At 35.5% G+C, this 71,950-nt stretch overlaps 1 protein-coding gene across 1 annotated transcript; it reads left to right on the plus strand.

Annotated features, from left to right (window-relative positions):
• Window positions 1-28,569: 28,569 nt before the first annotated feature.
• Window positions 28,570-57,408, plus strand: LOC150106956 (flavin-containing monooxygenase 5-like). Its single transcript, XM_090392844.1, has 2 exons — window positions 28,570-29,285; window positions 55,991-57,408. The coding sequence occupies exons 1-2, from the start codon at window positions 28,656-28,658 to the stop codon at window positions 56,969-56,971; spliced, it is 1,611 nt and encodes a 536-aa protein (XP_090248970.1). The 5' UTR covers window positions 28,570-28,655; the 3' UTR covers window positions 56,972-57,408.
• The last annotated feature ends 14,542 nt before the right edge of the window (window positions 57,409-71,950 follow it).

Here is a 71,950-nt window from a genome sequence, read left to right on the forward strand (position 1 = left end):
TACAACGCTTCTCTTTACGACGATCCACTCATAGGGAGCATTTCAGTTATGTCCGGTTCCTATTTATACGACTCTGCATTCGAAAGTGAAAAGTGCTACACTTGTTAGTACTACAGTTATTCGCAAACGTGACAAACTTATTGATGAAATGCAAAAAACTTTAATGATATAGATTTGGTAGTTCAACCTAGCGTGTTCCCTTAAGCCAAGTTATTTAGAATAAACTTTTTCATTGCGAAATTATTTTATATTTTTCGCTCGCATATCTGACGTAAATAAATGCTTTATTTACTTCATTTACCCATATATGAACTGCTTAAAAACGTTGTTAAACCATTGCATTCATCTACAATTGGGAATAAAAATTCAGCGATTCACTATACAATAATGGTCTGGAACCTAACAAACCAAACTTCTCTATGAGATTTCTTAAGTTAAAAATACCAAGACTGAGAAATTTCGATAGGCAAAAACATGTAATAATTAAATAAATAAAGCCGAAATGTTTTACTATGTTTATTAGTAAAATTTATTCAGAATCATTTACCAAAGAGACATGGACTTAATTTTTAATTTTTTTTTGTCTTCTTTTTTTTCTTTCTTTCTTTGTCGATATGGTTGAAATGATCAAGAACAGCTTCTTCTTCTTCTTCTTCTTCCTATCATGGAATATAGGCCATGTGGCCTGTTCTGGTCTCATGCCATCTCTTTCTTGGTCTTCCGATTCTTCTTTTTCCACTTATTTTGTATCTGTATAATATTTTTGGTAGTCTGCTGTTGTCCATTCGATTTAAATGTTCTAGCCATTTTTGTTTATACTGTCTTATGTAGTAATTAATTGGTTTGATTTTTAGGGATTGTAAGATTTCTTCATTTGTTTTGTGGTCCCACTTGGTATATCCCGCTGTTTTTCTGAGGAACTTCATTTCTGCTGTTTGAATTCGTTTTTCATCTTTCTTTTTCATGGTCCATGTTTCGCTTCCGTATAGTAGAGTTGGTTTTGACAAGACATTATATAGTCTGATTCTAGTGTGTTTTTGTACCAGGGATGGCTTAAATATACTATTTATTATGCCATTTACTTTGACAAAGTTTGATATTTTAGTGTCTATGTCTTTTTCTTCTTCGTATGATAGATCACATCCCAAGTATCTGAAAGTGTTTACCTGTTCTAGTATTTTATTGTCTATCACTATTTTACTTCTTATTGGGTTTTCTCCTTTGAATGCCATTATTTTTGTTTTTTCTTTGGATACTGTCATATTATATTGCTTTGAGATATCATTTAATGATTTTAATGATCTTTGTAAGTCATCTTCTGATGTAGCTAATACTATTTGATCATCTGCAAATAGTAGTGTATCTATCTTCATTTGCGGGGTCATTTGTATACCAAATGGGTTTTGCTGTTTCCAGATTGTTAATATTTCATTTATATATATATTGAAAAGCAGAGGTGAGAGGGTACATCCTTGTCGTACTCCTCTTGATATATCTTTCCATTCTGAGGTGTGTTCTAATTTAACTGCTATTTTATTTCCTGTATATATTTCTTGAATAGATTGTAAAAGTTGGTTTGGTATGTTTAAATCGGTTAATATTTTAAACAATTTTTGTCGACTAATTTTGTCAAACGCTTTTTCATAATCAATAAACGTCACATGTGTTTCTTTTTGAAATTCTCTTCTCTTTTCTATTAATAATTTTAAAGTAAAAATTGGATCTATGCAGGATCGGCCTTTTCGGAAGCCATTTTGTTCTTCTAGTAATTTGTTTTCTACTATGCTGCTTAGTTTCTCTTTAAATATTCCTGCATATATTTTATATCCTGTATTCAGCAGGCTAATTCCCCTATAATTATTGCAATTGTCTTTATTTCCTTTTTTATAGATTGGGATGACCAGTGCTTTTTTCCAAGAGTTAGGGGTTTTTCCGGACATCCAAACCATATTAAAAAATTTCAAAAGTCTTTCATTGAATTTTTCACCTGCATTTTTGTAGAGTTCTATATTTATATTGTCTTCTCCTGGCGTTTTCCTATTTTTCATCTTCTTTATTATATTTTTCAGTTCTAACATTGTGATATTTTCTATTAGGTCATTCTTTGTCTTATAAAATTTTAATTCATTGTTCTCATCTGTCCAGAGATTTTGGAAATAGGTCACCCATTTTTCTAAATCTATTGTTTGTATTTTTATCTTTTCTTTTATTTCTTTATTCATGTATTTTATTACTTTATAAGTTTTGGGTTGTGGCTTAAATCAAGAACAGCAAATTGAAAAAAAAAAAAAAGTGTCACATTTTTTCTGTTTGAATATTCATTTTTACAGTTTGAAAATTTTTGAAAAAAAAATTAAGTGAAAGCATTACATTATCTTATATTTATTAAATAAATAAACAAATAATAATAATAATAAATTCTATAATGCTTTTTCATTTCCGAAACGAAGCAGGCAGAGTTTCCTATAGTCCTGACTTTGGGAAATCCTTGGACAGCCAAGCATCACCCTTACCGCAAACGACAGCTAATGACTATCAATAAATTGGAAAACACAAAGCCGAAAGCAAGGCAGCCATTTCGTGAATCTAAACCTTAACAACTGTTTATATTATTGCCTGAAAAAATTTTGTGTTATTTTGTGAAACTTTTTTTTGTGTGTTGTGTACAAGAAAGTGATATTTTTTACACAAATCAAGTTATGTACTGAACTCTGCAATTTTATTAAATCAGAATCCTCAACAATACAGGCACATTCAAACTAATGTTTTTAACTAAAATAAACTTGTGTACTTTATTATTTTTTAAGTTTTACATTACAGTATGGTAGCTTTTTTTCTATGAGATACTTCATTTATTTACAGAATTAAATTGATGTACCATTGGAATCTGATTATTTTTTATCTTAAACGCCAGTTATTGTTGTCTCTTGGTGAAAATTCGCTAATCCGAACGAGCACAGTTTTTATTAGTTCGGATTAGCGAGATACTACTGTATTATCTGCTGAATAATCGCTCATGGATAGGATTACCATAAAAATAGATTAAAGGAATTAATTGATAATGAATAAATAAACAATAATAATTATTGTTTCATAGTAAAAAATAAATAAATAAATAAATAATGCACTAGGGAGGTCCTAGCTAATGTTTAGATGGTCGGAGAATAGCCAATTGCTACCGTGGGATCACTGATAACTGACCCAAGGCTATCAATGATTTCATAGCCATTGAAGAGAGAGGACAGTATGACAGCCAAATGCTGCCGTTTCATGGCTCCTAACCCTAACACTATATAAATTTGTCTCAAATTGTGGAAGCTCTACTACAGATTTCCTTGAGTTGTGCGGTTTAAACACAGTTTACGGAAAATAATAAAAAAAAAACCTACTTGCTTTAGTTGGAGTAACTTGGGAACTGACTGAAAAAAAGGCCTAGAAAAAATTTCTCTAGGATAGAATATTCTAGAGAAATATCATTTCCAACACGGATGAACAGGCATCATATTATTTATTTATAAAATTATAAATGTGTAAAATAATTATTGATTTCACAGACCTACAAGCACGCGTCCGCTTTTTTTAAAAAAATTGGCTCACATAAGTGAAAATATTCAGCGTAGGTTATTTTTAACGTGTAGTTCTCACTCACGAGAGGTTATTATAAACCTATAGTACCTGTTGCACGGTGTATCTGCTAAAGATTTTTTGTCATTTTTATCAATTTTATATATAATTGTAATTTTTACATAACCCAGTAGCCCTGCTTTAAAGAACAAACATGGAACTTTTCAAGTTGCTTCAGATCTCCAGTAGGTAGGGCAGGATTGGCAGAATTCGAATTTATAGCCTGTTGGTTGGAGAACGGGTACGTTAACCAGGTCGGAAACGAATTCAGTGAAGTAAACGCTAGTGGCCCTAGTGGACTTATCGTGATTACAGGAGAGGCGCCATAATATAACAGATACCCTGGTCTTGAGTAAAAACCTGGTAACTACTTATTATAAAAATATAGAAAAAGCATCCAGCAGAAAAACAGCGCTGATTTAGGACGCTGATACTGTTTGTTTCAAAAGTATCCAGAAGAAGAATAAATGTATTGGAAACCAAATTATTAAGAAAGAAAAAGATAAATCCTGTTTTCCTTATTGTGAGATGTTACTGACAGTGAAGAAAAAAATCAGAATAAAAGAGCAAGTCGTGGGGCAGGTCTAATGATAGATCAGAAATCAAAAACAGGAATTAATGAAAGAATAACAATTGTTAAGCCTGAAATTCAAAAAAAAATATTTGAAGGTAATGGGAATGTATGTCCCGGAACAAGGAAAAACGGAGATTAAGTGAAACATTTTATTACGATGTAGAAAAGTAAATGAGAGAGAGAACTGGTTATTTTATGTATAAGAGGCGCATTTTCCGGAAAAAAGATGTTCATAAAGATATCAGAAATGCTAATAAATTTGAGTTAGTAATCGACTTTATGACTATTAACAAAGGATTGTCTTCACAAGTTAAGAAAGAATGTTTTTCAAAAGTAATGATCTTCGGGCCATTTCTGGTAATTTCCGAAAGGGAAAATCGAGCAAACAAGATGGAAAACATAAAAACTACCAGAATCTAGTGAAATAAAGAAAAGCAGAAATTAACTATAAAACGAATCTGCTCCGAGAAGTATTATAAATCGACATAAAACAATAGATCCAGTACTTGTATTCTAGTTTCTTCCGATACAACTAAAGAATGTACAAACATAAAAGAACTAATAAAGCAAACAGCAAGGAGGTTCTTGGAAAGTAATAAATTGAAAATTGGAAAACGAAGTTTAAGAAAGAAAAGGTTAAAGAAAGCTCACCACCAACATTATTGGAATTGATTCATTAGGAATATTGCAAATGATCTGCATAATATCAAAACATAGTTTGTGTGTTAATGAAACATTTAAATAAAATAGAAGTTGTAATAGAACCATTCATGAAGAGAGAAATGAAATAGAGCTGTGAGATGGATAATAGAAAGAGCACCGGAATATGAAAAGAATATCTACCTTTGTTTCCTTGAATATATCAAAGCTTTGGACTCTGTAGATCATGCGAAACTGTGGAATGTATTAAGAACAATGGGAATACCAGAGCATTTCATTATCCTTCTGAGGAATAATCTTTATTATGAACAGATCTTGGAGAAACTGAGTATTTCACAATAGGTAAAGGGGTGCAACAAGGATTATTTTATCTCCGTACTTGTTCAACTTGTATAGCGAATACGTTTTAAGAATAGCACGTCCGGAGGAGTCTTCAGTTGGAATTAAAATTGGTGGAAGAAATATTAATAATTTGAGGTATGCAGATGATACCACCTTGCTAGCAGAATGTAAAGAAGATTTGGAGGAACTTATGAAAGTTAGAGGAGAAAGTGCTAATTGTGGCCTTAAACTTAATCTCAAAAAGACAAAAGTTATGGGAACATGTGAACTTAAAGATTTTCAAGTAGAAGGGGAGAACATGGAGGTAGTTAACAATTATTGCTCCTAGGATCCCGAATTGATAAAAATGGGCATTATACTGAAGATTATTACTTGGAAGGAAAGCAATGACAAATTTAAGCAAGATCTTTAAAGATAAAGATATTAGCCTCGCAACAAAAATCAGAATCGTGAAAGCAATGGTATTCCCTGTGGTACTGTATGGATGTGAAAGTTGGGCCCTGAGAAAGAGTGAAAAAAGGAAGATAGATGCATTTGAATTATGGGTATGGAAGCGCTTACTAAGAATACCATGGACTGCAAAACAAACCAATAAATCATTAATAGACAGAATAAAGCCAGGTTGCTCCCTCAAAGCTATGATCATCAAGCAAAAATTATCATACTTTGGACATATTATGTGAGCAAATGACAGTCTGGCTGGAGAAGAGGTTTGCTAAAGTTGACGGAAGCAGGAGAAGAGGAAGATCAAGAATGGGTGGATGGAGTTAAAGAAGTAACTGGAATGCGACTAGAAATTCTGAAAGATATGGCCAGGTACAGATCTGAATGAATTTATGTCCATAGAATCCCCAGGAGTCGAAAACGACTCAATGGCACATAACAACAAGAAAAATAGAAATTTTAAAAGAAGAATGGATACAACATTACGAGTACCTTTGATATTTTCACATAAGCTCCAATAATATTTTGAATAAGGCTTTCTACTGAAGTCGATGTAGATTTTAAGAGTCCAGTGGGAAAGTCTCTGCATTTGAAAGAAAAGTGCTGAAAGCGAATCTCAGAAGACCTGAAAAAATGCTGATGTGAATTCGTTTATGCTTGTGGATTTGTTTTTCAGTAGGGAATTATGTGCTGTTTTAAATTCTTTGGATAGTAATTCGTTTTTATGGGATTTACTGAGTTCTTGGAGGTATTCATGTGAGTCGTTTCAGGAATTCTCTTTGGTTTCTTGGGAGGTACTCATTTCTCCAACTCTCCGTTTGGTTTAGTCCTGATGCCACAACGTAGCTATTTAGCGATAAGTTACACAGCAAAGAATACCTGTTCTAGAAAAATGTTTATGACTAAGATTAAGGGTTAAGTGTACTCAATGTTTGCCTAATTCACAGTTTCTCATTTGCATTAAAAGAACATTTGCAATGTGTTAAACGTAAAGCTAGTTTGAGCTTTACGTTTCAGCTGCCATCAAACAAATCCTAAAGTGTTTCGGTTTAAAGGAAATAATATTGTTAAGCCTAATTAATTTTTTTTTAAAAAAAAAGATGATATTCTTGAGGAATTATCCCATACGAACTAAACTGGTAATTGAAAATCAAACAACAAATAATCCATTTTTAGTACTAAGCAGGGGTGTAGTCGGGCCAGGGCACGACAGGGTGACGCCCTGGTACTTTTTTAAAACTATCAAAATTTTTAAATTCATTATAATAAATTATAAGAATTATAATAATGAGACTTATAATGCATTTCCAGCTTTCGGTCAAAAAATAGCAACTTGCCGCGCTTGTCATTTTTGTTTCAGAAAACAAGGCAATCTTTCTACCATATAGCCTGCCCAATAATAATAATAATAATAATAATAATAATAATAATAATAATAATGTCACACTTCGTGCTCTGGATTTTTGTTTCAAAGGTAGAGCCCTGGCACTATTTCTTTTAGGAATGCACTCCTGGTACTAAGGATGTGATATAGCATTTGATATTGATAATGGTGTAGGTAATAAAGTACACAGCTCACGTGCATTCCATAGTATTATGATGAAGGCCATCCATCAAACAGTGAAGCCAGTGAAGGAAATAAGACCGAGCAAAATATTAACAAGGCAAAGGCAATGGCTACAATATTCTATGGCACAGAAACCTGTGCGGGATTGACGAAAGTAGAATACATGCAGCTAAAATGAAATGTCTTATGAAATAAGAAATTAATTAGAACCAAATGCGACAAAATGGAAGCTCATGAAAGGAACTGGAGACTTACCAAAGAAATTAATTCAAGAGTACGTCGAAGCTGTTGGAAAAGAATAACGTCTTTACATGCGAAAAGAAACTTGTAGCCTAAATCTTGAAGTAAGAAAGGAAATAAGATTAATTAATTAAATCGCTTTAGAGGATTTTCATGGTTTTTATTCATTTTATTTTAGAACTCGGTCAAGTGAGAGTCTAAAAAGAAAGAAATTGAAATTTTATTGTCTTGTTGTCTGGTCTCAAATATTTCTGTTCTCGGGGAGAGTTTTCGTTTTCCTTTCCATTATCCGAAGCGTAACGCTGTGGCTTCAACACCTTAAATTCTCGTTGTTCTTGCTGCAAACATTTCCGCTACGAATTACTGCTAAAATATCTTTGAATTTCTGGTCATGTTAAACGTCAGTTTATCCATGCATCGCCACCTGAGCATCGGTCTTTCTATCGTAGGCTCACTATTAATGTTTGAATAAATATAATGACAAAAAAAAAAAAAAGAAAAAGAAAAGAAAAGGTAATTGGTTGTATAAGTTGAAGGTTTTTTTCATTCCAGTGGGTATGAACAATACATGAAATTTGTCTGGTGGTTTCAAAGTACAATCTCAGCTTCCGTTTATGTTCAAAAGCAGCATTTTTGTAATGCCTCTATTAGGGACTATAAATTGGAATCGGAATAGAAAGATACCAAGGCGAACGACATAGGGACCATCTAGCATTTCTTCCCCAGTAAAAACCAGTCAATTATAGCGTAATACACTTGACAGCTACATTTAACAAAGAAATGCATATACAATATATGATATTTCTCGATTCTGGCATGTGGAGGATTTGCTATTTAACGTTATAAATATGGAGATGGATAACGACTGAGTTGTCTCGATAGAAGGACGGATGTCTGGCAGGCATTAGCAAGTAGTCTCAAAAAATAAACATAATAAGTGGGTCACACAATTCTTTATTATGGCCTATTACGGTTTAATTTTCACGCTACTGATAATGTGAAGGATGATACGCATTTTTTTAGGTAGCAAGGCGTGAAACTAATGTGGTTATCCTGCAAGTGGACTTGGAGAGATTTCTGGATATGAATGGGGATAATCAACAGGGGGGTTCAGTATTTCTAAGTGCAAGATATTGAATCAAATGCAGAAAATGAAAGCTGGTTATTCTTTTGAAGAAATATGCAGTAAGAAATGGAATAAGTACACAGACAATGGCAATAAGAATGTTACAGTGTATGCACTTCTTACATGGAGAACGATATTGACAGGAAGAGATAAGGCAATCGTTCATCTCTTCCTCCCCACAAATCCAGATTTACTTACCTGAAATATGGAAGGTAAAAATTCAGTTAAATAGATATCAAATATTGAACTAAATCTTGGCTACCAAAGTTTATTTCAACAGTGTGAGTTACGTGAGAATGTAGAGGAGAAAAATAGGTGTCGAGTATGATGGAATCATTTTTACAGAACAGAGGAAGCGGAAATGGAAAGTGGGTTACCCTTGTAAGTTACTTAAAGGTATGGGGAACTAGTGTGACGGATAATTATATATATATATATATATATATATATATATATATTTTTTTTTTTTTTTTATGGAGAGTGTTGAGCTGACTAATATTTTTTCTATTGGGTGTGATAGCCTGTAGGTGAATTTTAGAATGATATGGTGCGTGCGTGAGTGCGTGCGTGAGTGCGTGCGTGCGTGCGTGTGTGCGTGTGTGTGTGTGTGTTGCAATAATAAGAATTGTTTTTAGATATCTTGTAAGCATACGATGCCACTTCCATAATTTCTGAGATATCTAAGTCAACTTTCAGTCATCATTCGCTTAGTTTGATTTATTGGAATTTTTACCGACTTCAAGGAAATTTCAGTTATATACACGAAACAGAAGAAACCGGGTGACTAAAGGTTCTCGAAAAGAAATAATAATGATAATAATAAAATAGTCTTGTTCGACATTATTTGTTTTAAATCCAGTGTAAGATCACAGCCCGGTTTATTGGAGAACCTAAAGTACCTTGTAAAACTTCCATGTTTGGTGTCTAGAGCAGGTCTTTCCTATGTGAAAAAAAAATAAAGTGGAAAAATACCAAAAAAACCTATATATATTATTGATAAAAATAGAAAAAAATTCTTAGCCCACCCATGATATAAAATGCACTATAGGCTTGCAAATAACCTTTCGTGGATGAAAGCAACATAAATTAATAATAATAATTAATCAACTATTGTTTTGTTGTAGTTAGTATTGTTTTTCACAACTTTAGCTGTAGCATTATGTAAAGCAGGTAAAAACAATGCAAACAAAATAAAGAAATGGGCAGACCAAAAGTCTTCAATTCGCTATGTACTATTTGCAATTGTAATGTATTAGTAACATTTCTGAGAGAGTTTGTGAATTTATATTTCGTAGTATTGGTAATCATCCCAAAGTAAATATAAGTAAATAAGATATTTAACTTAAACTTTAAATGTTCATTCTCAGTTCGAGAGGAACATCATATGGCTGCATCACGTTCGTACATTAAAAAATTAAATAAATAAATAAATAAATAAATAATAAATAAAACTCCACTCTTAAATCATTGAAGAATATGTTAAGAAATAAGCAACTAAGGAAAGAAAGTATAGTGAATACGTGTTTGGATAAAATATCAAAATTATGGTAAAAATTTAAAAAACAAATTAAACATGAAAAAATATTGGTTATTATCGATAAAATTATACAGTTTGGTATAATTCAAAATTACTTGAAAATAAAATCCAATCCTTTAATTGTAATTAAAAGAATGGAATTACAATTTTTGGACATTACAATTAAATCCTTTAATTGTAATGTCCAAATATTTAAAGAGACGGAGTAAACACGATAAGCACTACGAACACTCTACTACTGGCGCAAACTGCATATAAACAACAGTGGAACTGCGCGACGGACAGTGCCTCATTACGCTAATAGCTCGCATCTCATTATGAGGTGCATATGCTTGCGTGCGTAGCAAATACTAGCAATATGACACTGTGGTAAACACAGTGCCGCTAGCGTCCTTCGCCCTCCTAAGTGCTACAAGATGGATTTTTATTATTTTTTATACAAAATAAGAGAATTGTATAGGATTGTTGATGATAAAATTAAATATTACGAGCAAATATAAATAAATTAATAAATACATTTATATATCGAGAAAAATGGAGGATGCTGCATTTCCGCAGTGCCTATGCACGAGCCGCCCCTGAATGATAAAGAAGGGTTTCCCTATAGGATTATTGTGCAGAGACATAATTCATTATTACAGTAACAGAACCATTTCGGGCGCGTCATAGAATGTGTTCAGTATCTATTAGATTCGTTTCATAGCTCTGTCCATAAGTGAAATTTTAAACTCCCTTCTGAATGGAATTGAAGACCATTCAGCATATAGCATCTCTATCAAAATGAGTCGAACTATCTGAATTTTGGTTTTAATCGGACCATTTTAATGATAGATGACGCTAACACTTTACCTACGATTCAATTGTAATAATGAACAGTGTCGCTACACAAAAATATAAATGCTGTTACGGAGAGTACGCTTGATGATTGTCTGTAGTTATTTCCTATATCGTTTTACTAACTATATTGTACGAGTATAACATTACTTTCCATTCGGCCAGAGAGGATTCATTATTGTAATTTCGTGTCACCGGTTGTTTTGTTTTTTTTTCAATAAAATAACGATGTGGATTTACAACCAAAATTACATCGATTATGTAAGTTAAGTGGGTGCATCCTTAATATGAAATTTCGTTTAATTGCTGAATTATTCTTTATAATTTTGCACGCGAAAATAATCCAACTGAAACGAAAATTAAAACCAAACCACACGGAAAATTACCTACGACCAACGCAATGAATCTAATAAGCTTTTAAGCATTGTTCAGAAATATATACTTGTAAATCATTTTCAGTGTAGAACTAAGCAGAAACCGTGATGGAACAATACAATAAATGACAATGGGAATAAACCCAACACTGATATACACGCGATGATAACTATAAAGCAACTGCTTGTATTGTGCTGCAAATTGTTTTTAAAAAGATTAACCGCGATGATGAATAGAATTTAAAAATATCACTTCTCAGAAACGTGTAAGATGAAGGCAGTGATTTTTTAAGATCTCTTTTATATAAAATCATTCATTATATATTCTTTTAAAATATTGTTTATGAATGAGTTTAGCATTTCTCAAGCAGACGCTTTGGAATAAACGTGCTCTGCAAGACCAGATTACTCTGACGCTTGATGATGAATATTATCATTGTGCTCATTATTCCAAACTACAGCTGTATCTTCCCTTTTGACTAAATAAGAAGAACCACTGAAACACGGCACTCTGTAAACTTTTAGCATATTACAAGGGTATCTGTCCTAAACAGAACTGAAAAAGGAAGCTATTTCTAGTTTGGGAAGAATACTTCTTCAATGTCAATTCAATTAATCATGCCTTCGACATATTAGCAATATCTTCTTCTTCATTCTCAACATAAAGAATAGGGAGTCTTATTATCCTTGGATTTTTTTGTTGAATGTATTGTTGTATCATTTTAGAAAGAAAAGATTTAAAACTCTGTTCATTGGGACTGAGGATATTAGTAATGTTGAGGAAATTAGAGGTGGATGCTCATGAAGCTGCGAAGAGACATTAATAGATTGAGACGGGAGCCCAGGGCCCTCTCTCTCTCTCCTGCATTGACCCACCCACTTAAAAACATTACCCGGATAATGTTAGAGCTAAGAATGTTTCCAGTGAAATGCCCCTTCGATCTAGCAAGCACATGTACTGAGAGAATGAAAGAAATAATACATTCTTTCAAGTCTTCCTTGAAAGAATGTATTATTTCAAGACAGATGCATGCAATCTTCGTTAGAAATCTCAACTGTTTATGAGTACATGTTAGTATTTTGTTGTATGAACACTTATGTGTTATACAGTCATTTTGAGTGAGTTAAAATGAATTAAAAATAATGTAGTTTCTCCCGGAGGAAGACATATTGATTAACACCAAATATTACTAATTCTGGGAGTAGCTGTAAAAATATTTAGAAAAAAAATTCTAGTGCTGTCTAGAATAGAACCTATAATTGTCTATGATAGCGTGTCACGGAAGCAACATGAAGCTGTACAGATCTATCTGTTTATTGATGATGACGAAGATTATTATTTATTATTTCAACAGGTTGCAGTCTGTAGAAGTTAGTCATTACCTAGTGCAATCTTAAACACTATACAACATATACAGCATATTATTGTTATTATTATTACATGACACCTCCAACGAATCCAAAAGAACTCATCCTCTGTCTACATTACGTAATGTATACACTCTGGTATGGCAAATAAAAAATCCCAGTCTTTAGTAATTGATGATTTGAAGTTTGTTAACTGTGTAAGATCGGAGAGGCAGCAGGGGATGTATGTTAATCACCACCTCTTGGATGAGTGCCCGAGTACAGCAACAGAGAGGGTGATAGTGCATTTTACGTGGTTCGTATCTAGTCTAGGATCAGGAAAACATTTATAAGAGTTTATCAACTGAAAGTGAATTCGATGGTCTCATATGAAGACGACTTTTCCTCCTGGAAACTCGGGTTTTCCATCCCACAAAACAGGCATAATTCACTGAATTCATAGCATTGGTTGCTCTCGCTATAACTGAAACCAACCAGACCCAACGGTAAAGGGTGATTTCAGCAGGGTAAGTATTAGATTATCGTTAGCTGAGAAAAAAAAAAAGAGCAGACACAACGATGATGTTCTTAGACTTTCTTATATTATGCTTATCTGAAAATTGCTCGAGCGTTAACTATCGGAAGCCGATTGGAATGAATGAAGTTGCAACAACCACCCCCGTCACTGGCATGAGTGACAAAAAAGAAACTTAAAACATCCTAATGAAATAATCTTTCGGCAGTTGCCCTCATTCCACATCCCGGAAGAGTCCGTTTCTGTGTTGTTAGAGCTCACTTTTTCCTTATGCTAACAGCGTTGTTCGTTTCCGCAACAGACGGCGTAAAACTCTCGATTAATAACGTTGGAAAAGAAAACCAAAAAAAAAAATATATTATTCAGCGACCTCGTCCTGATTGACGGAACACGAGAAGCTACCTTTGCGCCCAACCTACGTGTGATGTGTTTTAACAAGGCACTCCTAGGAAGAAGCGAAAGTTATCGGGATGGAAGTGAGTCCGTTTTCTTCCTGTTCTTGATAAAACAGGAACAACTTCTTTAGGGTTTAAGTCTTTTCCTCTTTACATGAAGAAGCAGACGGTACTACAATTAACACGAACAGTAGACTAAACCGCATTAATTCGTTACAGTTGTTTATAAGTAGCATTGCAGTTTATCAATAAAGCAAGTGTGTTTAAGCAGCGAAGCACTTTCCGGTGGTGAGTATTGTATTATACAACAGGAAGGATTTATTTCTGTATAAGTTTGTTTGTGCAAAGATTGTTTTTTTCGAAAATACAAATCTGCCCTTGTTAAAAGTAATCGGGTCATGTCCGAAATAAAGGGATTGCTCATTGCAAACAGTAATGCGCTTGAGTCAAGAATTTCAGATATTAAAATTAAGAAAACGAATGAAAGTTAATTGTCACGTCTTATAAAATATTACAACTCACAGGATATGATTACTGTCCCGTTTGCTTAACGTTGAGAATCTGGAAATAAAACTGAGACTTTTCTATTGATAACGATATTCTCTTTTAGTTCTACTGCAATGAAAGTCTTCGGAAAATTGTTTTTTTTTTTATTTTTTTATTACAATATTTCATATAACTGCAACTGAAAAATATTACTCAATAAAATATAAGTTATATTTGTTTTTAGTCGCAGTTCATCTTTCAGAAAACAGTTAAATCCTTTGGATTTTATTTGGTCAGGCTTCGAAACATTCGACAAGGTTTTTGACTTCTTCAACTTCAGGAATTCTTTCTTAGACAAAGGCTTTTGTCTCTTTCTAAGAAGGAAGGAAGGACTCCTACAACATGAAGACGAAATCATCTGAACTACTGTGGTGTCTGGAATTTTCTAGCAAGAGGAGCAAGCAGTTTTCGAATGATCAGCACTTGCGTACAACAATTAATCGCTGTAGTTGGCGATCAGAGTTCTCTTCTGAAACCAGTTAAATGGAGATGCCTACAAAAGCTCACCATTAAAATTACTTACACTAGGTTGAACAATATTTATTGATAACAGCATGTCGATATTAACGGAAATGACCCACCATCGTCTAAATTTGCATATTTCGTCATCCGATCTTTGTTTCAGTGACTGTGTAGGTTTTAATACAAGTGAGTTATTAGTATTTTAGTGACTACTATTAAAAACATAATAATAACATTATGATACGTGATTTGCAACACGTAAGAAAGCGCTCTTAAGACGTTGATTGCCATCGAATAAACAACAAAAAACAGCTTTACAGGTCGATTGACGATGGGATAGATAACCTCAATACCAATTTTTGGGATCGTTTTTATGCACTTGTATAAACTCGACGTTAACTGAGCCACTTACATTGACATGGGTATTAAGATTATACTTTCCTGTTAATTCTTCCATCTATCGACAACAGAACATGTGGTGAAGCCATGCGTTGAAATGATTCATGACCCATTTTAAAATCATAACTGACATAAGTTTGTGTACGCTGCAGAAAATGTTTCTTAGGCGAGAATGTTTTTAATATAGAGACTCGACAAGTGGTATTTAAATTGCTGGAGAAATAAGGAAAAAAAAAACAAGTTAAATAATTAAGGTCTTTAAATACATATTAGTCTTCATTTGTAGAGTATTTCAGGAAAGGCGGGTTGCTTCTGTAATAAGATTGGATGGACCAGGGTTAGATAGCAGGTGATTTAACTTATTTTTTATGGAAGAAGGCGGAATAATCATCCTTCTAAGTGAGTCGGTTAGCAGATTTCAAGCGGCATTTTTTTCACCCAAAGCAAACAATTTATCCGTAACAAACAAGAAACAGTTACAGCGGAAAAAAAGCAACAGAAAATAATTAATCTAAGAACATTTATTATTGGTATTACACCAGTTCAAAGACACGAACTCTATCCAAGGACATGCAGATATTCGCTTTGGTTAGTGATTTTGACTTGGAATTCACTATCTTGATATTTTTTGAAAGTTTTTGTTCTCACAACAGAGAGAGAGAGAACTAGCAGAACCCAAAAATTCAAATACCGGAAAAAAATATGGAAATCTTGGTGTGTTTATGAGTCATGAGAAGTTATGAGGAGAACAGAGTGGTAACGTTATTGTATGTGCTAGTGGTTCTTAACCTTTTAGTAGTCGCGGCCCCCTAAGTATCCTAAAATATTTTCGCGGCCCCCTTGTTTGTAGTAACATAATAATCAGTGGCGGCTCGTGGCTTGAAATCTTGGGGGCTGCAACTTTCGAAATATACATACACACTGTAAGCACAGTGCATACGTGTTTGGATAAAATATCAAAATTATGACAAAAATTTAAAAAAAAATTAAACTGTTTATTATCGATAAAATTATACAGTTTGGTATAATTCAAAATTACTTAAAAATAAAATCCATTATCATAACCCCAATAATGTTCTAAAATAAAAACTAAAACAAATTATGTCTTTAATTGTAATGTCCAAATATTTAAAGAGACGGAGTAAACACGATAAGCACTACTAACACTACTACTGGCGCAAACTGCATATAAACAACAATGGAACTGCGCGACGGACAGTGTCGCATTACTCTAATAGCTCGCATCTCACTATGATGTGCATATGCTTGCACGCGTAGCAATATGACACTGTGGTAAACACAGTGTTGCTAGCGTCCTTCGCCCTCCTAAGTGCTACAAGATGGATTTTTATTATTTTTTATTAAAAATAAGAGAATTGTATAGGATTGTTGATGATAAAATTAAATATTACAAGCAAATATAAATAAATTAATAAATATATTTATATATCGAGAAAAATTGGGGGTGCTGCAGTTCCGCAGTGCCTATGCACGAGCTGTCCCTGATAATAATAATAATAATAATAATAATAATAATAATAATAATAATAATAATAATAATAATAATAATAATTTAAAAAAAAAAAAACAGTGGTTTTACTTTCTGATTATAATGACAAAAAAAATCAGAAAACAGAAATCAAATTTACTTAAACATTATTGTAAAAACTTTACCGTATTTATATTTAGGAAATTAAATAATGTTCTTTGTTTTCTCATTTTATAAGGGGGTAAATTTTAAGTCAGTATTACAGCACTGTACGTTTCGAAAAGTAATTGCACTCAAGTAGCACTTAACGTTGTTAGGTTCTATGCATTCGTATTAGTATTGTTTAAAACTTTAGAGAATCACTTCTATCAGACGTCTAGTAGGCAGATATCACGACTTGCAGTGTTGCCAGCAGCGAAAAGTCGACTTGTGGCGCCACCACAAAATAAACTACTGCATTAAACTACACAATTTAGGTTATTAATACAAAACAATACAAGTTTGAAACAAAGTAAAGTAAGAGATTTCGAAATTTTAAAAACTAGAAACGTTCTATAAACTTTCCGAGGCCCACCGGTTAAAACTGTACTCCTGATTGCCAACCTCATCAGTAGGTTAATTTCCTCGGAACATTATAACGAAAATTATGAGCGAATATTACTCTTTCTTTTTATATATATATATATATATATATATATATATATATATATCAGCGTTATCAGATAGATGCTTATTACACTGAGACAATGAGAACTGATGCGTGTGCAATTAACATCCTAACATCCAACGTGAGAAATATGTGGGACATATTTCTTCGCTACATCTGTACAGATTAATAGTCGTATGGGTTTTCTTCTTTTTAATCCCATGAGCGGAGATGTGGAAAGATGACACTGGAATTAACTAATAATATATTCAGATATATTCATCGCATTATCATTTAAATGCTTTGTGAATAGAACTATGAGACATATTAAATGAAAATATCATTGTTAGTGTATGTGAACGTTTGTTAAAATGTTCTTGTTTCTTTCATTTTTGTGGGGAATTTATACTTTATGGTTAAGAAAAAGCAAACTGCAATTTATCACAGGAAACTTACGAGTGCAGCTTAAGTAAAGAGCCATTTCTATCTTCTTAATTGAAACAACAAACCACAATAAAAATAAAATCGAAGCAACTGCTTTCTCTCTTCTTAAAAATTGACATTCAGATATTTTCATACAGTTTTACATCATCTTACATCGCAACCTTCCACCTGCTCACCGAACCACACTACTACAAGTCCAACAACCTTTCTCGCTTGGCTAATTATAAAACCAAAACTAGTTAACATTAATTTATGATATGCTTCGTATAGCACAAACAAATTATGATCATTATTCAAGTATTAGGTACTTACTTCGTTTTAAAAAAACATAATTCAAGAAAATGCAGCACAAACAGGATGGTTGCAATTGGATGGTAGTTATCCGAAAAGTTATTTCAGAAATGATTACAATATGAAAGCAACAATCATTATAATTTGGGTTTGCCAGTATAATTCATTGCAATAAGTTTCTCTTTGCTGCCTCTGTTAGTAGAGAAACTAAATTAATTGTTTAACTTTACACTTTCTCTCCTGGTGATCTGTTTCAAAATCCAATTCATGTCTGGAATTTTTGGTTATAGCGATCCCTACGAAATTTTATAAATCTACACCACATTTAGTTCTGGGGGTTGGTGGATGGCTAAGTATAATATAACCCGGAAGCTTTCACTGGAAACCAAACAGTGTATTTTTCTCCTAGTCCTCCAGCGATTAAGATGTGGGTTCACACTGGATGAAAATCATCACGCACCAAAATGTATGGAATAAATGATCGCTGAATAGCTTTAGGAGAAAGTGTAAATCGTCATCATTTTATTCCATCAAGTACTGCGGATTACTAGTACAGTACAGCACAGTACAATAATGTACACAATACAATACAATTACAATAACCATAGTATGAGATGGTACAAAGTGTACGACATGAGAACGAAGTAGAATACAGCATCCACTGAAATTCAAGAATGAAAACAAAAATTCTGTTTGGAATTAATGAAATGTTTCGGTTGATATTCAATTAGTGGCAACACATATACAAATTTATTTATTGATTTTGGATGTAAATTGGGTAATGTTGAATAAAACTATAATCCCCGCATAGTTATAAATTCTGAATGTGTGCTTTTGTTTCTAAGCTTTGCGAACTGACCTTTGATGAAACCTGATCAAAAGGTATGGAGACTGACTGATGTTTCTTCATTCAAATCACCATAGCTTAGTTTGCATCGAAGGATGCCCTTCGGGTGGAAAATCTGTATTCAAATCCCGCTTAAGACACAAAAAGCCTTCATACGGATTTATTAGATGAAATTGCATTAACCTGTAGTCTCGAATGAAGTTATTGGGAATTTTCATTCTAACAGAAAAACTCGTGCAATTAAGACAAACACGTAATAAGCTGGCCTCCCTGCTATGTTTACTATGGCAATAATAACAGCTAAAGCAAACCACATCAGTAAATCATATTATCCAGTGTATCATTCATAAGTCTAAAAATGATTAGTAACATTATGTGTTAGCACGATCTGTGTTAATGTTGTTAATGCGCGTGGCATTGAGTGATGTCTGCAAATTAGCAAAGAGTTAGGTAGATTATGATTTGTATAAAATTTGTAAGACAGCAAATTGGAGTCCTTAATTAAAAAATAATCTTTTAGAATGGAAAGGAGAAGAGAGGATGTCAAATACACAATAGAACCACATCCAGGTCCGGATTTACGACTGTTGTGGATCTAATCTGAACTTTTAAGAGCTCCTTAAGCTGAGTAAATTTTACTTCTAAATTTTATCCATTCTACTGAGTAAATTTTAGGCAGAGATCCCTTGAAATACGAGGTCATAAGCTGTAACTTGTCTCCCTTATGCTTAAATGTGTTTGATCATATCGCTGCTTTTAACCGTGAAAAATTTCATTTTTATTGGTTTTGAATTAGTTGGACGACTCCAACGTAATTTCGAGTGACCCTGTAAAAATCAGATTAGTATGAAACAAAAACAATGATCTAAGTCTTCAGGTAAGGTCATTGAACTGGCTTCTTGTAGGTTCCCATCAACTGAGAATTGAATGGATCAGAACCAAGATGCTTTTTATAGTTCCGTGAAATGACCTTCTGCTGAGGTCATGTTTCTTTAAGATCCGCATCATTTGTCACAGTTAGCACAACATCTTGATGATGGGAGTCTGATTAGAAGCAGAAACTAGGAGCAGCAGTGCTTTGACCTTTCTGAATACATCTGTAAATATTTCTGTGCCGAAACATTCCCAGTAATTAGCATTTCAATATAAATTTCTCACTTGGGTGGCACCAGATAACAGTACAGCGAACCTTTCAGGCAAGAGGGACACACCACAGTAAAAGCAGGAAGTGAGGTGCATGAAATTCTTCACAACACTTGACCTCAGTTTCATCTATATATAAATGACAGGGTGGCAGAAACTCAACAGGTGCAGAACTAAATACAGTATAGTCTTGGACTGTCGTCATTGTTATTCTCTGGGGCGAATCACTATATGCGGAGCCCTATAAAATGAGATTCTGTCCTTTCGTTGACAAACAAATCATCAAAGGTCAAGCCCTTCTTATTATTGTAAAAAAAATAATCGTCCAATTGTCTAATTGGTTCTGAGGAATACTAAACTCTTTTGAAGCAAGGAATTTAATTAGAATTTCTATTTAAATTCGTGGCCATATTTGGAACTCTTATTTGGGACATACTGCAATGCAGTATGCATTTAGAATTCATTTATGACGCCTTACCTGTTACATAAATAAACTAATGGCATCATAAAGGAAGGGAGGCAACAGACTAAATCTTTAGCATCACCCCTACGTGACACAAGCTGCCTGTTTATGAAAAGTGTCATGAGGGAAAAATGCATTTTGAGTTTTCCAGTTCGAATTCGACCACGGACATGAATGTTTGTGATTGTTTATAGATAGGAGTTGAACTTTATCTCCGCTGTGAGAGTACGACTAGTTTTTTGGAGGTCTGAAGTGTCTTAATAAAGTTTCACGTTTCGTCTTCTACAGCAAGATTATCGGATTATGTAAATAATAATAAGATATCAAAAAATAGATAAGAAATCCTTAGACCATCTCCAGTATTAATGTACTAGTAAATTAACCTTTCGTAGGTGGGAGCTACATGAAGAACGAAATACTTCCTGCTTCCTTTGAGGAATTAGAAAAGACCTCAAAGAAGATACTGAAATTGAAAAACTGAAACTAAACCTGGCACAAAAAGAAAAGCGTAATAAATTACTAACCAACAACTCTTAACTTATAGTTCGTGCTGCTTAGCAGAATTTGATGAACAAAGACTTTGTTTTCTCCCTTGTACAAGACACAACTTCATAGACAAGAAAAATAAGGTAGAAACTGATCTGGGTATTGAATTCTTCCCATAATACATTGGATTAAGCCCATCTGAAAGGATGTATGCTTTGCATATGGGATACTAAGGCTTCTATATACAAGTAGCCAAGTCCTGAAGGTGATTTACGCGAAAACTTTGTTTAGATACACTTGGATAAAGGATTCAACGAAGAATATAATTTCTTGGCATGCTTAATTTACCACATCACTGTTGGATTGGTCGGATTTTATCAAAACAGTTTTCTATTATCCTACGTGTACTTATGTGGTTACGGTGTTGGTTCATTAAGTGCATAATGAAAGGATTCAAAAGATTTGCCGCCTAATATGTTGCCGAAGTAAAAGAGTATCACCGATGAAATAAATAAAAAAATTAAAAAAAAAAAAACGCGGATGAAAATAGATTGGGCACATACTGAGAATGGAGACAGCCAAAAAAGATTCCCAATGTGGCTTTGACATGGATCCCAGCAGGAATTCGGAAAAACAGAAGGCTTAAATTAACTTAACAGAGAGTGATAGAAGAGGAAAGAAGAATGGATGGCTAGCAGAGTTGGAGAGAAGTCGAAATGGTGGCTCAGGACAGAAGCATCTAGAAGAAACGGATCTTCGTCTTACGTGCCGTGAGGCACGAACAGAATAACGAACTAACTAATGTTGCCGAAAACTGAATCAATAATTTTTTCCAGATTATTTTGAGATAATTTAACATAAAGAAGCGGGTCGTGTTATTTATTTCACTGGTGTTTGCTGTTTGTTTCATATTTGGCTGTGCTGATTTGGCCAATCAGCACATTTCTAGCTACCTTTAATTTTTTTTAATTATATTTACTCAGGAATCGAATTTATTATAACCGTTTTATAATTTTTAATCTTTAAATCTAAAATTCATTCAGTGGCTTTTTATTTGACAACTTATTTGTTGATCTGCTTATTATGTTGTGAAATATTAATCACTTTAAATGATTAATAACGTGTAAACACGTTAAGACCGGTTTCGGTTATTTAACAGTTCATCATGTTTATGATATCACATACAAATAGCTAGGAGTGATAAACTGCCTCGTGTGGACATTCATTTTTGCTTGTAGTATTCAAATATCTATCAAAACGGATTGTGGACTGTTTTTAGCAGTACAAATGAGTACTTTTCTACAACTTCTTCCAGAATTTTCATTTGGAACCGACACATTTAGAGCCTCCTCAGTATAAGCGTAGCCTTTTGGTTTGAAAGATTTGAGTTCGCATCTCGTCTAAGACTTTTATCAGGGATTTTCAACTGGAGGTAAGTTATTTGTTGTCATACGGATATTTCTGGTAGGACTTTTCCTACCAGAAACTCGAATTTTTCATCCAGCATACAGGAAAATCAACCAGGAGAACACACGCAATTTACAGACAAAAGAATACTTATAGGCACAAGACTAACCACCTTATCCTAGCATTATGGTTACGAAATCCAAGGATAATTAGGTCATGGGCGCTTAAGTGCCCGTTAAACAGAACTATCGACGATGATAATCGGCATACAGGAAAACTTCGCTTAACGCGAATTCGATATGCATGATAATCAGTTAGGGCAAGTGAGTGAAATGATACTATTTCCCGCTTCAAGCGAATGATTAATCAGTTAACATCATTTTTTTATGTTATGCGAATTTTTTTGTTGCCAATCTGCGGTGAGCGGAGGCACTTTTTCAATGAAGCAGCTGGTAGGCATGGCAGTGCAGTAGGTGGTGGCCGGCGACACTCTCGGCAGATGACTCAAGCTATCATTGGAAGCGAACGTGCAATCTCTGTTCTCTTGCTCAATGACTCTTCCTTCATTTTGTTTCAATTTAGATATCTATAAGAGATTCAAACCCCGATATGGAAAAGAGAAAAACCGATAAAGAAAGCTGCAGTAATAAAGGAACCGTGTGGCAGAAGGTCTTACCTCACTGTGCAAATGATTTCATTGATTTTAATAATCCGGCTGATAACATTATTAAAGAAATCAGCACAATTGGAAAAGAACTTGGATTTAATGAACTGGATAATGAACATGTGAGAAACTTGCTCGATTCCCATTCAGGACAGTTAAACAAGAATGATCTTCTTCAACTAGAAGAACAACGTGTATATGAAGAAGAAGAAGATAAGGAATGCGAACAGGAAGAGAATGTTACGACTAAGAACCTAACTGCAAAAGAACTTGAGCTCGTTTTCAATCACATTGAGCATGATAAGGAAATTTTGTTTGATGCTGATTCTGATATGGAACGAAGCTTCGAAGTCAGCCGAAATCTTAATAAAGCGGTCGCCGGCTATCGCAAATTGCATGACAAGATGAAAACGTAGAGCACGATTCCAACATGTCAACTTAATTTATTTTATAAAAAAGTAGCTCAATCAAATGTTTAGACACTAAAAAATTTGAGCAATTGATTTTTATTAACTTTGATTATTTTATCCTTTAATATAGATTATACTTTTTTTTTTCAAATTTACGCTAACTGAGGGATGAATTATAATTATTTGTATTGGTTATTGTATTTCGCTTAGCGCGCATTAATTGATGGATTGATTAATCTCGTTAAGCGAGGTTTTCCTTTTAGGTAGAAGATTGGAAAATAATTTTAAGCGATGGTTGCGGTGATCTCCTCCACTAATGAAATGATCAAAGCTGTGACCTTGGAAGTAAAAGTTACATTAATTAAGTTCAAGAGAGTATTGGAAAGTTATTGCAAGTGTTTGCTTCTTAGAGGAATTACAGAACTAGGACATTGATTTAGAAACCCAGGCCTTAATAAAATTTAACTCTGAGCAGAGTTAATTTTGCGCAATACAGTTCTAAGTCGAGACCACTAGTGGAATTTTTACTTGGATTAATCTACCAAATCACTCCAAAAACGGATTAGAATAAATCCCAAGTGAAACATGTCTGCTTTAATGTGTCAAGGTTGATGCAGACTTTCCGAGTTAGCAGCAGTAAAAGATGAATTAAACGGACTTGAAGTCTTCTTAATATCTTACTAGGAAAAACAAATCATGAAATCATGTTTGTCTGGTTATCAATGACAGGTTAAAATCATTTCCTCCTATTACCGCTATTATTAGACTCAATGACCTTGCTAGGAAGGTACGGAAACAAGAAGTAAGCATTATCAAGAAGTACTGAGAATGGTTTGTGCAATGTTTAGTTGTCCGATAAGCTCTAAAAAAATTAAATTATGACAGATACCACATCGAAGAAACATCTACTAGCTATTAGCGCATACTCAAAGTCATCAGTACTAAAATTTTGTTTACAATAAAACTGGCAACATCGAAATGGGCTTCGAGATGAACATTGAGATCACAAAAGTTCTTCAACAGATTCAGGGATGACAGCAGAAACTTTCAATGGTACGACTAATTACACGACTGTAGCATAAGGATGCTTACCATCCTATAGTCTGCCGTTCACTCTATGCAACTCGTTAAACAGGTTAAAAAAAAATTACCCGTATTTTTCGGACGATAAGACGCACCACAAATTTATGAGACGATTTTTTTAAAAAACATATTTTATTATATGAAGATATTTAAAAATCCTTACTTATTTTTTATTTATTGTTACAATCATTTGTATTAGCAATATTCAGTTTATCTTCACTCTCGGTACTATCACTCGTCTCGTTAATGTCACCGTTCGTATTACTTTCGTCTGAACTGTTGTTGTCATTTCCTTCAAAAACTGCGTCATCTTCGGTACCATCCATCGCATTACTTATCCCGCATTTCTTAAATGACTTTATAATCGTCTCTTCTTTCACAGCTTCCCATGAATTTTTTCACCTAGGTACATACTTCTGAAATTGTTGGCCGTTTCATACATCCTGTTGCTGTAACATCATGATTTGGTTTTGCCATTCATTTGTTCCACTCTTCCCTTATAAAATGTTTGAATGGTTTATTAATAGATCCATCCAAAGATTGTAATTGACTTGTAAGGAGTCCAGGAATGATAGCTAATTCTGTATTCATTTCATTTAGAAGCTTCTTGGTTGATTCTGTTTTATGCGCTCTGAATTGATCCCGCACTAACATCGCAGGCTTTTTAAACAACCCACCTTTTTTGCGCATATCTTTTGTATCCATAATTTCATTCCTGTTTCGTCCATCCAGCCTTTATCTTTAAAGTGGATAATAATGCCACGAGGAATTTCATCTCTCGGTAACATTTTTCTCTTGAAGATTAACATGGGGAGGGGGGTAGTTTTGTTCCGTCCTCGCAACAAGCTAAAACTACAGTGTAGTGAGTTTTTTCGTGACCTGTTGTTTTGATCACTATTGATTTGGTGCCTTTTGAATCCACTGTCCGATTTGAAGGAACATAAAAAGTTAGAGGCACTTCATCCATGTTCGCAATTTGATTAAGCTCAAAGTTAAATTTCCTTCTCGCTGATATGACAAATCTATGGATTTCTATAATTTTAGCTTCATAGTCAGCCGGCATTTTTTGGACTAGAGTGGTTTTTGTACGTATGCATAACCAGCGTCTTTTCATAAATCTAAAGCACCAAGACGGCGATCCGGTAAAATCTAAAATTCTATTAGCAGTTGCCAATCGTTTCGCTTTAAATATTATAATTTTCGTAGAAACAGATATTCCCATATTTCGATGATTTGTTACCCACCCAATTTTTCATTTGTACTAATTCTGGCCATTTTTCTAGGTGCGAACGAAATGTTTTCTTGTGTTTACATAGCAGTTTTAATTGTTCCTCTTGTTTTCTCCACTCACGAACCATTTTTTCTGTTGGTGGTGGACCAAAATGTTTTTCTGCTTCTCTATTTCCATATTGTTTTGCATAATTTATCATATTTAATTTATAACTCACGTTATATGAAAGTCTTTTTTGTTTTACACTAATTTTTTTTCTACTTTTAAGATAAAAATTTTAACGACTTATAAAAAAATAATTCAAATAAACCGTACAAAAGCGCATATGTTTACACACTAATGACTATTGACTCTAAATCGGTAATTCACCCACATGCAGCGAGATAACGTAGGTACTTACCTTCAGTAGCGTACTTACTAAATTTTATTAACGTATTGCACCAGTAATTGAACTTCGCTAACAGTGTAAAGATTCATATTTTAATGTTACCTTAGGACCATAAGACGCTCCTCAATTTTCAGTCGATTTTTTCATGTAAAAAGGTGCGTCTTATGGTCCGAAAAATACTGTACTTATTTAGGCACCTTAATCACAGGAGTGGTAAATTAAGACGAGACTACGAGTGTAAACATAGACTACATCTCGGATAATCAATTATTATTAATTTACAATGAAAAATAAACATTTCCCTAAAGTACTTAAAATGAAGTATATAACTGAATGGTACTCCCACAGATAATTAGAAGAACCAGTGGGAAGCTTTGCAAACAAGGGAAAGTTATAAGAGAAATAGATAAAACAGAACAGACTAGAATGAAGAGATCGAAGAAGAATAACACTACAATATTTCAATAAGAGAAAAATTCCAAAAAAAAAAAAAAAAACAGTAACAGTGGTATGGACATGCTTACAGCACACATATAGAAAGATATCCTGAAATTCTCCAAAATGAAATTTAGAACAAAAGACAACGCAAAGAAGACCAAGTAGGAAGCGGAGAAGAAACATTAAGAGAACAAAAGAATTGAATTCTTACAGAAATCTTAATGCCTGGTGTTAGATAGACTGGACTGGAAAGCTGTTATTCACAGTAATCTCCAATCTCCTTGGGTAGATGACGATGATATATCGTAATTTTGTTGATAAAAAAGAATTTTTTAAATTATCGTTTACAACTGTTGCGTAATCAAAGAATTCAAGATTTTTGATTTCATAGAAATATGCTATTTCTGTATTTTTTGAACCTACAGTTATTTAGTCTGGTGTGGAGTGACGTAAAGGAAAATCCTGCAGCTCAGGGGACTCAGGAATTTGGAGAAGAGGTGAAAAAAAAGTATTGATCAAATGCTATATTAATAAATTTATTTCCATTACGATATCTGTGTGAATGTCTTCACCTTTCGCCAAAGTAAGCACGTCGAAATCGCAAATAAAGAAGGGAATAATAATAATAGGAGTAACAGTATACCTAAGAGCTTTATCGTTTCTTAAAGTATTATAATCTTTGATTTTTGTTTCAAAACGTCTCCGCATGAAGTCGCTACATTTGGGAGAAAAGAGCAAGATTCGAATCCCGTCTGGGAAGCATTATAATGGCTTTTGCAGCTTAAGGTAAGTTAGCCGGTTTCATACAGGAGTAGCAGATTTTGTTTTGGCTCCCCCGTCACGAAACTTTGGTGGTTTTTCTTTTTCTACTTACTAAACAATACATCTTCCAGAAGAACAACAAATTAAACAGAATACATTGGCCTTAGTTGTTTCGGCAAAAATTTTCAGACAAAAGGTTCAGTTCCTTTTGTCTGAAAGGTCTGGAAGATAACACTTATAAGGATCCCTACTTTATATCAATTAAATTTGGCCAAATTTGAGGAACAGTTGCTTCTGATGCTACTTAAAGTTCTCTAAAATATTCAGTCCAATCGAACTAAAAGAAAAGTGCGAATAATGCGATTGAAATTTACAAAAGAGTGATCTGAATTCATAAAATATGTTTCCAAGTTAATATATACACCTGGAAATTTATAGCATTTACTTTATATATATATTGGTGTTTTGAGAATTTCGATTGAGGTTTCTGGTATATATTATCTAGCAATCAGAAAATTTAAATGAAATATCTATTTCATTTTAATGATATTCGTGAATTATCTTCTCCCAGTGCATCTGTGAAAGTTATGTACATTTTCAAAATGGCAAACAATGTACGTAATAAGCACCAAATTATAAAATTAAAATGGTTAACTAGACATTGATTCTCCTTTTTACCCCTAGAGGAGCTTCTCCTTGTTTGAAAAAAAAAAAACAATTGCTCTAGTGAAACATTATTCGGGGTTATATATAAATATTTATTTAAATATTTACATATATAATAAGTAAAATGAGTAAATATATAAATATTTACTTATTTGCACTGATTCTTACAACCTGATAATGATTTATGCCATTGAACGGTATATAATTGTTTCTATAAAGCTTATAGGAAAATAAAAATTTAACAAGTTGTTGTTGAGAACAGCGCATGCTGTTGTTGACATGAGCGCATGCACTGATCACTACCGTACTTATGCGGAAAATTATTTTCTTTATCATTTTTATTTATTAACGTAGAATGGGGAGAAAAATCACGATTTTAACTTGCGCATTAAAATAATCTTAACGATCCTTTTCGATTATGCACACTGCGAGAGCAGTCCCTTGCTCTTTTGTTTGTGTTTCTTTCTCATTTGAAATTTGTCTGTTTGCTAACGTAGAATAGAGTACACGCTTGCTTATTATGTGATTTATTTTTCAAATGATCGCTATTCGCAATTTTTTCGGTACTTTCCTGCAAGTTCTGTCCACTATACCGTAGAGTTCTATTTTACACAATAAAAAAAATTGTCGTGTGCGGCGCTGCGATCTCTATGACCTGGTTACCGTAGCAACAGCTAATCTGTTTCCTGAATGGTTGGAACCTGCCAATAGTTACGTCAGCAAGTGCTGGCAAGCAGGTAACTTATAAATCGAAGAATAATATCACGCTTTCTCATTTCGAGCTTGTAAACATGACCAAGCGAATAGCAGTGATCGGTGGGGGTTCAAGCGGGCTGACGGCTATTAAAGCCTGCTTAGAAGAAGGTTTACAACCTGTGTGTTACGAATGGACCAGCAATGCAGGAGGACTGTGGAGATATCGGGAGAGCGACGTGGACGGTCTGGCATCGGTAATGCGATCGACCATCATCAACAGCAGCAAAGAAATGAGCGCGTTCAGCGACTACCCTCCCCCTAAGGAGTTCCCTAATTACATGCACAACACCAAAATGATCCGCTACATCGAGATGTACGGCCATCACTTTGGGGTGCTGCCATACGTCAAGTTTCGGCACGAGGTCATCAAAGTAGTCCCTGCTTGCGACTTTGACCTCACGGGGCGATGGGTGGTCACCGTAAGAGATATCGAAAATGATAACGCCCTGGTCGAAGAGCTCTTTGATGGTGTAATGATATGCACGGGCCATCACGTGTTTCCTATAGTCCCAACTTTTCCTGACCAGGATAAGTTCCAGGGGAAGATTATTCACACGCACTCTTATAAGAAACCCGACGAATTTTCGGACAAAATAGTAGTTGTGGTGGGCGTAGGCAATTCAGGAGGGGATGTCGCTGTAGATCTCAGTAACATCTCTAAACAGGTAAGATATTATGTTTGTTTGTTTTTTTTTCCTTTAATACCGAATTTCAAATAGTTAATTATATTTGTACTGGTTGCTTGCAGTTTTTGTTAAATTCATCGACATTTTTAAAGTTCATTAATTTACAGCTGTTCAAAAGTATGCGAAATTCATAACTCTTACACACACACACACACACACACACACGTATATCAAGATTATTAATGATGCGCAATTTCTAGTCTTTTCCGTTACAAATTATAACTCAAGGTTATCCAGATATACCTCAAGAGGAAATAGCTCCTTAATTAGGAAAAGGATGAGTGATCTTCTCTTGTCGAATGCTAATTACGTCAGAGCAGGATATCGTCCATTCCAAATGAGCAGACTACCGCGAATGAAACACCAGGAGATTTTTGTTCACACTAATGAACCAACTTCTGTTTATATAGCAGACTTGATTTCTGTGAACTGCAAGGTTACTGGAAGCGAGGTGAGCATTATCACACAGCAGTAGCTCTGCAAGTTAATTAAGTACGCCTTTTTACAATTTTTTTTTTTTCATTTTTAAAAATACGAACACCATAAACTTAATTCTTCTTGATGAATAAGAAAGGTCATTCATTAAAAAGACACTCATTCTGTGCTTCTTGGGTGGTATTGGGAAACCAGCGAAGGGTTCCTCTTTATAGCACCAAATACGTCATCGTAGCGAAAAGCCTCAACAATTGCAAAATTCTTTCTCCCAATTGTGGGGGGGGGTGATGTGTTTCTCTTCCTTATGAAAGGCCCTTTCCTCCATGAATAATTCAGATTCAAAGAAATCCTTCTATTGCTGTCTCTGTTATACCTCTTAAGTCTCGCGGTGAGGTTATGACTCATTTCCTTCCGAGTGTTTTGTGGAAGCTCCTAGCAACTATCCACACTGTGTGTGTGTGGGTTGGGGGGGTGCTCTTGTCTGATTTGTTACGGAAAGTGTTAACGAACTGGAAATCCATACGTCGTACACAATTAATCAGTGGATTGGCGACGGTCTTATTTTTAATTTCTCACAGGATACACTTGCCTAACGATGCAGAACAAAATGCAACATTTCCTTATGACTAAATCATCGACAAAGGACCCCCCCCTCCGTCTTGTGCATATAACACTAACATACCCCAAGCCTTAGGCTGTTCGTCATGCTTTGCATTTTTCAGGTTATCAGTAATCTGACAGTGAAAGAAACTGATTTAAAAGTACAAATCATTCGACGCATACTTGAATGCACAACTAACGCTTTAAAAAAATAATAATAATCTGCAATGTCTTTGCACCCATCAACCGAAAGCTAATAAACTTCAAACAGATCTCATAAAACATTTTTCCGAAATATCTTGTACTAGGAGACGTTATCTTTAAGTGTAATACAAAATCGGATGAACTCCATTTCAGAGGTGGGGCATGTAGCGTTTAGGAGATGTGTAGGAACCGAATTTGAACAATATTTATTTCCAGACTGCGATCGCCTTGTAAAACTCGAAGCTTGCAATAAATTTCGCATGAGTGTTCAACTGAATTTCAGTTTGAGGCTCTTTCTCAATGTGTTAATTGCTTATACATTTAGGAAGTCGTTTATCAGTTTCCTCAATGTAACTATGAGACGCAACCCCAAGACACTCCTGCTGTAGGATAAGGAAACCGCTTCCTCACTCCAAACTAGAACAGAACATGCGAATGCATCAGGTTGTCCCTAACTATCCACTTCCGCAGTCTCCGCTTCTCTATCAACAAAAAATACCCTTGAGCAACACACTCTGGGTCATCGACGCGGAACTGCTCGCCTACAATAAACTCCGGAACGGTGATAAGGACGTGCTTTGCTAAGTCTAAGTTTCGTTCACCTCTTCTACTGGAAAAGAAACTTTCCGCTTCGACCCATGATTAAATTGTCGACAGACGAGTTCATCGTTCAAAAGTGGATTGTTATGCTCACGAGGAGGGCGACGAGGCTCCATTGTATAGATGTGTTAACTGGTTAATGAGCATACAGGCTGTCAGATCCAAGACAATCACTTGATTCAGAGCTTTGAAGTAATGGTTGGCGATCCTAACGCCAGTGTAGGTTTTGTATGCCTCGAATTTCACAACTGGACGTTTGCTCATCACATGTAGTTTTATCAGAGATGTTAAAAGCAGTTGTATAAATGTACTGAAGGGAGCTGTGTTTTATTCCAGAACATAGTGCCTGTCTGCGGGAAAGAATCCAATCTTTCTGTAAATGGATTGAAAAATATCAGATTGAAATGTGGGGGGGGATTTTAATATTTCATTCATGTTTTTCACTAAAATTTCTAAGTTTCAAAACTTCGAATCTATTGACAAACTTTTTTCGTAATTTAAATTCCGGATTCATTTTTGTGCCCTTTGTTTATAGAAGTAGGTGGGGGGGGGAGCAAGATCAGTAACTGACTCCCTGGATTATAATTGCGTTGCATCTGTTAAGCAGTAAAATTTCTAAAATGAGTATCTCGCGCTAAATCTTAGTATTTTTGTATCTTAATATTTCCTGGTATTTTCCGATTAAAAATGACCAGAATCTAGCTTGGGTTTGCATATTAGTGATAGAGAAATATCATAAAAAAATTAGTACTGTTTCCCTTAAATATGTCAACTCATTTCGCTTAGGCACAGGTCTATTTTATATGAAAACCATCTTCCTAACTTGGTAACTTTTTTAGAGCTGTAATGAAATAAGAGTGCATTATTTTTAGCAATTTTCTTCCTAAAATGTTTTCCAATTGGCTGTATTGAATAAGTTGCAGTCACCAAAATATTGCAATGGTTAACTAGGTTAACTACTGTCTATTGCTAGTCGTATATCGTTCTCGAGTAGTCATTTGAGTTTCTATTTTGCTAGGTAATTCGACAGTATTATGTCTAGACTTCCCCCCCCCCTCCTCCCAGTGAGTCATACTTTGTAGATTGTGAGGTCATTGTATGCAAGTGGCAATAATCTGCTTTCGAAATACAAACAAAAGTGTCTTAGCACCTGTTTCCTGACACGAGCGAAAGCATTCATGTGTGGAAATAGAACAGATTTCAGTGGGAGGGAAATTCTACTTCGTTATAATCGGTTTGTGTTAAACTCGGGCAAATAATGAAAACTGCCCTAATTCGTAACTAACGAAAGCCATAAAAGAATTCGTGCATCTTAGCTGATGACTAAACCCAGTTTCATAGCAATCCCATACATGTTGTTCAAACTTTTGTGTATGGACAAAGAGTTGAGGTCAGTTATAGAATTACCTTTTTCGTCAGCTATTTCATCACCATTGAATTTTGAAGATATTCCAACCATAGTTTTACAATCTAATTTGCAACCTGTTCAACTGCGCCGAGGTTAAAGTAACTCCTATCTTATTACTGATCTTCTTAACTTTGTTAAGAAGTAGTCCTAGTTCTTCCATGTCATTAGAAAGGAGTACTGTATCATCAGCATACCTCAGATTACTGATCAATCTACCTCCTATCCTAATTGCTGTCCTGAGCTCATCCAATGCTTCACGCATGATGTCCTCCGCATATGAAGTAAACAAGTGAGGAGAAAGTAAACATCCTTTCCTAACTCCTTTTCCAACTTGAAGCCAGTCAGTCAATCCAACACCTGTTCTTACTGTGGCTTCTTGCTCCTTATACAAGTTGGCTATCAACCTGATAGCGTGTTGAGGAAAACCCGTTCTTTTCATTACTTCCCACAGTTTCACATGCTCAACACAGTCAAAAGCTTTAGAGTGGTCTAAGAAACACATTACCAGAGGAAGTCTGAATTCTTTGTATTTTTCTGTGATTTGTCTAAGGCCAAGGATCTGATCTCTGGTGCCCTTACCTTTCCTAAAACCTGTTTGTTCCTCGGGCATCTCCGCCTCAACTTTGGCATCAATCCTATTTAGCATGATCTTCAATAAAAGTTTGCTTGCATGAGATATCAAACTAATAGTTCTAATTCTTGCACGCTTTCATATCACCTTTCTTATGTAGTGGTATGAAAACTGACTTCTTCCAGTCTCTAGGCCATGATCCTGTCTCCCATCTCCTTGTAATCAATCTATGAAACACTCTTATCCCTCCATCCCCTGTGGCCTTAATTAACTCTGCTGGGATTTCATCCGCACCTGGGGCCTTATTGCAGTTAAGCTGCTTAACTGCGCTTTCAACTTCATGCCTAAGTGGAAGAGGTTCCAAATCAAAATTTTCTTGGTGGGAGGACTCCACATTTTCTTTATTCACTCTGCTGTACAGTTCCTCACAGTATTCTTTCCATCTGTTTTTTGATTTCCAACTCTTCTGTTAGTAATGATCCATTCCTGTCTTTGATGACATTCAATTTAGGCTTAAACTTGTGCTTTAAGTCACGAACTAAATAAAACATTCTTTTATAATTATTCCTTCTCGTCTCATCTGAACATTAAATCTCATCTGATCATTAAATTACAGAAAATAAATTTGAGAAAAAAATAGACAGCAAAACTGAACGTTTGATAATAATGCTCGAGACAGCTGTTAGGGAATTAGTAGGATTTATCCTCCACGAGATTAGGAATTTCCCTTCAAAAGAAAGGAGGACGTTGCTTAACACGTGAAGCTTTGAGTAGTTCTTGTGTGGAACAGAGGCATCAATTACAATTCTGCAGTACTTAAGGGACCAATGAAGAGGCTCGACGTCTCTTACGATAACTAATGGTTACTAAAACCAGTTTTCGCCCAGAATTCTACAAAATTTAGTTATTTTAAGACCTTTCATTTACTTGAAAAAATGCAGTTGTATCTGCGATTCCTCATATTTGACGACAATGAAATGCTTAACTTGACAGATCACTTCATAAAAATCGCATTAGGTTTTTTAAACATTTTTTTTTATTAAAATCAATCGCGTTAATATAACTAGTTTGATTAAATAGTTGCGCTTCTTCAAAAAAAGTGCTAATCAAATGTACAAAACTTTGCCTGGTGTGTCCATTTGTTTGGATACATCAAAGTGGGTCAAACACTTTTCACAAAATATTCGATTGGATGATAACTTCGGTTCCACAATATTAGTCGGATAGATCGCAAAGATTAAGAAAAAAAATATATATACTTATTGTAACCACTAAAGTCCTATTAACACCCTTTAATATATTTTAAAAAGGTTTTTTTTTGAGGAGGTGTGAAACGTTTACAATAAGAAATATCAGATAAACTAAATGTCAACATTTAGTGAAACAGTTGCATATTTCGATAATTTTGCACAGAAATGTCTCTTAGGAACGTAAAGTTGCTCTGACTGCAGGTGGAATATTAACATAAAAAGACAGTTTCTAATCTGGGTGTACTTAAAGATTTATTTTACATCTTGATTTGGAAAGTGAAATTTATAGATGGATTTCCTAAGGTAATAACTACTGAAGGGTTAAATTTTATTTTTTTGGGGGGGGGGTTATAGCATAGCCTAGCTCTCCTGTAGTCATGGGCAGGCCATGTCTTGCAAAAGTTCTTACGATGGAGTATAATAAACAGAACTCATCTTTTATGTGATATGAAGTTGCCGTAATATTTACTCTGATGTATAAAGTAGCAAAAGCAAAGGAAGCAGTCAATAAAATAATCAAGATCTGATGGAAAAACTATCGGACTGACCTTTAGGTGACACCATAGCAATTAGTACATACCTGAAACATTTATTTCAAAGTTGTAATTGCATTATTGAGAAGTAACGCTGTGAAAAACGCGATTGTGTCTATCAGAACAGTCTACATCAATCTACCTCAAAGTAAGAGCAGGAAAATAGGATTACCTGATCCTAATCATGGTACTAGTACTGATGTTCTATACACCACAGCATTTCGTTAAAGAGAAATTGTCATAAACGGGGAAACAAAATTCAAGCAACAAAAAGCGAACATTTGTGGAAGAAAATATGCCTCTTATAATTTCAAAGAAATTTGTCCATGAAGAAAAAGTATCTTAAGAGTCATTTGGAAATCATTGGAACATATCCAAAAACTGCAGCAAAATCCTTGAGGGAAACCACAGCTGTTGACTTATACTCACCTAATGTACTAAGATCTACACTCTGCCAGTTTTTGCTGTTTTCGAGATGCGAAAATTGGGCTAAGTACATATTTTAAAGATGATAGGACATCCTTCAAGCAAACTGTACTGAATTAAATAGCAGGTAGATGTTGTTACTTTATTGTACATATTAATAATCACCTCCTTTTAAGGATAACGTTTTCCAAAACCTAAATTTTCATGCGTATGAAAAGGTCATCGTATTATTTTGCAACTTTTATATCCCGAATTATGAGGACAAGCAAGAAGTTCGGCTATACAACCTATCTAGCAGGTGATGAGGCAATCCCAACTAATGTAAATCTAAGCACAGAAAAGTTCCGGTTTTCTAAAACATTTCTCTTGAGAAATACGTTGCCTACGAGAACATTTTTAGACAAGCAAAAAATTCCGTAATGTCCGTCCTAGTTTTGTTTACTTTAATGTCAATGTTCGACTGACCCTTTCTAGGTGAAATGCAACACGAAGCAGGTCATCCTGGGTAATGACGGTGAACTCTAACTTTATTTGCTCTTACGTAAACAAAGAACGTAATCCAAGTAAGAAAGACATACTGTGCCGACGAAAACAAACATTACAATTTTTAAAATGTAGTTCTGAGGTCAACTATAGTTATCGACACATGCGACGTTTGTTATTTACATCGAATACCCCATTAATTAATAATACATTCGGTATTCAATGCAGATAACTTAGTATGGTTTTACTGAGCTAATTTGGGGTTGAGACCTCATTTTTAGAATAAACTTTCATTTTTCAAACGCAAGAATGAAGGTCCCAGTTGGCTGAAAGAGTAGAATATTTAAATTTCCAGTGCTGATTCCATTTAAACAACTTCCACAGCACTGAAGATAATTGTAGTTCAATGAAACTTTAATTACCCATTATCTGTCAGCTTCTGGATCATATTTATAAGGATCACACATTGAACTTGACTTGCAAAAACTAAAGGATTGTTCTAACCTACGTACTTAATTGTTCAGCGAAACATAAAGCACGCAGCAGATTTCCAACTCTCCACTCATGATAAGTACTAAGTTTTGTATTCTTGTGGGGGAAGATTTGTCTTCATCTGTGCGTAGAGAAAATCTAAAAAAAAAATAATAATAATAAGGGGAATGAAAATAACTGATCTTTAAAGTATCATCATCATCAAATTCCTGCCATGTACTCTCAAGGGGGTGTACAGGATATGAGAGTACTACATGAAAAATTTACATCATTACTAATTTCCTGTCTAAAATTTTCTTCCAAATCAGTCTGTTACTTGTCAAGACTTCAACATTATCAGATCTTATAATTCTATCATCTAAGGCCCTTTGTACAATATCAATCCAAATATATCGTGGTCTTCCTCTGGGTCGTTTTGCTGCCAACCTGGCAGAGAACACTTGTTTTGCTAATCTTTCCTCGCCCATTCTGTTTAGGTGACCATACCACCAGAGATTAGCTCTGCTAACGCATTCCTGGATGCTGACAATGTCAAGTTCTTTCCTAATATCCTCGTTTTTAACTTTATTGCCATTGATACCATCTGTTCACGCCTCTAATCTTTTCAGGACTCTCATATCTGCGGTCTCTAGTCTTTGGTCAAGTGTTTTACTTCTGACCCAGCTCTCAGATCCATAAGTTGAAACTGGTTTGAACACTGTCTTGTATACAGCTAATTTAGTGTTCCGACTAATTTCTCTCTTATTCCTTATGAATTTATTCAATTTACTACCTACCATACCATGATTCTGTTGTCTATTTCTATATTGAATTTACCATCTTCACTAAAAATCGTGCCTAAGTAGCTGAAATGTTTTACTTGTTCCAAGGTTCTCCATTCACAACACAGTTGACATTTTCAATGATTCTGCCTATTTTCATTGTCTTTGTCTTTTTATTGCTGACCTTCATATCATATCTATTACAACAGTTATTCAATTTAGTCAAGGAATCTTGCAAACTTCTGGCGGATTTATTTAGAAGTATAACATCGTTCGCATGAAGCAAAGAACTGACATTAACATCTCGAATTCTGATATCACGTTTAATACCACTTTCCTTCATAATGTGATACATATAAATCATGAATAACAGAGGGGATAATGTACGTCTTTGTCTCACACCAGATTTAACATTAAACCATCTTCCTGTATTTCCCTCAATTCTAACTGCTGACTTGCAACTCAAATAAAGACTAAGTATTGCTTGATATAATGGACCATTGACACCATATAACTGTAGCGTATTGAATAGTTTCTCTCTTGGCACCTTGCCATATGCCTTTTCTAGATCGACAAAAAAACTTAAATACAGATCTTTGTTATATTCTCCATGCTTTCTCAACTATTTTTCGTAAAGTGAAGATCTGATCCTGACAGCATCTATTTGGCCTGAGTCCAGCTTGTTCTTCACCAAGCATTTCTTCCAAAATTTTTCTCAAGTATACTTGCATAGATCTTTCCAGGAACACTCAGTAGGGATAATACCTTTTTTGTAATTCTCACATTCAGTTTTATTTCCCTTTTTATATATGCGTACCATTAGAGCTCAACTGAAATCATCGGGAATTCTTCCCTCTGTCTAGACCTTCTGAACTATGCAGTGCAGCCACTGTAAGACTTTTGTACCACCATACTTCAGCATTTCTGGTCGAATATCATCTACTCCTGCTGCTTTTCCACATTTCAAGCCTTTATTGGCTTTTTCTACTTCAAGTGTGGATATATATTCCTGACTGTATGTTTTTTACCACTATGCTATCACTGCTTGTTTCATTTAGCAATTTTTCGAAGTAATTACTCCATAATTCAAGGATATCTTTTTCTCCTGTTTTCATTTCACCTTTATCATCTCTAATTCCTTTTACAGCACTCTTTCCTCCATTTCTAAGCTTTTTCCGCAAACTCCAGAATAACTTGCCACCTTCTTGATATTTATTTTCTATGTTCTTGCCAAAGTCCTCCAATGACTTTTTGTTTAGCTAGTTTTACAGTGTTTAGCTTTCTTACATTTTCTCTGTATTTTATTTGCTCTAAGAGCAAATGCTGACTTATTTGCCAGGAACTTTTGATATGCTGTCTTTTCTTTCACTGCCTCTTTAACTTCCTGTGTCCACCATGGAGTTCTGATTTTTCTATCCTTGCAGACAACCTCACCACATGCCTCTGGCTGAATCAATCAGGGTTTTCTTCAAGGCTTGCCACTGAATCTCCAAGGTTTGGTTCCTGTTCTCAAACTCTTTCATTTTTTCTTCAATAATCGTTGTGTATTTTAGTCTACAATTCACATCTGAGAGCTACTCAACTTTTATTCGCTTTAGAACTTTCTTGCATGTTATTCTTTTCAATATGAAATTCAATTTTATCCTGCTCAAGACTAAATAGTGATCGCTTCCAATTTCAAATCCTCTGTACACTCTGGTGTCCTGCACCACGGAGAAAACATCACTATCAACACTAACATAGTCAATGAGACTTTCTTATTCCTTGCCTCTTCTCTCCATGTGAATTTGTGCACATTTTTATGTTAGAACATTGTGTTGGTAATAACCAGTCCATGTCCTGAGAAGAAATCAGCAGGTATTTGCCATTATTATTATTAGCTTTGCTCTTTTCTTCAAATTTTCTCAAAATATTTTTGTATGTCTCACAATCATTTCCTACTCTGCTATTTAGATCCCCAACAAGGACCAACTTTTCCTTTTTCATTGTGTCAGTTGCTTTTTCTAAAGCTTCCAAAAATTCCTCCTCTTCTACCTTAGTAGAACCTTCTGTGGGACCATAGGCACAAATAAGTCTCATTGTCCAGTTTCCCATTCTCATATTTGCCCACATTACTCTACTTGAGACTGACTGCCATTCCAGAAGTTTAGCCTTGTATTTTGTGTTGAATACTATGGCTACTCCTTCTTTTCCTTGATTGTCATTTCCTGAATATAGCATTTTGTATTTATTGCTCGGAAAGATCTCACCAGTTTTGGTCTTTTTTGTTTCAGTCACCCCTATTATGTCGATCTGGTAGTTTCTAATTCCTCAGCTAGCTCCATTTCTTTGCCATTCACGCTTTTTATGTTGATAGTACCGATCCTTAACTCTGATGTTGAGTTTGGGTGAGCTTTCAGGTTTGTTCCAGTAGCTGGCTTTTCTCTGTTCGCCCTGGTTCCCTGGCGAAAACAACGGGGACCTTGTTTAACCGGGCGATGCCTAGCCGGCATGAAATTTTGTCATGTTGTTCCATCATTTTGTATTTTGGTTTAAGCCAATAAGAATACAATTTGGTCGGCTGAATCCCTAATTGCCAGCCTATCCTCGTTCGTTCAGTATCCAGGTAGATACCCAACAAGGTGCACCACGAGAAGGCGAGGATTGGACATTAGGTCAGAAGCCCTGGTCGGTTCTCCACCTTCCTTTTAAAGGCGATGTGAAGGTCTCCTCTCAGTTATACAGCGTTTATCCTTAAGCACTCCTTTTTAAAGTATAGTGAGCCAAAATGCTTCAATTTGGCATTGGGTGGATATTATGAATGGATCTATAATATTCTCAGTTTTAATATTTTATAGCCAAAAAAAAGAGAAACTTTTGCCAGATATTATTTGCTTCCATTAGCAATAAAGGAAGCACATTTTGTAAAAAAAAAAAAAAAAAAAAAAAAAAAAAAAAAAAAAAAAAAAATACCAATTTTTTTTTTTTTATGCAAGAAAACGGTAACAGTTGTTGCACGACGGCAAGCACTTGCTCGAAGGTTAAACCGACTCCGAAAAATAGGGTAAAATAATTCATTTGGGGGATGTGGGAAAGAAATTATTTTATAGTCACAGAAGCATGGCTCTACCCCTCCACACACACACACACACACACACAGAAAAAAAATTCCAAAGATGACCTAATTTATATAAGTAACGACGTCAGTTGTGCAACCGCTTTCTTTTCATGTTCTGTAGGTGGTTTCGACATGTACCGACTTACACTTCAAGAAATCAGATCATTGCTTCACTCGGAAGGCTCACTGTTGGGCATTTCCTTTCTTTGCAGCTGTTTCTCAGGTGCAGGGGTAACTATGGCAACACGGGAAGTCGCCAGCAGAGATTTAGTCGGGATCGAATTTCAGTCGTTCTCCCGTGTGTGTGTGTGAATATGGTATTCAATTGCCAAATTAGTATATCATCCACTGTCTTCTGGAAAGTGGATGTACTGAAAGAAAGCGATTCGAGACAATATTAAATGAGTTATTGCTGATTAATATAAACGATGAACTTGAAATAAATGAGATGTGAAAAAAAAATCAACCAGTAAAATGTGCTCTTTAAGGAGTTGAGAGTACATTTTACTGGTTAATATAAACTGGCCTTGCAACTTTAAGCAATTAAAGTTGCTAGGCCAGTGTTGTTTTGTGGGATGAAAACCAACGATAATCCTATGTAACAGTAATTTAAGTATTTAAGAAATCATGTACAAAACTTCTCATAGGTGTATAATTTGATTTACTGTAAAGGTGATGTAAGATATCTCGTGAGTTATTTTTAGCTGCACTGCCATAAGGTATTAACAATAATAAACAAGTGCATATACGTAGCCAAAGATAATTTGCTATACTGTTTCCTAGACGCTGTAGTTGATATTCACTTCTATAATAATAGATCATGGAGAGATGTGTAAGTTAGGTAATTACATATTGCAAATATTCAATCTTATATTGGGTGTTTTGAAATGTAGTCAATTTGACATTTCCTATTTTTTAATATCAAAATTTTATATTCTGTGATTAAGCTACGATGGCTGTGAGTTGGCTTTATGTGGAATGGATTCGTGAAAGCATTTCAGCTATTCAGATCCACATTATATACTAGAAATATTTTGTATGTTGTTCCTGGCGAGTATATTAGAAGTGAAGTTTCCATAATACTAAAATATCCAAGATATCGGTGTGTCATTGCATATGGCAAGTGGGTTAGTATCACTGCGTGCATTCATTATATCCTCCCAATAATGAGTATCATTACTTAGTAATACTAACTTATTCGTGATAGTACTTATATTTTCATTTAGAAACCTTTACAAGGTTTTTATTTCAATGTTGTTTGATCTGAAGCATTGCTGTTGTTATTGCCCATTCTTTCCTCTACATTAATTTTATTTATCTAATTTTTGTTTTACTTTTTTGATCCTAAATACAACTGAAACGGAGTTCGGTCAAATATCCACTGAACCACTTGTTCAGTGGATATTTGACCATAAGTGCAGATCGTGGATTGGTAGAGCCTCTGCTACTAATGGCTCAGTTAAGTAAGTTTTAGCGCGGTTAGTAGTTGGAAGGGGTCCAATCGTTCGATGGTGTTGGCACAATCTCCCTCGATGAGTCTTTGGACTCCCTGGAGGTGTAAAATAAGTCCAGATCGTCGATTTCGTCCGCGCGGTTAGCCGAGTGGCTATGCGCTTCGCAACCATATGCTTGGGAAAAGAGTGTCCTGAGTTCGATTCCCGTTGTTGACGTGAGGAGCTTAAGGATCTTTCTCAGATAGAACCAAGTTAGCCGGTCTTGGGTGTAGACTGCAGGGACTCTTTAGTGAAGCTCTTTCTTTTAACTTCTTTTGTCATTTGTTTCCTTGTTTTGTTTTGCCTAAATATTTTTGAATAGTTTGATTTGATTTTCTACATTGTCATTTATGGGGAAGGACGCAGTTAAAGCGAAACAGACATACCTTGTCATTCGACATCTTCCTGAAGTTTTCCGACAAACCGTCAATGAAATACAATATCAAATGTGCAATATCTAATATGTGCTTGTCGTTACACTGATAAAGACACTGAATTGTGACCACTCTTCCAAACTGAAAGCAAGTGTAAGAGTAAACTTATATTCGTATTATAGCACTGATTTTTATCATAAAAAATTGAACACGGTGATCATGTAATCAACAGTTTCTAGAAACCAAACTGTTTCTAGTTGGGTTCAGTTAAAGTGTCTTGATTTAAATATTACGTGGAAAGAGGAAATATTCTTTTACGTGTATGTTTTAAATTGCGCAAGAATGCTAACACAAAAATGCCACATAATCACAAGAGATTGCTACTCGATAAATTCCGTTCGTTATCTCCATATAATCTTTCCTGTTTATCATCTAAGCGATACAATGAATATTAATATAATATTTATTAACTCTTACTAAGAATTATTGATAATTCTTACTAAGACTTTCCTCCAAGCAACCGCGTGTTTTGTTATGAGCTTCGTTCTCGCTTCCTTCTTGCTGGATTAATGTCTTAAATCTTAATGTCTTACATCTTACAATTTAAATTAAATCTTAATTTAAAGATTGAAACGAGTTTTCATTATATTGGAAATTGCAGTAGTTGCACCACCTGAGCAATAAGCCTCCTGGATTTGGGCACAGACAGCTGGGCCTTTCTTCTTCCAAACATAAACTAGAGAATGGGATATTAATGGCCTCGGAGATTAATCCTTAATATCCCAAATCTTTTATTATAATAGTCATCCCTCCATGGAGTCGAGACTCATTGTGAGGTGCCATTATCACTCACAAAGTTTGTCAAAACTGGGTTTTAAACTATTCACTGCCAGCATCTGCTACACTATGAAACAATACATTCCAGCATCCTCCTTATATTGCTATGGAAAATCTCTTTAATCTGGTAATTTGCAGTCTAATCTACTCAGCATTGCAGAGGAGAGGAGCCACATCAACCGTGGCTGTACTCTTTCCACCAATATCTTGATCGCCGTTTTGAAATCCAACTGCTAAATCTGTGCACAGGAATCCGTACATAGTCTGATCAAAGAACTATAACCTCCTTAGATTCTAGATATCTATATACTCTGCATCATTGCCATAATCTGTTTTAAATATCCTCAGTTTTAGTAATGTGACCACTAATCTACTCATTATCCACCATTACCTCCTGGATCCTTTATATCCTCACCCACAGTATACCCTGTATCCCATCCTTGTTTCCTGAATTTTAAAACTTTGCAATATTGGCTGCAGTTCCAATTCATTTGACTCTCCCTTCCCCAACCAGTCTGTTTAAATCCTGGAGCGGCTTTACAAAGCCGCGTTTGCTTTGTACCTTATAGCGCTTTCCAACTTTGCATTGCCTAAAAACATCTGCACAATCTTAATCGCATGCAATTTCTCACTCCTCGATAGAGCTTCAAGCTGCCTCCTGATCCCTTCACAATCACTGACTTTGCAGTTCTGCAAATCCCTTCATATGGCTTGCTACCAGCCAAATGACCACTCCTACTCCTCTAACTGGAAGTAAATTCGACACCATATTCACAATCTCTTTTCCCAATGAGATTCTCGCATCTGAGACTCAACCTCCACGTACTGAACAAGACAGAGGCCTCTCTAACAAATAATTCTTTATTTTAGCTCTCTAAATGTTAGCTTTAAACTATGGGTCAACCTTCTTCCTGGGTGGCAATTACTAATTGCGCTTCTCCACATTTAGTTAGTCCTTCAAATGTAGCATTGTTTCCTTAGTCAGTAGTTAATTCTTACCTCCTGACTCCCAATCCCGTCCTTTTTATAAAATCGATACCCAATATTTATTCTTTCATCCCCGTTTGGTTTTTCAGGCAGGTTGTTTTCTCTTTTTAGAGGAAAGTTTTTTTTTTTTTTAAAATTATGAGTGCTAAAATTCGTTTGTAATCATAGGTTTTGACTTGTCAATTCACGCAGGTACAGTTATTTTTACTGCTACTATTTTAAAAACGAAAAGATAAATCTGAGGTCAGACCGTAACATTTTATTTTTCATTACTTTATTTTTTATTTTTATTTTGTTGCTATTGTAAATTATTACAGAAGACCTCAAAGGACTCATTGCGGAAAGCTATATATCTATTTCCTGATCTCTAGAGAAAGGTCTAGCTCTCACCCAGCTCCTTGACTACATTTATTCTGAACTTCCATAGATGTTATCTCAACTAGTATCCTGTATGACTCTTCAAGAAGTTATATTACCGCCCCCCCACTCTTCTCCTGTTTACTAGTGTGTACATGTCCAATATTTTTCTATACTCATAAGCTACATTCCAGTCCCGATATCATCCCTAATTATTATTTTGACCCTCGCAACTATTTGCATCACCTCGGCGGAAACCAGGAGTTCAGAGTTGCACACAATAATTTAGATGACGTCATATCAAAGCATTTTAAAGAGGCAAAATTACTTTCTTATCCTTTTGTCAATATTCGTTTCAGCATTGTAATAATCCTTTCGGTCGTATGAACTTCAACGTCGCATCTACTAAAATTCAGATCCCAAGTCATAACTTTCTTCTAACATAATCTCCCCCCACCATATGATATTCCATTAGATGTCACCTCGCACCAAAGTGCCATAACATCGAACTGATAGTCTTTTAAGATGCCTACAGTTCCAAGCTCTTCAAATCGTTCTATCATTCTGCAAATACTCCATGTGCATCCTATTCCTGATATCTTTGCAACATTAGCAAATAGATGCAAAAGTAATCTGTTAAATCCTTATGGTCATTAATGAAAAAGTTGAATAACAAAGGACCAAGGATGTATCTATGGAGATACACCACTGATCATCGCATATCTTGCAGACTCGTCTCCTATTTTTGATAGCTGCAGTAAACCATCCTCTTATCCAAGCTAATAATTTACAAAGCAATCCCATATCCTTCAATTGTTTAAAACGTATAAAATAGCCTTCCATGCTATCAATATCCAGTCCCTTTTTGTCTAACTCAAAAGTACCAATTATGAAAAATTATTCAAACATGGTTTGAATAATTATTCATATTTCATAATTCGAAATATAATCTATATTTCGCAATGAAAAAATTATCATTGCGAAGTATAGATTCTCTCTTAACCCACTTTTGTAAGCGACCTCTTACCATCTTTTCAAAATCTTCATTTCCCCCCCATGATATTGATAGTTGGACAGATCAGTTTTGCATTCATACATCATATATTCTTTCTACTCCTCCTAATGGAATATTTCCACTGAGACTCAAATTTATATATAGCCATAGCATAACCACTTCGGCTTAATACGCATTTGCAGTTAGTGCTGTTAATCCCATCAGTTCCGATTGCAATTCTTATTCATTTTATGCAACACTAGTACCTCTTCCTGATACACCCGAGGTTCTTCATTCAGTATACAGGTAATTAAGGTCTGTTGCATACATCAGGTTGATAGTCCGCGCGGTTAGCCTAGTAGCTATGCGCTTAGCAACCATATGCCTGGGGAAGGAGTGTCCTAGGTGAGATTCCTGTCGACGACGCGAGGAGCTTAAGGATCTTGCTCAGCCATAGCCAAGTTAGCCGATCTTGGGCGTGGGCTGCAGGGTTTTTTCCTCCAGTTTATCTGGGGTTTTTCATCCCGCAAGCAGGCAAAGGTACAGTGAACGCACGCGCACACACACACACACACACGCGCGCGCGCGGATTACAGTCAGGATAAATACTGACACCCTGCCATAGGTCTGATTCGTCAGCTATGCCGGTTCCGGAGCCCGGATAAAATTTGGGAGGGCTGAGATGCTGCCATACCTCCCCGTAAAGGGGACTCGCGGCCGTGTATCATCATACGATTATTATTAGGTTGATCATTTTTAGCAAATGAGCACTCAGTCGAACATTGTCTTCCGCAGTGGCGCACTCAAGATTTAATCTTGGAGGGGGGGATCGAGTTGAGTATACGGTTTGAGAATACACATGACGCATTGCATACGAGCTATGACTGAGCATCTGCAGCGATCTCCAACCAATACATGATACCCATGATCTCCTGTGGCCCGACTCGGGCAAACGAAGTAGCTCCCGAGCACTACTTCGTACGCCTTGCGTTCACAGCGCCCAGGATTCTAGAGCGCTATAGGGTATTCCCACCTTATGTGGCTGCTAATTCATAAGGAGCATATAACGAACATAGAAATAGAACACACGACCCAACATAAATAAAAAAAAAAAAAAAGAATTTTAATTAGGAAAAGATTTTTGGAAATTTTTCTGGTGTTTTTTTTCCTTTTTCTTTTGGGGGGGGGGGTGCCAAAGCCCCTTAACCCCCTCCCTGGGTGCGCCAATGGACACCCGTATGCCATAGGCATTCAATTGTCTTTCACGTTCATTTATTCATTCTTTCTTTGACTTGTAACATACCGATAGAATTATTTTGCGTGGTTTTTAGCTTGAAGAGCCGCTTTCTTTTCGTACTTGTATTTCCGTACAATACTTTTCTAGTCTGCGCCATAACTGCACCATCCTTATGCTCATAGTATTCCTTCCACGTCTTTAAGAACCTACTGTTTAATATTAGGACGTTCATTTCACTCCAGTCCTAGACATTTTTTCGAATTCGAGGGATATATTCCGATATTGCATCATTAATATATTTTTAATACTTCCTCTGCACTGCCGATATCCTTCGTATCTACCAACTAATACCATGGGACAGAACCTAATATACTTGTGCGTTGTTCATAATTTCCTATTTTGATGTTCGGCATGTAACCTTTACTGAACAGATAATTATATGGATGTTCAACTTCCCAGATCAGTTCAGCATGATCAGTGTCACCAAGTGGAGGTAGAATAGTCGCTTGTGTAACTAAATCTCCCCCCCACACACACACCATAATCAGGTTTAGTACTCTGAATTGTCCCTTTCTGCAGTATGCTGCTTAAGGAATTTGTCTCACAACACTTAAAAAAAATTCAGCTTCATTATTCTTTTGATTTGCTTTCCAACCAAATATTTGCATAATTAGGTCACCATGATTTAATCATTTAGGACCCATTGGGTTTATTTTGCAAAGCATTTCGTCCCCAGCAACTGATTTTATTTGCTAGGTCTGTAAGAACACTATCGTGTATGTCTCAGTTCTGGTCTTTGTTTTGAAGTTTGCACAATGCTACGATTGGTTGGGGAATTTTTTCTGCTTATGTAACTGAAAATTATAACAGGAATTCTGCGCAACAAGTGTGAAACAATAAGATTGGGGACCTCCTGAATACAAACTACTGCATTTCGGAAAAATAGACTGGAGACTAACTGCGCTGCAGGAGAGTTGAACTTCTGACAGAAGAAATTGGTGATTACGGACTGGGAGTTGGAATTCAGTGGATATATTGCAGAAAATGTGAAGACATCGTGGAAGATCGTTGCAGTGATTAGGATTCCCAGTATACACATTAGAAGGAAAGTTGTCTTATAACAAAGTGGTACTCGGAACGTATTTGGTTGCTTTACTGTAACTAAGATAGCGAGAACTATCGGGAAAGAGTATGTGAAGCAAATATTATTGCGTCCAATGAACCTAGTCTATATAAAGGCAAAGAAACAGATACCGATCCCTTACTAAAGTTAGATGTAGATAAAGAACCAATAGTAATAAAAGACTTATGGAAAGACCTCAAATCAGCAAAGAATAAGCCTTAGAGAAATTGGCATATTGGAACATGAGTGATTGAATGATCTTCCCTTTGAGTCGTTTCCGACCGTAGCTGACTTTGTAAACATTGCCCACAAAGTATTCCTGGTGAGATTTTTACAGGGTATTCACTATTGCTTCCCCCCCCAATTTTATCCGGGCTCAGGACCGGCATACAGCTGGGACGTATTCATGACTATAATCCGTGTGTGTTCACGGGGCCAAGTTTGCCTGTTCTTGGGGGAACGAAAAACCAGAGTTTCCGGGTGAAAAAACCCTATCTCCGTATGAGACCAGATAAAGCTTCCTCACGTCACTGACGAGTATCGAACGCAGGTCTTTCCGAACCAAAGGGCTTTGTCTATATCGACTGGGCTACGAAGGCTCACACATGAGTGGAGTAGAGGATATTATGAAATATTGCAAAGCGTGTAAATGGAGATAGGCTAGTCATAATAATAGATGAAAGATGATCAAAATTATTCATTGAGCGGATATCGGGTAAAAGAATGTGACCAAAGAACAAAAGGAGAGTTATCTCCAACAGTTTGACAAGAGATGGATATTAAGTAAGGATAGAAACAACTGGAAATTTATCGGTGTGGCCTATGTCCAGCAGTAGATGGAGAGAATCGCTGAAGAATGTTCAGGACCGAGTTTTAAGCCATAATAGAAAGATTAATGCATAAAATTAACTCGACGCATTTCAAATAATATAAGAATATTCACGCTTTTCCATGCGTATTTTTTTTAAGTGCTTTTTTTCCATAATGCTTTTACAAGTGGTATTTTTACCTTAGAAATTGTTACTGGAATTAATGAACAATAACCAGAATAAAAAAAAAATTAAATAAGATTGTATTTAAAATAGAAAATTTAATTTTTAATAGCGTGAATAGTTTGCATGTCTGTATTTTTTTTTTTTTTTTTTTTTTTTTTTTTTTTTTTTTTTTTTTGCTTCACTAAAAAAAAAAACTAACGTTTCACTTTAGTACAAATATTTTCGAGAAAACAGATCAGATGAAGGTATTTTTGTGCCACGCTTAACTGAATTCTACAGGAACTGTTTCCCTATAGGCAAACGTTGACCTTGGCCTAAGCGTCTGGTCATCAACCTTTATTCAAAGACATCGCCACGTGTTGAAATGCAGGTACTGTGTCAAGTGCAGGAGAATCGTCTAACGAAATTCCTTCCTTGAATATCTCCCGAAAGGTGCCATAAAAGTTCGATATCCTACAGAATGCCAATCGTATACTGATTTTTATTTCATAATTTCTACAGTTTTAATAAGTTACATATTTCACATTTCGTATTTCAATGCGTCAATCAAAATAATAATTTTCGTAAAGTGACGTTATAAAAGAAATCGAAGTTTTAGATGGATTAAAATTATTTTAATGAAGTCTTTTTGTATAAAAAAATTATTACTTAATTTTAAGTGATAACAAATTGATATTTTACGTCTGCTTTATCTGTTTCAGCTGCTAAACTCTGCAAATTAGGCTTAACAATGTTTTGAGTATGCCATCAGTCTAAACTATATGAAGCAAATGCTTTTTCAGAACTAAGATTTTCAGAATAATGGGGTAAAAAGGATGCACATCTCCACTATTCACTTGGAGGAATATTAAGGTCTAAAACGCCTTCGTGAGCAAGTAGAACGTTTGTTTATATAGAGCACTCGACTTGACTGGATTGAAACCAGGTCGACAATCGCCACTGATAGTTTGACAAGTGTTGGTCAAAGTTAATTGAAAATAGTACTGTGATGTCTGTAATCATCTTTATAATTTGCTACCGTAGAAAAGTGATCAAATTATATATTACAGATGATATGGAAATTAAGCATGCAACTTTTTTTTATGAGAAAGTCATATTTTTCTTGTTGCATTGTACTAATTACGTGCAATAAAGTATCTGATTTAGTTTAATTCGTAAGAATTATTTTGATTACGCCATTATCATGTCATTGTGAAATTTCAGATGGCGCTATCAGATCAGTTGTGTATAAGACTCTTTAGAGCCTTAGTTGTGTATATGCAGTTCTCCATTACGTATGCATTAATATACGAAGCTAAACATGCGTTGTTCTTTCTCACACGCATGAAGATTTCGGTATTTTCGTGTCCTTAGGAAGTTTAATGCTTCCTACTTCAATAAGTAAGAAGTATTAGTGGATTTTTTGTTCTAATCGTTGGCGGCAAGCCAAGAAATAGTTCTAAGGGTTGTGGTAATACTTCTGTGAAAGACGAACTTGATGGAGCTGTAGAGGTGATATATGTTTAAGGAAGTTAGCAATGAAGGTTTTGTTCGGGTAGGTACAAACATTAGGACCCACTTGAGTCTAGAAATGAAACTAATTTCCTCAGTATTTTAATCCAGTAGAGAGGACGTGTGTACTAGCGCAATTTCATTTTTCCTTCTTGACTGCGATTTACTATCACGTGACCTATGAGGCTAAGAATGGTGCAGAAAATAAACTTTATTTACAAGTTTTGAAGTGCCTTCACAACTTCCGGCTATTTCTGTAGAAACCGAAAGAAGCAGAATCTTTTATTATCCTATACGCTATAATTACTTTTTTATTACTGAAAAGTTCTGCTTGGACCTAAACGTGTAACGTTCATTTCTTCCATTTGCCAGGAATTTCAAAGTGAAGTGATTAACCATTTTTCACTGTTATTACTAGAGTAATATATATCTTGTTCTACATGGCCGTGCCATTATCCCAGTTTTTGTCATTTAAAGAAATAACTAGAGCATGTAAGTCGGGTTAATTTGAAAATAAAAAAGAATTAACTTTTTTTTTTTTTGCTGGTTCTGAAATCAAATGTTTTATTATACCAGCTGTATTTTAACAAGTAGCTCTCCGGGAGATTTCATTGGCTAATTATTAGAAGCAAGTCTGCACTTTGACCAAAAAACATTTTTTTTTTTTTAGTCTCCTGTCTTAATAAATACAAAATATTTTTCAATACAAACTGCTACTTTAAGTGCACTGCGATACGAAACGTAATTATTACAAATTTGAAATGCTTTTAGTTCTAATTTTGAAGCTTCTAATTTTAAGTTGTTGTTTTTTTACTTTAAACAAACGCCATCTTGCTGCGATTAAAATAAATTGTCTCTTTGCTCCATGAAAAGCGAAAATTAATTCTAATAATAAATGGAATGAGCATTTCCTCTACATTTTACTATAACCACTAGCGTGAGTGTTGGAAACTTGAATTGAGATGAAACGGACCATGATTGGTATTTGGAACACAGGTAACAGTTATATTTTTCTTGTTGCATTGTACTAATTACGTACAATAAAGTATCTGATTTAGTTTAATTCGTAAGAATTATTTTGATTACGTCATTATCATGTCATTGTGAAATTTCAGATGGCGCTATCAGAAAACGGCTTTAAAACTGCCGAATAGCAAAACACTGCTCACTTCGATTGGAAAAGACCTGGGTTGAATTCTCGTCGTGACGAAGGATAGTCCTCATATGATCTTTTTCAGTTTAAGGTGAGATAGCCGATCTCATACGGTGGCAGCAGGGTTTTTTCTTCCAGAAACTCAAATTTTTCATTCCATGCACAGAAAAATCGGCCTTCAGAACACAATTTATAGACAAAAAATACTGTTGGTGGTGGTGATGGACGATAGATGGCGTTGATAGTAGTACTGTCGTAGTTGGAGAATTAAGTAGTAGTGGAAAGGATGAGATGTATTTAGTGAAGTAGAGTGGTGTACCCTTCCACGATGAGTCCTTGGATTCCCTGGAGGTGTCACATAATAATAATATGTAATAATTATCTATCAGTACTATGTAGCACAATTAAAAGAACGCCGGTACGTTTCGCCTTCAATTGGAAAAGGCCTAAGTTCGATCTCGTCATGACGGGAGGGATCTTTATGTGGACTTTTTCAATCGAAGGTGAGTTAGCCGATCTCATACGGAGGTAGTAGTTAGGTTATTAGCTAATATTCCTTTCCGTTATTTCCCCATTCCCTCCTTCTGTTCTGCATGCGCTCATAAAAATCACTCCGAACGTTGGCAAACTACACATTCGATTTACGATGTTGTCCAACCTGTTTTGTGTCGTTAGCTCTTATGTAAGCGACGTGGACACGGAGCTCCTTAATTACTCTGCATTCTGGGTCACGCTGTAGACATGACTGGCAGCAATATTCCGAAGTACGTAAACTATTCCACAGATGGTAAACAGCGATGTTTTCGCTTTGAAACCTTTCGCAGAATTGGTAAGATATTTTAAACATGAAATAAGCACAAGCTATAAAATTCATTTGTAATGGATTTGCAAAAACAAATTTTTATGGTTGAACATTTCCTAAAATTGTAAGAACATGTTTGAATAAACCGTGTCGAATCAGTGGACCAAAAGCTTTCCTCAGCAAAACTATCGAATCGATAACTATAGAATTAAATGTAAATCACAATGTAAAGCAACTGTTAGTTATATGAACGAATGGTCAAATGCATTATTGGATTTTCCAACTTTAGGAAAGACATCCATTGGAATATAAGAACGATACTCGGTACATCGAAATGCTTAATTTTTGTGCCATCTACATTGCAAACAGTTAACCATAAAAATAAGAAGAGACCTCTTCATTTTTAATAAATTCATTGAATCCAAATTGTAATTCAAATTTTAGTGAACCAAGCGCAAAATCTGACTGATATCCACCAAAAACAAAGCAGCCTGGCTGGAGACTATAAATCCAAAAATATCTTTTCAATGTTTGAATGAAATTTTCGGAAAATTACACCGCAGTCACTTAATATCTCCAACTTGGTTTATTAACTTTAACCGAAATCTTCTTTTGGTATTTGATAGTTTAATTAGGAAGGAGATGCGAGGTTGACTGATTCGCATTAGACAAAACTCGGACCAGTGTGAAGAGCTAGATTTCGTTAGTGATTTTGCCTAACTCAAATTCTGATATCAGTTCACTGCTATGGTTTCATGACCTCTTTTGTGGATCCTATGGACGAAACAAGTCTAAAGTTCAAAAAATGAGCAAGCACGGATTGATTATGTGAGAAATATTCCTCGACCTGGTGAAGTTTTATTTTATATATATATATATTTTTTTTGCGTGCTTTGACTACGTCTATCGTTCTAATAGACCACCCTATCAAATTGTCCTGTACTGCGTTCAAGGACGGATGAGTCTGAATATTCTCTTCCTGATTGTCATTCTTAACCGCAAGTGATTATTTGAATGTTACGAAATTCAGAACATTATTCGGGACAACCGCAACCTTGCGTGCTTGAAAATTTCTAACAAATGAACATTAGTGTTCATGGATGAGTACTTTCGCTTCGTATAATAAACTCGAAATTAATTCCAGTGATGACATTCAATCAGAAAACTTGGAAAATTAGAATCTCCTCATGCAGAAGGAATGCAAGTTAGCGGATTGATGCAAACCGATATTTACACTGCAAAACATGTTTTGCTGAAAAATTCATTATTTTTATGAACACAAAGCCCTCATTTCAATGGACTAAATATCTCACAGATCACCAAACACGAACGTGCTGTCCGTTAAGGCTGATATATTATCAAAGGTTCAGATCACTCTCGTATTCTACCGCGTAACATTTAGAATTCACAGCGGATTTTAGGCTTTTCTTCTAGCGCACGTGAAAGGTGTAAGTAACGTAGTTTTTTTTATCACGAAAGGTTACAAACTTATAGTCGATTAGTACAACGGGTAAGCTAAGTATTTTTAGTTACCGTATATTTCTACTTATTTTTACATAGTTTGGGAACTCTTCTCTAGAGATCAAACGCGGAAATTTTTTCATTTTCGAAGTCACTTCAGGAAAAAGAAAACCAGGACGTCCTCTTAAACGATTCAACGATGATTTCTAAGGCCGGAACAGGCCATGCTAGGCCTAAATCCTTGACACGCATGACGATGACGACTTCAGGCCTCCAATTAGCTGGGCAATGAAAATCTTCCTCCTAAAGACTTTCGCACACATCCATGCCAACCAGATTTAGAAAGAATTTGAGTTCTAATCTCAAAAAGAAGAAACGTTATCACTTCAACTGAAAAAGTTATTCTATCTGGTGCAGAGGCGTTAGAATTTTTTTTTTCCCGGAAAGTGTACCCAACTGCTCTGAGAACACGCCCAGAAACAGACCAAAATTCATTTAATACTCAGTTTCCTCACTGAGTACTGGTGCGGAGACCGAACTGGGTAGTTCAGTCTACAATCGAACATTTTCTAAAATCTTTGATTTTTTTTTTTTTTTAAATTATATCATTTATAATAAATAGCATCTTCCGACTCGGTATAACTCGATATTAAACAATGTACGACGTGCGTCCAGAAAGCAAGGTCTGCGCAAGAATTTAAAAATAAAAAATAAAAAAAAAAATAGAGAAGAAAATTTTATATGCTAAAATACCTACATGTATACTTTATTTTTCCACAGTCGCCATTTACTTTCAGATCATACTTTGGTATCGTGGTACGAGCTTCTTCAGACCGTCTCAAAAAAGTATCTCCAGTGAGTTCAATCCCTGAGTCACGCTGTTCAGTTCGTCTTCAAACCGCTGAGACAGGAGCCACTGCTTCATATCCAAGAACAAGAGGTAGTCGTTGGGTGGATGGCCGAAAAGTTCTCACCCAAATTTCTGAATTTGCTGAACTATTAGTTTGAGTTTCTTCTGCGTTTCACAATACGCGTTGTTTTTCCTCGCTGGAAAAAATCGACAAGGAAGATTCCTAACAGCTTTTTTACTTCCGGAAATGATGAATGCTGTCAATGCATTGATTGTTGTATTGAGTGGACTTTTGTGTATGAAATCCACGTTTTGTCACTAGTCACGATACGAGGGGAAAAAAAAAATTCGTCTTCATTTTCGTAACACTCCAAACATTTTTGAGCTGATTCCACTCTTGCTGTTCGTGTGCATCGGTTAGCATTTTTGGCATAAAATGTCTTATATCTCAGCTTTCCTGTAACAATTTGATTAATGACTGAAAGTGTGAAACTTCCGTGAATTCAAAAGAACCGTAGATGTTAGAAGTTTTCCACTTAGTTATACTATAAATTAGAGATGCCAAGAAATTATATTCCTGGTTCATCCTTTATCCAAGTGTAAGCAAAGTTTGCGCGTGTAGTAACTTCATGACAGGGCAACTCGCATATCTCTATAATCCAGAATATTTTAATAATAAGGTGTTACACCACTTGGCTACTCGTATATGGAAATATGACTGATGCATTATTTTAGCCTTGGTATCACTTCTGGGTCTAGCTCCCACTGATGAGACTCAAAGGTCGAAACCGATCTGGGTAGTGACCCTTCCCATAATGCATAGTATTATATATGTCCGTAAGGATGTGCTTTTCATTATGGGATACTAAGGCAATTAATGTAAATTCATTAGTTTTTATAAGTAGCTCAGTCGTGAAGATACTTCACGTGCAATATTTGTTTGCTTAGACTTGGATAAAGGATGAAACCAAGAATATAATTTTTTGGCATCTTTAATTTATAAAAGAACCGCAATTGCTAAACGACAGTTCCCACGAATTTTCGTGTTCATTCTTTCCACCAAATTGTCTGTCGCCACACTTGACCGGCAACTGGGTCCTTCATGGTGAACACTGTTGTGCCTTTCTTTAAACAAACGACACCTAACCTTACTGTCATTTGTTCCGTTAGGCCCGTAATCCTTACACTGTCGTCTGTGTTTCTGCAGTACTATTGTTTTCTGTCAAATTGCACCACGATCCTCGCAACTAGCGGGATTTTTTTTTTTTTTTAAGCACAGCACTCAAATTATTCGTAGAAGATGATACCGTGGAAAGTAACATGGTCAACAACTAGCTAATAAGTCACTATGCAATCACCCCCCCCCCATATCTTATTTGGCGGTAAATTGAGAACGGACCTTTCATTTTGGACGAGCCTCGTGCTATGGTCACACTAGATGAGCTAAACAACGGAAATTTTGAAAGAATCCTTAAATTATGAGCGAACCAGCCTCTACCGATTGCATTTTTAATCTCTGTTGGTAATATCCGATAGTTTTTGTGCTAATTTGAACCTTCTAATTTGCGAGAATTATTCATATACAGAATTAAATTTTCTTACTAGTTTTAATAATCATATTTCAGAGCTTTAGCTCAACTATTTTTAACGCATTTTCATTTCCATTTCAGGTGTATCTGAGCACCAGACGTGGTTGCTGGATTATTCATAGAGTTGGACCTAATGGACGTCCTTTTGATGCCACCTATATTCGCCGCTATTGGAATGCCATGTTCAATCATATCCCCTACGAAATATCGTGTCATTTTGCAGAAAGAAAGATGAACGAACGTTTTGACCACGAGACTTACAAATTGAAACCAAAACATCGTATTTTTGGTCAGCATCCCATGGTGAATGATGCGTTGCCCAATCGCATCATCAGCGGAACTGTTCTGGTTAAAAGCAACATCGAGCGCTTCACCGCTAAGGGTATAATCTTCGAAGGCGAAACTAACGAAGTGGAAGTCGATGCAGTGATTTTAGCCACCGGATATGAAGTTAAATTTCCATTCCTCAGTAAAGAAATCCTCTCCATATACGACAACAAGGTGGACGTATACAAATACGTTTTTCCACCCCACCTCAAACACCAGACTCTCGCCCTCATAGGCTTAGCTCAGCCTGTTGGCGCCCTTTTCCCAATTTCTGAGATTCAGTCTCGATGGTTTGCACGTTTACTTAGTGGGAAAGCAACCTTACCCTCCAAGGAAGATATGATTGCTGACATCAGAAGGAACGATTACGAAATGCAGAAGAGGTATTTCTCAGGGCCCAGGAACACGCTTCAGTTGGATTGGATTAACTATATGGACGATGTAGCTTCTAAATTTGGAGTTAAGCCTAACTTAGCCAAATTGTTGTTCACCGATCCTGTTCTGTGGTGGAAATGCGTGTCCGGTCCATGCGTGCCTTACCAGTATCGTCTTGAGGGTCCTCACAAGTGGGAAGGAGCCAGAGATGCAATCCTTACTTATAATGAGAGGGTTCACGGGGCGTTAGATACAAGAGTGGTTCGTCAGATGGCGCAAGATCAAATCGGTATAGGAAAATTCCTACTCGGATGCATAATGATCACCTTCTTAGCCTTCGTTCTTGCCACCATTGTTTAAATAATGCTTAACTACAAGATCTCTCGCATGATGATCATGCTATTTTATTTTGCAGCTCCAAAATAATGCATCGAGTGTAAACAATGCATTTCAAGTGGAGGTGACTTCTTGAAAATGAAGCCAATTAGGAAATCTGACTAGCGCATCGGAGTCGCTCACAAAAGATGGTTAAATAGTGAGAAAATGACTATTAACGACAGTTCTTAAATTTCTTAAGAAGAATGTCTTTAAATATTTGTATTGTTGAGCAAACAAACGGTCATCTAAAAGTGAACTTTAAGATGAAATGTGATATGAAAATGCATCACTGGGCGGTGTGTATACGCGTATTATATTACTAAGAGGTCTTAACTACTGTTACGACAAACTGTAATGTTGTAAATATAAAAGTTCTCATGTTAACTTTGTTGACGTTAATGTACTTATTTTTATAACAATAAAACATTCAAGTATTTTTTCGCTATTCAACTGTTTCAACAAACAAATAATTGCTTATTAAACCTCATTTCCAAAATATAAGATGGACCATAAGTCACGAGGGGGTTTAAAATGTGAATAACTTCTGTAATTATTAGTTTTTTATTTTTTCATATATTCTAAAGAACGATTTCAAAAAATAATCGTAGAAAAATTCACAATCCAACAACGAACCGAAACCGTGTTTTTTTTTTTTTTTTTTTTTTTTTAAATTGGTCACATTTTTGTCAAACGAATAACTTCGCAAAGATCTGTAAATAATTGCATATCTTTGCGATTAAACTGGCATCTACCCGCACTCTTCCTATGGAGTTGCCTGAAGGAAAAGGTGTATATGAATAAGCCCCACACGACCAACAGCTAATGGAGAACGTTCGAACAGAAATTAGGGCGCTGCATCCAGAAACACCAACAGTTGTTATAGAACATGCTGCACAAAAGGGCCCTTGTTTTTAAACCAGAAAAAGGAAGGCATTTATGTAATATGGTTTTTCACTACTACTAAAAAAAAAACCTTCAGGTTCTGTATTTCATTATAACAAAAAAAAATAAAGATATTAAAGATTCAAACCCCTTGACTTGTGGCCACCCTCTACTACGCATCAGTAACTGACTCGATCTTGCATTCCAAAAGGGTTAATGGTAGTTCTGGGAGAGTTGATGAGAGAGGACGGTTATCTCAAGTAACAGTACAATCGCCACATTTTGTAGCTCTTATGGCGAGTAAAGTAAGTCGGATTTTGAGATCTCCACTTGACCATGAGATATGAAGCAATTTATTAATTTTAAGTCTGTCAATTTTGTAAATAACAATTTGCGTCTTGCATTTTGTCAACTACTAAACCATTTCGAAAGTAAATGTTACAAAATTTGAAATAAAATTTTACTTTCATTATCGATTACCATAATGGCTATTTAGGATGTCTGAATTTCGTTATGCAATCCGTTTCTTACTAAGAGGGAACCCATTGCATTGATTACTGCTTTAAGGTCCTTTTTGTCTGAGTGTGGTTCCTATAAGCTTGGTAAAACTTGTCAAATTAACCCTAGCACACTCGGAAGAAATTGTTGAGTGTTAAGGTTAAATACCTGACAAAGTAATTCCCAAGTTCAGAAAGAGAAACCTTAATTCTTCAGAAAGGATTTATTTTTTTTTTAAATGTGCGCTTCCTGGAGCAAATTAAGATATATAAGCAGCTTTCGAACAGAATAAGTTGATATTAAAAACTAAAGAAGAAACTGTAACATCTCATTAACTTCACTTTTAAAATGATAAACTGTTCCAGGACTTCTAAAAAAAAGAGGCGTATTTTGGTGACAAATTGAATTCAACGTCGCTGAAAAAAATAAATCTAAAACTATTTACACCACATATACACACACAATACTGAAATTCGTATATATCAAACTCTTCCCCGCACCGAACTTTTTTATAATCCATTTCTAGCTATTTCTTGCGATCTTAATGGGACTTACAAAACTGTAACAGATTTGTTTATTATCAAATTATACCAAACCATTGTAAGTCTACTTAACAGCATTCAGTTTCTATTCTTCATGGAAATGCCATATTTTTTATAAGCTTTAAAAATACATTTATGAAAGCAGGTATATATTAAAGGAAAGGGAACTTTAGTCATCTGTTTCCAAGGGGTTTCGTCGTCTTCACCCCCAAATTTTGATGACCAAGCCTGAACAAATTACTCCAAATACAGTCTGATTACCACCTTTATATAAAACTGAACCGCTATACCACTTTATATCAAGTCAGTGTCCTGCTCACTACTACAATACTGAATTGTCTTTAATACCTTGGATAAGATTCTGCCAACTTCAAATTGTTATCCACTATCACTTCTATGATCACATACTTTTAATATACGAGTTCCAGTAATTTTCAATCTCCCATCTCTGTATCCAAGTTCAGAACTTGACGCTTAGTAAGATTAAACTGGCATCTACTCGTATTTTAACGTTTTTTTTTTTAATATTGGTTTAAAAACTTAACTTTCTAGCTGACGTTCTGTCGAATGCTTTATATTTTATTTTGATTCATTATATTTAAAGATAAATATTGTTCATAAATTAAAAGTGACCTTTCTTGACTCATAGCGTAAGCTATGAGTCAAGAAATTTATACAATGGTAAAAATGAATCATTGCCCGTGTTTTCGCAACTGGAATTGATGACTAATACTGTTAATAAATACAGAAATATTTCTTCCCGCAAGATGTCTCATCGTGGCGTACGGATGACATTGTACGGAACAAGGGAAGTGTGCTGAGAGCACACACACACATACAATATGCTCCTGGAAGGACCACACTAGGCATGAAGGTTATTCCACTTTGTCCAAATACTTGCAGACGAAACAAGAGGTGTTGGATGCCACCAGTCTTTAAAGTGATGGTGACTTTTCAAAGAGTTTAAAGATATTTTAACGTGAATTATGGCTGAGAAATATTTAGGATCGGGACTTGGAATGTTAGAATCTTATATCAAAGTAGTCGCAACAAGATGCAGCATGAGCAATAGTCCATCACTGGTATATTTGAAACAATATAGCCAGAATCTGGAGAATTAACGGAGGAAGGAAATCTTTCTTTGCTCAGGTACTTCAGGAGGAGGAAAAGAAGGGGGGTTGGTTTCTTGATACAATAGAGTATTAAGCACTGTGTCGGACTTAAACCAGTGAATAGCACTTGTAGTAATAAAGTTAAATGATAAACCCCACTAAATATATCTATTGTGCGAGCATGTGCGCCAAGAACCTCATGAAGTGGATCTCTCTGGTGAAACACCCAAGAAAGATTTACTCATATTGCAACGCAAACATTGGGACAGATATAGGAAGGAATTTTCTCTGCATTGCTGGCCTTTTGGAATAGGAAAAACAAATGACAGGGGTGTGAAATTGGGTATGACAGGAATTCGAACCTTGACCTGTTTGGTGAAGAGCAGATAAACTAACCTGTTGCCCAACCAGGCCAGCATTTGATAAACATCAAGAGAAAAGTTTCTCTAACGCTAAAATAAAATTTATATATATGGTATAAGTACGCATATCGGCCACTGAATTATAACCTTTAATTTACTTCTCAGAAATCAGTGGTTTCTTTATACAAGCATGCGACTGCTTATACCGATCCTCTTCAATTCTGGACATAATTCAGTGAGGTATGGGTTGGGGCCTTCATTAAATGAACACACGCAATTTACGGACAAAAAAAATACCGTTCCTGATGATTGGGCAATAGATGGCCTTGATGATTGTGGTAGTAGGGAAATTAAATAATAGTGAAGAGGGTGAGATGTATTTACGAAGTTGAGTAGTGTCCTCCAGCAAAGAGTCCTTCGACTCCACGGAGGTGTCACCTAATAATAATGCTTCAGTCAAAAGGAAGTTCTATTTGTCAGTATAAGCTTCTCAGATGACTGCGATCTTATTTATGACAAGGCTGTCTTAGGACCACAGTTACGCGTCATAAACAAGCAATGTAAATTATTTTTCAACAGATTTCCGAGGTATCTCACCTTTTGAGAAACAAGTCATCTCTGATATTTTCACAATCGTGGCTCGAGCCAGACAGGCACCCACAATAAGCTCTTCCTCGAACTCCGAAAGACCCTTTTTGTTCCCATTGTGATCAATACTATTAACGATTACTGAACAGCATTCTTAAATAGTTGCCTAGAACACGTGTGCCCCACGTGAGAAGTATTTTCCATATACGCTGCGTAAGTGACCTTTACATAAAGGTTTCTAATTCAGCGGCCGGTATGTGTAAGATATACAAAGGTTTCGTTCATAATGTAAGGTTTACATTACGAAGGAAAGTGGCATTAAAGCTGATACTCTTTTACAAACCGACTGTCTTCGGGTCTTAAGTAAATAACTGCTATAACTAGTTTAGTACTAAAAAAAAGCGCATCAAAAAAGATAAACTGAGAAAAGGTAGAAGCAAAAAAAAATTAGTTCATTGTTTAAGTACAATTTTTAATGAAGATGGCAAAATTTGAAATTAATCTCCTTTTACTGAGTAGATGGATGTGGGGGATGCCCGCTGAACGTCTCTTATCAGAGTGCGTAGTCCCAACTATGAAATTCTGAGGTGGTGGTGTGATAGTATAGTCCTGTTTTTTCTGGTCTGGCCGCGAACCCATGTTTATGGTGCCACAAACATTCAACTCCAAAAGATATCCAAATCTAAACATTTTGGACAATGCAATACTTCGTACTTTGTTGCGTTTCAATGGAACTGCTCATTGTCTCTTTCAGCAAGACAATGCACCGAGTCATAAGGCTGCGTAGTTTGCGGACATGAACGTCACCACACTTCACTGGCCTTCACACAGCCCTGATCTCAACCATACTGAATACCTATGAGATGAACTTGAAGTGACGTCGCCCCCACAACAGCCAGGACCTCATTATATAGCCAGAACCTCTTTTGGAAGAATGGTCTAAAATTCCCATTGATCGCTATCTCTTAAGCTTGTGGAAGTTTAAGATATGGCGATAGTTTAAGAGATAGACATGGCCGTTTTTTCTCACACTATGGTGTCCGTTGAGTACTCTCTAAGTTGTGTATATTTTATATAGTTATAAAAATTATCTTCCGCCACTCATCGATTCTATGAGAAAACTGTGGAGTATAATAAAAAAATAAAAACTCAGTCAACACTCGAAAATGACTGAGGTCATTATCGTATCGTTACTTCACTAACTAATGATTTAAGTGTTGAAGTGATGATTAACTAGCTACTTAATGACCAAAAGTAACCATTTAATCATTGCGTTTTGCGTACATAATTTTTCTCTAAACACTTCCAATGGAAACCTTTGGACAAAACAACACTCTTGGATTTAATATGGTCAGCTTTCCACTTTGTTATTAGATAGTCTTCTCTCAAAGAGTTCAGTATACATTTGGTGGAGGATGTTCTCTTCAGATTTCTCTACTAATGAAGGTATTCCTGAAGACTCCTTATCCTATAAATGACCTTCTCTGTGATCTCTAACTCTATTCGTAGTTTCGCTGATGATAGTGCGCTGCATTCCTCTCATTCATTTTAGAAACTTTGCAGGGTTATATTTTCAGGGTTATATTATATATATATATTCCAAAAATGGAATATATATATATATATTCCATTTTTCAATGAGGCGATGACAATCTAGCTACTTGCATAACTACCAAAACACTGATCTGTCTTTTTTTCCACTTGCAATAAATGGCATCAGTTCATCTTCCCTCAGATAATATGGTCAAATTGCAAGACAGGATAATGTTTTCATTCTTTCAATTACATTTAGTTTTAGTTTTTCGGAGAACAAACACATATACGTAAATTAATGAAATAAAGAGCCAAAAGGCTTCACTTCGGCGATGTAAAAATCATTTAAATTAAGGGAATAATATGGGATTAAATATCCCCTTAATTTAAATAATTTTTACATCGCCGAAGTAAAGCCTTTTGGCTTTTTATTTCATTAATTTATTTGTGCACCTTTTTGACAACTCGTACTGTAAAGTATTAAAGCTATTATCACTACAATCTTGGTATTATTTGGTTTACCTACTCACTGATAAGACCCCAATGAGGGTTGAAACCGGTGCGGGACGGATCTGGTTCTGAGAGGCTCCGCTTGGAGGTAGGTTTTTGCCGGTCTCTGAGTGGGGCCACCGCTGAGATTATGGCTCTATTTGGTGGTGGGGGTGAGCCTGTGCCACTGGGTAAAGCCAACACTGAGAAGTTCTTCTCCGTGACAGGGTGAGCCTGTCATTGAGTGGAACAACGCTAAGTTGGACGATCTTTCGAGATCGTCTTATTTTTAGAGCCCGCTTCACTTATACATAGGTCTGGGTAGTGACCTATCTCCCTTAATGTACATAGGTCTGGGTAGTGACCTATCTCCCTTAATGTAAAACAAAATACATCTCCTAGGGGATGCGTTTTACATTAAGGCTAATACTAAGAACAGTGATCGTAACTTTATCCGCCTTTACTACGAGTTGCCCGATATTGTACTACCAGGTGTTTGCTTACGCTTGGACTCTCGAACTTTTATAGTTTACTATACTATATTCGGCATGAAACTCTTTGATTTCTATCTTAGTGTTTCTTATTCGGCTTTGCAATAATGTGGTTTGCAAAAATTCAAAAATCTTGGTATCCTTTTCCGATCAAGAGTGTACTTGTTCAACTACTAATTCTGTATTGTGCCCAACCTTAGAATAGTGTTCTCAAATCGGAAGTAATGCTTAATAAACGCTCCCCTAAAAATTCTTAATGCCCTCCTAACAGAGCAGTTGGCTATCGACAGTTCTCATAAAGACACTTCATTCACTGCCTCATAGACGTTTCGATTCTGCTTTATGCCTTTCCTTCAGTAATTATATGGGGCCCGTTCTACTGAACTGCAGTACGCGTCGGTAGTTCATCTGCTAACTCATTGAACATCATTCACTCCTCTTTGTTCTGTCTACTTTTCTGAAAGAATTTGTGAAGTGAAACGGATTGTGAGGATCTCAAGCTCATATCTCTAGTCTTGACAGAGTATCGACAGAGGTTCAAAAAGGATATTAACATATTCGTTTTCTCTTAATCTCTGCACACGTGAAAATAATTTGAAACCTCTCGTATGTATTTCAATGCCGTATGGTTTTAACTGATTTTAAAACCATACGGCATTGAAATGCAATGAACATTTTTTGGTCCACTGCCAGCAGGCAATTGTTTTGTTTCAGTGATAATAATCTGATCCAGCAGCAGTATCACAATGAAGAAATTGCAGTTCTTACACAATAATACAGAACTTTTTTGTCTTAAATGATTCGCCTTTAATGGTGTGATGCTAGATTGCTTACATCTAATGTAAGCAATCTAACATTACACCAAGCATTGCGTATTTAGCTAAAAAAAAAAAAAAAAAAGCACCAGGCACAGGGATCCCAGTAATAAAAATAGCAAGTTATTCTTTAAATTTCGTTAGGGGACATATAGGGAAAGTAAATAATAACTTCAATAAAGTAAATAATTACTTCAATGTTGAGCAATATCAACCGGTCTAAAGTAACCTCATACCGTAATATGCTGATAACAGCGGAATAATTGTGCAACATGCTCTGCCATCTGGTAGACAAGAGCAGCACCTGTTATTACCATGGGAACAGAATACAAGTTTTAGTCACATACAATGCAACATTCTCTCTTCGGAAGGTTTAGCATTATAGAAGTAAATGCCGTTTCCACAGGAGTGTACACCTAAGGAGTGTACACCTTAAAAAAATCTTATTGTTATTTTCTTCTGTTTAGACCACTTTCCAGTATTCTGAATAAATATGAATGACTTATCCTATCAATCGACAGAACTAAACCTTATTACGAAACTGAATGGGCTAGAAGATCTGAAATAACCCGAGAATAGTAATGTCTTTGCAATATGTGTTTTTCGTTTTGGGGTTTCATTTCTTTTAGTCTGATAATATTTTGTGTGATGCCGAGCGCTCAATATGTGCTACAGGGAGGTTATCAGCCTCTCCTATTTCTGACTAATGACGACATGGGGCAGAAAACTCGGCCATTTGTGAGCAATCCAGGTGGAATTGAAAGCCGCCACATGTTCCTGTGACAATGAGGACATAAAAAGGGTAATATTACTAGGTCGGCTGCCTGCTAACCTACATTCAGGTGTGTTTATTTAAACTTTGGGGTTAGGAGAATCAGTCAACCCTTTCTTCTGGGCCACGTAAAGCCACTTTGTACAAAGGGAAGTAGGAAAAAATTATTGATTGCAGCGGAAATCCTGGTGAAGACTATTTCTCCTTCCTGTCTGTTTTTTCTCTTCCTAAAATGCATTGTCTGAGAAAATAATTATGTAGATGAGCTTCTACAAACGAGAATTTTTACTGCGTAACAATGCGATAACTTCGGTTTATGATCTTCAGAATATGTCTATAATTAAGGTGATGCAATTCATTCGTTAACCTCGGTAGCTGAATGCTTCCTTTTTTATTATGAACAGGTTCTAGAACAATAGAAAATTATATTTGATATATTTCAATTCAGCTGCAGGCAGTATCTGTATACTTCGCTTAAATAACCACTATGCAATAATTTTCAAGGTTGCATACGTGGTTGTTTGTATTGCTGTGAGAGGCATGCCAATTATTCTTTTATGCCTAGATTTATAAGAAATATTCATGCAACGTGAAAACTCAGATATGATACACCGATGTCAGTTTGTGGATATCATCTTACAATTGGGTATTCATTTTCTTTTGATGTTATAATCTTTATGATTTATTTTGATATATTCTTGATAGACTCCTAAGAGTCAATAAAGAATATAAGTTAGTTTTATGTTATTATTATACAGCTTTCAGATACAGTGACCTGTTTATATTATTCTTTGAAGTATGACATACAATTTACCCGATTAGGTCAAGATTTCAAAATCAGTTTTCTTACACGAAGGAGGTCAACGTGCACTGAAAATTGGGTTTCGCTTCTTAAAGAACTAGAAAGTTGTATAGTCAGTGATCTTTAGGAATATATACAGATTAAGAACATTGTGCTTACGAATGTAACTAATCATTAAACAGATATGAATCTAAGAAGATAATTTTGCCGTGTATCAGGAAGTACCATATTGGCATACAAAAATTTCAACGAAAACAATTCATCGCAAGGGACAATTTGTGAAGAATCCACAATCCATCGAAAAAAAAAAAAAAAATTCTACCGAAATAAATTTAAAGCTGCTTTCATAACATGCTGAACAACTAATCTAAAATGAGAATTGAATATAAAAACGTTTCTAATTAAATGAAGAACAGCATCCGGCACAGCAAATGCCACTTCAAAAAGTTGCTGTCATAATTGTGCTGTGATAACAGACAGAAATATAACAGAGATCTTGTGGCCAGTAATATTGGATTTTTTTTTTAATTTTAAAAACTCACACACCGTTCTTCTATTTTCAGCACCATCTAAATCACTCGTATTAACAAATTTGAAACTTATACTCTCCAAATTAATTTTGAATTATTATTTTTAAATTCATTTTCGTGTTCCTTGCTTTTTTGTTGTAAAGTCACTCATTTTATCAAGGAAGGTATCTGTTTTGTGCATTTACGAGGAAAAAATAAATAAATTAAAATTTTGCTTTGATGGCTACCTAAGTATGTTTGCACCATCTTAGATATTTATGAGAACTTTAAAAACGATATTTCCCAAGAAAATAACTTCAATCAATTATGAGCACGAAATCATCAAAATTCATTTTTTGAGAAATTGCCTTTACAATCCTGTGTCATTCGACGAATAAAAATAAATAAATCCCATATCGTATTTTATTCTCCAAAGAGAGTAGACGAGGTCGTTTTAGCCCTATCAAAATTTTAAAACTGAGAAGGCAGTCAGTCTCCACCTTTAGCCAAACAGAGATAGCTGGCCGAGGATTATTAATGGTTTTAAATGGCGTCTGGTGAAAAGAGAATGGCAGATAACTGCTACCACTTTCTGGTTCCTCATCCTAAGTCAATATATTATTGTCTGACATTTTACTGTTGAATTGTCATGTGTTGCAGGACTAAAAACCTGTTTCCTTCAGTATGAAGAACTCTATTTGTCATGGCAGAAATCGATTAACTCGAGAATTAGTTGAAGAAAAAAGAACACGTTCCTCTAGCCGGTGACTAGAATCGAACTTAGATTAGCTTTTCTTCAGGTGGCCTAGCACTATGGATGTGAACGCAATTCCCAGAGGACTATCGCAGTTCATTGAACTGTTTATTCAATGATTGGTCATTCTGAGAATTATCATTCCATAAACTATATCTATATGAATTATTTTCAGATGGAACACGCACACAACTGTTTTTATAATTTGCAATATACAACTGTAATTAATCAATGGCGCATACTTTAAGTAACAAGACAGTATGAAGTTGGTGGCTTGAAAGTTTTCACGCCACTTTAGGCTTTTAAATTCTACTCAGAAATTTTATTTCCAAGACACTCTGAACAGTAGCCTGCTGACTTGATCTTTCACTATTCTACTAACAATCGACTGCTGAATAGCATGTTTTCCCACAGATAATTCCATGTTAATTCAAGGTTGCCAGTCCAACAATCCTTTATTGCAAATGCGTTTTATTCAAGCTGTGTCTTGTTGGCCTGAAGCTCCTTTCTCTTAAATATCGGTAATAAAACGTCACTAAGCGAGGTATTTGAATGGATAATAAAGCACCCTGCAATGTCACAGTTTTTCATCAACTACGTCGAACTAGAGAAGATAAAGTCAAGTGAAACATCCACGCTTTTGGGTCTTCACTGAAATAAATGATAAAATAAAGTCAGGTTTCGCAATTAATTCTGTTTGTACCAATTCAAGCTATATAAACTTTTAATTCCTTACAAGACTTAGTCATACCCTAGTCATTAGTATACATGAAGCAATGACGATAATAACGCATTTTGTCTTTATGGGAAAAAAATAACTTAATAAACATCACCACTCCTTCATGTATGATGACAAAATCAGTGGCGTCGTGGCTTGAAATCGTGAGGGTGCTGCAACTTTCGAAATATACATACACACTGTAAATACAGGGTATACGTGTTTGGATAAAATTTGGGTAAAAATTAAAAAAAAAAAAAATTAAATATGAAAAAATATTGTTTATTATCGATAAAATTATACAGTTTAGTATAATTCAAAATTATTTAAAATAAAATCCATTATCATAACCCCAATAATGTTCTAAAATAAAAACTATAAGAAATCTTATGTCTTTAATTGTAATGTCCAAATATTTAAAGAGACGGAGTAAATACGATAAGCACTACTCACACTCTATTACTGGCGTAAACTGCATATAAACAACAGTGGAACTGCGCGACGGACAGTGCCGCATTACGCTAATAGCTTGCATCTCTCTAGGACGTACAAATGCTTGCGCGCTTAGCAATACGACACTATGGTAAACACAGTGCTGCTAGTGTCCTTCGCCCTCCTAAGTGCTACAAGATGGATTTTTATTATTTTTTATACAAAATAAGAGAATTGTATAGGATTATTGATGATAAAATTAAATATTACAAGAAATTATAAATAAATGAATAAAAATATTTAGGTATCGAGAAAAATTGGGGGTGCTGCAGTTCTGCAGTGCTTATGAACGAGCCATCCCTCGTCAAAATACTAAAATAAGATAATAAATACTAATAAAGTGCATGCTAAACAGAATTCAGTTTTTCACGTAGACATAAACCTCTCCCTGAATAAACTTAGTTCCATTTTATTTCACAAGCAAAATAAGCTAAAATAAAAAGAAAATCATTTGATGATTATTTGCATCATTGCCACAATTCTCACCGCGAACAATTTTTATTTTCGTAAGATAACGTCATCCTTACTCTTCTTTAATATAAAAAGAATAAGATTTCTCCTTTCCAAAAGGAGAGAAATGCATTTCGAGGATGTCAACCTCATGAATTCCATGAATTGTCCAACTCCTATTGTATACTAAAGTGAAGGAAGCGCTGATTCCAAAAATCTTTTCGAGGAGAACCTCCGTAATTCTATTATTCAGACGATGCTCTTGGGTTGGAGACTAGACTAGACTAGATCTAGGTTCGACTCCCACCAAGGAGGCGAACAGCCTTACCAGGGCTTAACAACTTAACCCGTTTCATACAGGAGTGGAAGGATTTTTTTCTCCTGGACTCAGGTTTTTTTTTTTTTTAACCCATAAAACACGCAAATCGACCATAGGAACATATGCAATTTATCCTGAGTTGCTTCGGCCCTAAAATAAATAAAAAACTAATCAGTCTAGTCGAGGCACTTTTTGTATTAGCTTTAGAATTAGATCCACTTGAAGACAGCAAAGTTTATCATTGCCGTCTCTTTAGTCCATGCAACCGTTCGCGAAAAATGTTTTTGTACAAAAGAAAATAAACAATAACACCTGAGTGAACCCACAGGGAATACCACCTTCCTTGAATTAATGTCGTCAGACATTAATTCAAGGAAGTATATTTATCTGAGACATTTTTACTGAAATAATAATTTTAAAGTCTAATTTAAAAGTGACCCTTATTACTTTAAAACTAGATCCCGTAGTACATGACTCCTAAGATATTCCTAGAATTCAATTAATTGTCTTTCTTAATAGCATTAATAAACTTCGAATCGAAGGCGTGATCACTCAGCACTGTTCTCTGGCATATCTTCCTCAACTGTCCTTAAACTTACATTGCCTTTAATGCCGTATGCTTCCAGTTTATAAATAACACTGCTGTGCCATACAATATCGAATGGATCACTAAATGCTAAAATGTAGTGTCGAACTATTAGTTCGACATTACATATCACGTGTTCGCCATATTGTGGTTTCTCTGGCCTACGTTGTTATTTTCTTTGTAATGCCTTTATAGTCCAGATAGAAGAATCATTTTTGGTTTAGAAGATCTGGACTCGGAAGCCATCAATGACACAGAAAGATTTTCTAGAATTGTTCAATGGAAGTTGATTAAGCTACTCCTAAGATGGATTGGCAAGGTTTTGTTCTAGTTACTCTGATACCCTCATTCTGTAATCATATATATATATATATATCTGCCGGTAAGCACATCCAATTAACAGACAAAATATATTTTCACTTAAATCATAAATGTCCCGGGATTAACTGCTAGTAGACTTAACCATTTAACTCTATATAACTCAAGGAACTATGCAAGCTCCTTCAGAGCAGGATTTTACATATATACACGCATTATGCCGAATTACAATCTACAGCTTGATACACCATTTGCCATATTAACCCATGCAATATACTCAAAATACCTGTACACATCAATATCTGCTGTATATGAAACCCATTATGATGATACTCTTAAATCATCACTGTTTGTAATAGTTATAACAGAGTTTGTGGAAAAGTACTTTTTTTAGTGTTGAAAATATAAACACATTCAAAATCGATATAATGAATACCTCGTTATTTCAATATCAGCAATTCCATCCTGCTTGGCCATCATATAAGCCACTATATATGATACTGGGAATGTGGCTGTACTGCTGTTCATTCGAAGTTGATTATCGACTCAGGCAAGGGACAGAATCTAATGGACTTGAAAAAAAAAGCATAATTTGTAGGGCACTGGTTGAAGGGTGGCAATATTATAGGCTGGGCCGTTTGCAGAGTGCTGTAGTTAATGTGTTATTTCGAAAAGTGAAAGGATAATAAGAAGAACAGCAATCACTGGACAAGTGGTGGGGATCCACACCCCAACTATACAATAAATGAACGTGGCGAATGTAGATCATCCTGCCTTCACAAACTCACAAAAGAAAATCTATGGATCTGCTAACTGTGGAATATAACCAGAAGAAAATGGTATTCCCAGAATACAGCCTAATGTATCTTCCTCTATAAGGGCCACTATGTGTTGCCATATAGTCCACAGTTCGCATCTGAGAGGAATCACTGGACCAATGAAGATTTGTAAATTGCCTTTTCGGATGAGTTTCGTTTGCAGCGATTGTGTGGAGTGTAGATAGAATGTTAGAAGAAACCTAAGAAGAGGAATCACCCCAATGTCATGGGCCAACCGAAACAGGTGGGAGCACGTTATAGAGAACATTTTCTTCGATTCTCCTGGAGATTTCAAATTCCACAAAGAATCTGTCCATTGTAGCTGATCAGGTACACATCATAGTGACTGCCTTCCTAGATGGCACAGGTGTTCCCGCAGAATAATACGTTGCACGTTGCCAGTATTCTTCGAGAGTAGTTCACCAAGCACGACAGCAACTTCCAAGTGCTACCATGGCTGACGAATTCACACGTACCGATGTGATATGCAGTACAACGTCATGTCTCCAGCAATGTCCGAAGGTGTTAGAGAGTTCATGCCAGACCGCGTAACTGCAGTTCTGACTGTGACCGCGCGGTTAGCCTAGTGGCTTTGCAACCATATGCCTGGAGAAGGAGTGTCCTAGGTTCGATTCCCGTAAACGACGTGAGGAGTTCAAAGATCTTCCTCAGCCATAGCCAAGTTAGCCGGTCTTGGGCGTGGACAGCAGGGTTTTTTCCTCCAGTTTATCTGGGGTTTTTCATCCCTCAAGCAGGCAAACCGGTCCGAGGACACACACGGATTACAGTCAGGAATACTGATCCAGCCATAGGTCTGATTCGTCAGCCTATGCCGGTTCCGGAGCCCGGATAAAATTTGCGGGACTAGATGGTACCGTGAATTCCCGTATAAAGGGGGGACTATGTATCATCACAGAATTTATTTATTTTGTTCTGACTGCAAGAGGAAGCCTACGATCTATTAGAATGGTGGCCATAATATTTTGACCAAAGTGTATATATATATTAATAAAAAGGATGGACCGATGCCTGGCAAACTGAAAATAATAATAATAATAATAATAAATAGTGTTGATTTTAACTGTAATCAAACGCGCTGCTAGAAATCAAT

Source organism: Typopeltis vanoorti, chromosome 5 (genome assembly GCF_054136105.1).
Source record: "Typopeltis vanoorti isolate ZY-2024b chromosome 5, IOZ_Tvanoo_1.0, whole genome shotgun sequence".
NCBI lineage: Eukaryota > Metazoa > Arthropoda > Arachnida > Uropygi > Thelyphonidae > Typopeltis > Typopeltis vanoorti.

What these genes read in the sequence shown, in the direction of transcription:
- LOC150106956 (XM_090392844.1), top strand. Translation starts at nt 28,656, where the DNA reads ATGACCAAGCGAATAGCAGTGATCGGTGGGGGTTCAAGCGGGCTGACG. An exon ending in TCAGTAACATCTCTAAACAG is followed by an intron (nt 29,286 to 55,990) that starts GTAAGATATTAT and finishes TTTCCATTTCAG; the next exon opens with GTGTATCTGAGCACCAGACG.